Source organism: Camelus ferus, chromosome 6 (genome assembly GCF_009834535.1).
Source record: "Camelus ferus isolate YT-003-E chromosome 6, BCGSAC_Cfer_1.0, whole genome shotgun sequence".
NCBI classification, from domain to species: Eukaryota; Metazoa; Chordata; class Mammalia; order Artiodactyla; family Camelidae; genus Camelus; species Camelus ferus.
In genome coordinates, this window is record NC_045701.1 from 92915142 (window position 1) to 92985160 (window position 70019).

At 57.1% G+C, this 70019-nt stretch overlaps 4 long non-coding RNA genes across 5 annotated transcripts; 2 read left to right on the forward strand and 2 right to left on the reverse strand.

The window, feature by feature from the left end:
* Positions 1-21621: 21621 nt before the first annotated feature.
* On the reverse strand, positions 21622-24688 carry LOC116664425. The gene is made up of 4 exons (XR_004320975.1): positions 24324-24688; positions 24056-24213; positions 23062-23246; positions 21622-22653 (listed from the first exon to the last, which is right to left on the reverse strand). It is a non-coding gene; the product is annotated as an uncharacterized LOC116664425 (long non-coding RNA).
* Positions 24689-25218: 530 nt separating this feature from the next.
* On the forward strand, positions 25219-26922 carry LOC116664423. 2 transcript variants are annotated; one of them, XR_004320972.1, is made up of 3 exons: positions 25219-25328; positions 25902-26007; positions 26516-26922. It is a non-coding gene; the product is annotated as an uncharacterized LOC116664423 (long non-coding RNA). The 2 variants fall into 2 exon arrangements; XR_004320973.1 differs by having other exon boundaries at positions 25253-25328; positions 25681-26007.
* Positions 26923-39657: 12735 nt separating this feature from the next.
* Positions 39658-45897, forward strand: LOC116664424. Its single transcript, XR_004320974.1, has 3 exons — positions 39658-39669; positions 40661-40664; positions 45777-45897. It is a non-coding gene; the product is annotated as an uncharacterized LOC116664424 (long non-coding RNA).
* Positions 45898-59716: 13819 nt separating this feature from the next.
* On the reverse strand, positions 59717-61342 carry LOC116664498. The gene is made up of 3 exons (XR_004321032.1): positions 61271-61342; positions 60550-60730; positions 59717-59760 (listed from the first exon to the last, which is right to left on the reverse strand). It is a non-coding gene; the product is annotated as an uncharacterized LOC116664498 (long non-coding RNA).
* Positions 61343-70019: the final 8677 nt, after the last annotated feature.

Consider the following 70019-nt stretch of genomic DNA (forward strand, 5'->3'; position numbering starts at 1 on the left):
TTTTTAATTTTGAAAGAACTTAAGGAAAACCTACATTAATGGGAAGATACAATGAGGCCATAGACTGGAAGGCTCGATGTCATGAAGAGGCCAATTCTCCCCAGATTTAACTGCACATTTAGTGCCATCCCAATCAAACTTTTTGTAGAAATTGTCAAGTTAATCTTATAGTTTATTTGAAAGTGAGAAGGACCAAGAATAGGAAAAGAAATTCTGAAAGAGAAGAACGAAGTTGGCGGAACACACTATCCGATTTCAAAACTTTCTGTAAAGCTGCAGGAATTAAGACTGGAATGTGTTCGGTGTGTTTTGGTGTAAGTAGAGGCAAAGCATCCAATGGGACAAAACAGGAAGTGCTAGTCGGCCAGCATTCACACGGCCAGTTGATTTTTAAATAACGCGCTCCAGCAATTCAGTATCATCAGTAAATGATGTAGAGCCAACTGGGTCAGTCTATGGGGAAAATGAGCCTCCGCCCCTTGGCTGCGTCACGCATATGTATTATATATGCAGACCTAGGAGCTGGACATGCAGAGCTTCTAGGAGAGCACAGGGCAATGGTTCCATGACCTTGGAGGGGCAAAGCTTCTTTAAACAGAAAACGTAAAAACAACACACCTAAAAGAAAAGAGTAAAATTTGGCTTTGGGAAAAAAAATTCTAGTCTTGTAAAGATGTAATTAAGAAACTCAAAAAGGCTTTCTCGCAGTGGGAGAAAATATTTGCAGTTCTTATATCTGCCAAAGAACTTGTATCCAGACTATTTTGAAGAAGTCTGGCAAATCACTGATAAAAAGACAAAGGACAAAAAATCCTTTAACAGACACTTCAGCAAACACAAAGCGCTAACGGCCAGGAACAGCAGGAAAGGTGCCCAACGCCACCGGTCATCAGGAGGTCCAAACACAGCCCACCGAGACGTGAGATACCCATCAGGTCCACTAGGATAACTGAAGATAAAAAGACTGACACTGCCAAGTGCTGCTGAGGATAAGGGGCAGCCAGAGCTCTCCACGCTGCTGGAGGGAGGGAGGGGAAAGAGGAACTCACTTTGGACAACAGTTTGCGGTTTCATATAAAGTTACACTCGGACTGACCCTCTGACTCAGCTGGTCCCCTCCCAGATATTTCTCCATCCCCAAGAGAACTGAAAACACATGTCCACAAGCAGATTTGCATAAGAATGTTGACAGCAGCCAGACCCTGGAAACAGCCCAGATGTCCATCCGCAGGAGGCAGGATGCAGCGGTGATGAAGGCACACAATGGCGCTGCACTGGGCGCAGAGGTGGGTCGACTAGTGGGTGACATGTGCAACAGCATGGATGCGTCTCAGAATCCTCGCGTCTCAGAACCCTCACGTCCATCGAGCAGAGCCAGAAACGGGAGCACGTTGTATCCTTCCATTTACGACAAGTTCAAGACCAGGCAGCACTAATCCGCAGAGATAGAAATCAGGGCAGGGGCTGCCTAAGGGCTGGGGACTTACTGCAGAGGCTGAGAGGATGCCTGGGTGATGGAAGTGTTTTATATCCTGATTGGGGCGATGACTACCTGGGTGTATATGCTTATCGAAACCCATCAAAGCTTGCCCTTAAGATCTGGGCGTTGCCCGGGATGTAAATTCTCTCCTCTCCCATCTCCTCCTCCTTCTCCGGTCTCTTCTTCCCTTCCTCCCTCCTCCCCCCTCCCCTTCTTCTCCTTGTTCTCTCTCCCAAACACACATCCTGAAAACAAATATTGAAGTCCAGTTAGCAGGCTTTTCCCTGTCAGATCCGTCTCTGAAATTCTTTCCTGCCTGTTCTAGGCTTGTGGAAAAGGATCAGTATACTGGAGACCTTGTGAGCCGAGTGTCTCACCTTGGAGTGCGAGCTCCTTGTGGAAAGTTACCCTATAAAGACGGAGCTCTGCAGGGCAGCCCTGGAAAGCAGGCATCAGCTACGAGCTCCCCAGGGCATGCAGACTCATGTGGGAAACTTGTTAATTGGCCCCGGCTGCAGAGAAGGGCAGTGACTTCTCAGCAGGGCTGAGCACACTCAGGGCCTGGAGCTTCGCTTCTAAGTACTGTTTGCACTAAAAGAAACCGAGAGTCCTTGTATGTCCATTTCGAGGGAAAATGAAGATGAGGCAGAAATAAGGAAGTGCTCTAAGAATGAGGGGGACGTGCCAGAAAGGACGTGGAGGTGGCTTCACAGGGCCTCTCACGGGCCAGATGGGGGACAATTCGTCACCCAAATAAAGAGTCGTGGTCACAGATCAGAACTGAACCCACTAAGAATTTAAGAATCCAGCTAGTACAAATAAAAAATGAATAGATGAATGCCTTACAATGGAAAGCTAACGAATAAACACAGAAATGGTGACAGAAAGGCATGCAAACAAACAGATTAAAAACCAGAAGAAAACGCATCAAGCTGAGGTCTTTCTGACTGACAGGTTTGAATTTGAATTTTCCTCTTGATTCTCAGCCAGAGTTTCCACATTTCTTCAGTAACATGCACTGCTTTTCTAATCAGACAAAATAAACAGTAGTCAAATCCAATTAAAAAGTAACTATGAATTGATCGGATCCAGAGGGCCCCTTGCTTTCTCTAACTTGGACAGACGTGTGGCTTTTCACAGCAGGTGGCTCAGCCGCCAGGTGGTCCGCAGGGACGGCTCCCGTCTCCAGCAGAGGCCGTGCTGAAAAGAGAGGCCCGTGGGCCCAGTTTTGGAGGATCTGGGCCCACATCTCACTTTCGCTCACCACTCGGCCTGTCGCCACCCTGACCCTCAGACTCATCGTCTGTGAAGTGGAGATGAGCCTCATACCCACCTCCCTGTATCCATGGAGATGAGCAGAGACGTGACCATAGAAGAGTGTCTCTGCCATGTACCTGGGGTTCCCGCATCCTTCCCACCCAGGTGTGGGGTGGAGCATGTTGGCTAAACTGCTTCTTGGAGCCCCCGCAGAGCCTTTCAAACACTGCTTCCAGGCCACTTTCAGAGATGATCATTCAGGAGGCTGATGGGGGCCCAGGAGGAGTTAAGGTGCATCTGGGTAGGGGAGCTCGAAGGCACCTCTTCTGACCTGCCCAGGAAGGCCAGAGCCCATCGCATCCCCCCGGACCCTGAAAGCACTCTCCCTGCCCGCCGCCCCTGGTCCCCCAGCTCCTGGTCCCCACCTGCCCTGCAGATCTCTCAGCTGTGTTTAGGTCTGAGCTGCCCACTTCCTTCCCTGGGCCCGGCTCCCACCCCTCCTTCCACTGGCTGCAGAGCTCAGAATTGGGACCCAGCATCCTGGCATCTCCTCCACCCAGGAAGCCCTTGCTCCTATCTGGGCAGGTGGGGATTGTGACAAACTGGGTGTGGCCCAACCACACAGTCACCAGACCCAGCCTGCAGGCTCCCAGCCACAGTGCCATGCCACCCACTGGCCTGCAGGGACCTCTGGCCTTGCAGAGGACAGGCCATTACGTCCAGATAGAAGGCTTTGTGATGAGGAGTTGCAGTCGGGGGACACACAGGGGAGGCTCTCGGTGGCTTCCTCGTGTAACATCCATCTGGACTCAACCAGGAGTGTCTGCTGTACTGGGGCATCAGGGTAATCAGGAAAAGCACAGGAAATGAGTTGATCCTCTGTTTTTAACATCCTAAAGGTTTTTTTTTTTTAACCATTGTTTTTAATTGAAGTCTAGTCAGTTTACAATGTGGTGTAAATTTCCAGTGTACAGCATCGTGTTTCAGTCATACAAATACATACATTCCTTTCCATATTCTTTTCTTTATAGGTCACTACAAGATATTAAATACAGTTCCCTGTGCTGTGCAGTAGAAACTTGTTGTTTATCTGTTTTATATCTAGTAGTCAGTACCTGCAAATCTCGAACTCCCAATTTATCCCTTCCCACCCCCTTCTCACCCCCCTGGTAACCATAAGTTTGTTTTCTATGTCTGTGAGTCTGTTTCCGTTTTGTAAATAAGTCCACTTGTGTCTCTCTTTTTTTAAGATTCCACATATGAGTGATCTCATATGGTATTTTTCCTTCTCTTTCTGGCTTACTTCACTTAGAATGACCATCTCCAGGTCCATCCATGGTGCAGCAAACGGCATTATTTTATTCTTTTTTATGGCTGAGTACTATTCCACTGTATAAATATACCACAGCTTCTTTATCCAGTCATCTATTGATGGACATTTAGGTTGTTTCCCTAAAGGGGTTTTTGAGTTACAGTGAGACAAGTGTCATGAAAGCCAGGCTGAGTCTACCCATGCCTGGCCCAGTTGCTTCAGATCATAGGCAGAGGCACTGGGTGTGGTGTGTGGGTTGTGCACTGCACAACTCTGGGAGGCGCTGCCTGGAGGTTCTACGGAGCAGCCTGTAGGCTGCTTGTGACAGCCTGGTCTTGGTGCTGGGCCCGAGCCACAGCACCAGGAGGCTGGCATGAGGAGGGTGGCCCTGAAGTCAGGAAAGTGTGTGCCAGAGCGAGGAAGTACTGACATTTTCCGCGGTGAGGACAGTCACTGCCAGGAGGGCTGCTCCCCTCCTCCCCGGGCCTTGGCTGAATGTGGTGAGGCCACTCAAGGGAGACCCCAAGAGGGAGAATCAGAGACCCCAGTGTCAGCCTGAGGGGAAGTGGCTGGACAGCAAGGGCTCGGGTGGAGTTTGGGGTGAAGGGTTCCCTGAAACTAGCACACTAACTCCCACCTTGGGGCTGCCGACAGGCGCTGGGTGGAGCGTGTGGGATAAACTGCTTCTTGGGGAGTAAACTCTGCGATGAAGAGGCAGGTAGCCATTATTAGGAGGAATGCTGTGATGTAATGGCCACAGGGTTGGAGACTTAGGGGAGGAGAGGCCCAGAAACCCAGATACAGCAGGGGTGGGGTCAGGGTGTTGGGGGAAAGCTCCCACCTCAGCCTGCCTTGCTGGCCCCAGGGTCCCGGTCTGCACCCCCAGGCTCACGGATGCCCGATGAGTTCACGTACCGGTACCCACCAGCTGACCTGATGGCCGGGAGCAGCCGTCCCATAGCAAAGGCCTCCTGGGGACCTGGTACCCCTGGGGTGAGGGGCTGGGGCGTGACAGCAGGAAGCTGTTTACCAGGGTGTCTGCAAGGCTGCCCCCAAGCTCCCTGGGGTAGGGAGAGGCTGGAAGGGGTGTTGACAATGCCGGGGTCCTCAGGTTGTAAAGAGGGTGTGGGTGGGCTGGCCATGATCAGCGGGGAGAGGAGGACCCTGGTGGGTCTGAGCCTCCCTCCCCCTGACTCTGTTCCCTCGTCTGTAAATTGCCCAGAGACGCCCTGTCTCCCCACAGGTTCACTTGAGCAGGACGCGTGCCTGCTGATGGGGAGGCTGCCTGCCGCCCCATCCCTCTCCTCTGGGTCACACCGGCCTGGCACCGTCCAGTCAGCTGGCCGGAAAATCACTCAGACGCGTTCCTGCCAGGTCCCCAGCGCCTGCTGCCCCCGCCCGCCTCCCGCCCACTCGGGGCACCTGGTCTCTTGCCTGGCCGCCCTGTCTCCGTGGCCCCAGACTGAAAGGCTGACCAGCACAGGGAGCCCCAGACGTGGCCGCCCGGGCACTCTGCTTTTGCATGGGCTGCCCTTTCGCGGGGGCCTTGAAGTGGAACAACTCTCCGAGAGAGAATCATGCTCGGGGAGGAGTGGAGGAATCTCCAGCTCCTCGGGGCAGTGATGTGATAGTGCCGTCAAGAGGCTCCTCAGAAGCCGCTGTGATCAATTGACTGCTACTGGCGGGCCAGCACGGGGTCGGGGCGGTGGCGGTCGGGGCAGGAGGCTCCCCTCTCACTTTGGCCGAAGTCCCTGCGGAGGCTGGTGCGGAGGGAGCAGGCGGCGTGGCGCCTCCAGGAGGCCTGGAGAGAGACCTCGTCCTCCGAGACTGAGCTCAAGGACCGTGCCCGCAACTCCACAAAATTTTATTGAGCGAACTGGCGGAGTTTGGCTGGAGCCAGTGGCAGCCTGGGGGGTGCCGCGACCGTCTCCTAGCTTGGAAGATCTGTTGGAAGGCGCGTGAGCAGGACAAACTCCAACTTGTGCAGTGGGGGGCCAGGCTGTGCGGGTGGAGCTGGCGGGGCCCAGCACCTCCCTCCTGTGACACTGGGCGTGCACCTGGCTCAGAGGCGGGAGACCCAGCTGCCAAGCGGTCACCTGACTGCTTTACACGCAGCTCACTAGTGAAGTTGGGTCCACTCCACCCCCCAAACACAGGGTTCGGGGTGCCCGTGGGTTGGCAGGCCCTGCCCCCAGCACCGAGGGGCAGGAGGATCTGTCTGCTGTCCGGCCTGCATTCCCCACAGACGTAAACGGGGCGCCAAGCTGACCCAGTGGCTTCCCATCAGCACCTGCCCCGCTCTGTCAGGCAGCCCCAGGACCCCAAGTCCAGGGCCCGTGAGCTCCCCAGGGGAGCCTGGCCCAGTGCTTGTCCCAGCACCACCGTTAGGAGGCAGGAGGGCATCTCTGGACAGACCAGTTGTGCTGCAGGGCTGTCCTGCCTCCCATCCCGGTCCCGGGACATGGAAGCTCCACGTTGTCCTCCCTCCCCGCTGACTGTTCCGGCCCCGATCCCTGAGGGAACGCCACTGTCCTGGACCCTGGGCCACTCAGCCGGGGAGTCAGCGCCGTGGCCACCTCGCCACATGATGCCCCTCCCCTTCCCCCTCCCCCTCCCCTCCCCCCCAGCTCCTGGGCTTCAGGCAAGGACAGGGCCTCCACCTGTCAGGATGGCTGCTCTGCCTGTCCCTGTCCCTCCCCTGGATGACCCACTCAGGCCCCTGCCCCTCATCCATGGGGTCCCCGCCCACCTTCCTCCGGTGGCTCATAGACCCCAGCCCCAGGCCCTCTCTAGCCGAGTCCCAGCAGCTTCACTGCTCAGGCCACCTCTCTGACCCCTGCTTGCTGGCCCATCACTCCCTCTCCCAGGCCAGGCCTGCGCTGTCACCCTGATGCCAGGGGACAGGCTCTGACTGCCCGTCTCAGGCTCCGCACAGAAGAGGGCTTGGGGCACAGAGCCTGGATCTACCCATTCCTTGACGAGACAGCCTGGTCACTGGGGATCCTCGGGGGAGGCTGGGGGCTCAGGAAGACCCTCGCGGGGGTCGGGGCAGAGGAAGGGGGAGCCTTGGGAGAGACCTGAGGGAGCAGAGGTGCAGGGCCTGGGGACAGGGAGCTGGTGGGCAACCTGAGAGGTCTTCAGAGAGGACCAGAGCATCTGAGCACCGTCAGAGCTGGGGCACCCGGGGCCACAGGCAGCAGGGTGGTGTCCGCAGCAGCGTGGGGGCCCTGAAGGCTCTTGGCAGGGATGCCAAGAAGGCCTCGTAGGCCAGCCCAGAGGGTCAGGCCAGATGAGGCTGCCGGGCACGGGGAGCAGGCAGCTAGTGGCCCCAGTGGCTCCCACGTGCCACAGCCCCCGCCCCTTCCAAGAATGTTTGCAGCAGGAGCTCTGCTGAGGACGCAGCCAGAAAGTGCTCTTTAAAGATTTAAGAGCTCACAGATGGCAGATGAAAGCTCATGGCTCTGGGGGTGGCCGACTCTGCCATAGCTGGCAGGGGAGGGAGGGGATGGGGCAGCCATGGCCACACCAGGTGGCCTCCTTTTCCGCCTTGCTGGAGCACTGCCCTGGGGCAGAAGGGCAGGCAGGGGCTGCGCTCTGCCTGCGCTCCGCAGCTCCGCTGTGGGTGGACAGCAGCTCAGCCCCCGCCTGCCTGTCCCCAGCCCGGGTGTCCTGCCCTCCTCGCTGAGCACGTCCTCAGGGCTCTAGCATCCTTCCTGAGCCTCCCCAGAGGCTACCCTCCCCCACTCCTTGTGATGCACTCAGACCGGTGCCCCTGGCTGCAGGCTGGATACCCCGACCACGGGCAAAGCCTCCCCAAGAGCCCAACCCAGCACCTCCCCTCCCGCTGGCATGGCCAGATGTGGCTTCACACTTCTCAGACAAGACTCTGCCCCGGGGAACATCCCACGAAGGGCCACACAAGCCCCTTCCAGGAGCCACATTCCCGAATCGTGGACACATTCACAACCATAGTCTCCTGCTGCAGGGGGAGCCCCGAGGCTGCAGGTCCGCCCTGCCCAGGACAGCAACCCTGCAGCCTTGACACAGGGTCCAGTCTGTGTCTCAGGGGACAGTGCAGGTGGTCTCTGTGGCCTGCTGGGGCAGTTGGCATCCACATGTGCATGTGTGGGGCTGACGGCCCCTCTGTGCCCAAGGGCTGTGGTCAGGGGCCAGTCTTGCGGTGGGCAAGTGGGTGACCAGAACTAGGGATGATGGGACGTAAAGCCACCTGGATGTCCCCCCACCCCGGCTTGGGACGCCCCTCCCAGCCCAGATACCGAATCTTCTCATTCCTGGGGAGGTCCAAGAAAGGTTTACTCCTCAGCCCACCCTCAGTGTTGGGGGAGCAGCGCTGCGGGCTCAGGCCAGGCACAGAGCTGGGGTCTCGGGGCAGACAGAGGGGCACCCCAGACGGCCATGAGAGGGCCCCAGCTCTGACAGTCTCCTGCTGCATGACTCTCCAGCCTCGACTTCCTGTCTGTGACCCTGGGAACTTACAGGTTGTACCTACCACAGGGCCGTTTGTGAAGATTAGCGAAACCAGGGTACCAGATGGGATGGAGGTGGGGGCCACGGTGCCAGCCTCTGCCTCGGCCGGGGAGGGGGCCGGGAGGGCACCAGAGCACTCATCCTGCCCCAGCCTGCCCACTTGCTCGGGAGCACAAACAGCGCCTTCCAGGCGCCCCCAGGGGCTGTGCTCCCACCTGTGCAGGAGGGGCGGGGTGGGGACTCCAGAGATCTTCAGATAACAGCAGGAGAACAGGAGTCACTTTTTACAAGCATCTCTGGGGAAAATTCCAGAGACACCAGAGTCCCTCCCAGGCATCAGCTTCTGTGAACGACCCAGGAGATGCGGAATGAAGGTGCTGCCTGGCCCTGCCTGCCCCAGAGTGGGTGGAACTAGCCCCTCCTGCTGCCTGGCCTGGGACTGACCTTCCTGGGGGCTCATCTCTGGGTTGGAGGGGGCAGCCGGCTCAGCCCGGGCAGGCGGGGGCACCGGGTACCTCCGGTCAGGTGATCTTCCATCCAGGCAGGAGCTCAGGCCAGAGCTGGTCCCAGGGGACGCTCGCCTCCCAGTGGGCACGCTGGGTGGGGCTGGCCGGCTAGCACAGTTGCAGAGCCGGCCTCACAGCCCTGACAGCCTTGACTGGCTCAGAGATGGGCAGGGGTCCCTTCTGAGACGCTCCAGTGTCACCTGTGGACCCCTCCTCGGGGAGGGCCCCAGCCTGAGGGGATCAGAGCTAGGCAGGCATTGAGGAGGCGTTTGGGCCACACTGCACCAGGGCTTGAGCCAAGAAAAGTGGGTCCCCATCCAACTGAGAGCAACCATCGGGCCGGCCCCACTGTATCTGGCTAGGTTGGCCCAGCCCTGATGCCACACAGGCCCTGCTGTGTGGGGACACTTTGGGAGGGGCAGGGAGCAGGGCCTGCTTGGGGCCCCACAGTGGCCAGGAGGCCAGAAAGACCTGGAGCAGGGACAGAACCAAAGCACCTTGGAATCACGGGGTCACGGAGGGTCAGCCCACGGACATCCATGGGGGAGCTCCCTGCCAGCCTGTTACCAACTCAGGGAGACAGGGCCTGGAGAGGGTAGGGGTTTACCAAGAACACGGAGATGAAACAGCTGCTCAGACAGCCCTGTCCTCTGCCCCTCTTGTCCCTGAGCTGGGGTGGGGGCGCTGCAGGGGGGTCTCTCTGAGGCTGGCACGCCCTGCCTGCTGCCTGTCTCTCTGCCAAGGTCATCCTCACCCTGTCCCGGGCCACAGGCTGCGGCCCAGAGCTGGACAGGCACACCTGGGCACCTGGGCCCCGCAGCAGCTCCGGGCACCTCTCCCCGCCGTGTGTACCGCAGCTGCTGTCGGCAGGGTGGCTCTGCTCAGGCAGGCCCCGCCCGGCCCCGCCCAGCACCGCCCAGCCCCTCCCGCCTGCCCGCAGTGACGCGGCTTCCAGGCAAGTAGTGCTCAGCGTCCGGTTTCTAGCAAAAAGCCCGGCTCTGATGACCCAGATTTGGGCCCAAACAAAAGACAGTCTCAAATTAGGACACCAAGCATCGCCCCCCATCTGCTTGTGGAGGGACTAACGAAGAAACAGCTCTCAGAAGATGACTTTGCTCTGCTGCAAGGTGTCCCAGCCCCCGCCCCTGCCCGTTTCGCTCTGGCCTCAGTTTTCGCCCACGGCGATTCATGGGTTTGGGCTTCTCCTTCGTGAGGCTCTGAGCCCCCGTGAGGGCCGTGACTGCTGAGGGCCCTCCCTCCAGGGCTGGCGGCCATCCTGGGCCTGGCAGATGGTGGCTGGTTCAGCCGTGAGGCTTTACTGGGGAAACGGCGCGCTCCCTGGACGGGCACAGTGAGCCCACCGCTGCCGCTGCCACCGTGCTGCGACCCCGCAGGGTAACAGTGGCAGCAATGTCACCCGCGCACACTGAGCGCCTGCCGTGCGCCCAGTGCCGTGTGCCTGGGGCTGCCTGAGCAGGACCTCGGAATCCTGCACCCTGGACAGGCCCACTGCGCGCCCTTGTGCGGCCTGTGAGGGCACAGTGAGCTCCAGAAAGGGGAATGTGACTGCAAAATACACCCTTGTGGCTTCTGGAGGGGCCCTGGCTGGAGCCAGAGTGGTCCTGGGCCCCAGCTGACGGCCAAGACCTCCACCCACCTCAAGGAGCCCCGCCCGCTCCATGGAGATCCTGGGGGGCGTCAAGGGGGCCCCGATGCCCGTCTGTGGTCTCTACAGCCCTTCCCTCCTCCAGACAGTCCCATGAATCTCAGGCTGTGTGCCCTCCTTCTGCTCCAGGAGGCGGTGGCTCCCTGGGGTCAGAGGAGACGCAGCCGCGGTGCTGCAGGGCGTAGGGTCTTCGAAGGGGGCCGGGGCTGTGGACTCAGGAAGCCAGGCTGATGAGGGAAGCATGGGGGCAGGTGGAGAATGTTGGTTTTGGGGTGGCTGTGCCAGGTGAGCGGGGATGTCAGAGCTGGAGCCCCCTGTCCTGAGCTGGGTGAGACTGCACGGCTGTGAGAGTGTATGTGTTGCTGTGGGTGTGCATGGGTATGAGTGTGTGTGCACACATGCCACAGTTGTTGGAGGACTGGCGGGCTGGACGTGCACTGTCCCAGGCCTTCTCCCTTCCCTGTATCGTGTTTCATCTGGGACCTAGGAGAGCGCCCTGCCGTCGCAGAAGCACAGAAAGCAGCAATAGTGGGACTTCAGGTGGGGGCAGGAGGTGCGCGGCTCGGTCACAGGGGTGCCCTGGGCACGTAGGGTCCCATCCAGCTGGAGCAAACTCCCTGAGAACGGGGGCACTCTCAGCTCTCAGCTCTCAGTGTGATGCCCTCTGCAGAGAGAGCTGGGTAGATTGCCCGGAGGCGGGGGAGAGGCAGGGAGGCAAGAGCAGAAGGCAGGCAGTGCTCCTGGCTCAGCCCAGACGCCTCCCTCCGAATCCAAGTGCCTGGTCGCTCCGTGACTTGATTTCTGCAATGAAGTTCCTAGGCCCTTGGGGCATGTGGTGGGAGTTACCAGGGGCTGACCTGGGCACATCCTCTTCAGCCAGAGTTTCCCAGGCCTGCACAAGATGGGGGTGCCCCGCTGAGGGCGGACCCTCCAGAAGAGCCTGGGAAGCCGGCAGAAGTTTCGAGTCCTCTGGGGCAAGGCCAGGGCGTCACCGCTGGCCACAGGGAGGGATGGGGGCTCTTGGAAGTCGGCTGCGCCCCTCCTCCCTGTGTGAGGGGGTAAACCCAGGCCTGGAGACAGATGGGGGGGGGGCTGGACTGGGGGAGGGGGGGCGAAGGTGCCATGTTCGTGCCCTGGGAGCAGCTCGAGGAGGCCCTGCGTGGTGGTGCCGGTGGTGGTCAGGGACAGGAGGTGGGGTCTGGGCAGGAAGCGGCTGTAGGTCTGGGATCGAGCTGGAAAAGGGGAGGAGCAGAGGTTGCCTCCCTTGGGATTCTGGGGGGAGGCAGGCAGTCGGGGGAGGGGTGGCCCCTGCCGCCCTCGCAGACCCTGCCTTTCCTGATGAGCACAGACCCCTGGGAACAGACCCCCCAGAGGGCTGACCCAGCGTCGGGCTGAATGCATGTTCACGATGGCGCCCCTCCCAAGTGGGGTCAGCCTGTCCCAGTGATGAGGCCATAGCGAAGGAGAGCTGCGATTCAAATATCAAACTGCCTAGTGGCCCTGCCCTCCCAGAGCCAGGGCTGCCCCAGGGCCGCCAGCAAGTCTCCACCACCTTTTCCTGCTCCGGCTGGCCTCGCGGGCGGGCCAGCCTCGGCAAGGCAGTGGGCACCCAGCCGCACGACAGACTCCAGGAGGCCCGACGCAGTGTGCGGGGGGCATGGTGCCTCTCGGCCCGCAGGCAGCTCCCTGGGGCCGCCAGGGCCCCTGCGCAACCCTGAAGAAGCCTGGGCCGTCGGGGTGCAGGGCTGGTGAGGCCAGCTTGGAGACCCTGGGGACGGACGCGGGGGCAGGGTCCCATCCCAGCTGGGGGAATGAGATGCGTTTTCTGCAACATGTGCTCTGGGGGACGCTGGCAGAGTAAGCCTGGAGGTGAGTGGCGGACACCCAGACCACGCATCACGTCCACTCCCCTCCTGAGGCCTGGCCGGCTGCTGGGAGGACGGAGGAGTGGTCGGGGAGAGGGTGTGGGCTCTCCTCAAGCCCTGTCTCCATGGAAGCTCAGCCCTGCAGCCTGAGGCCCGTCTGCCTGTCCCCACGTGCTCCGTCCCCAGATAGTCAAGCCTCCTGGACCCACTGCTTCACTCAGCGGCTCTTCCAGGTGGAGGAAAGTCTGTCCCACTGTAGCCGCCACCCCACTGGGGCAGAAGAGGTCCAGCCGTTGGGAGTGCTGTTCTAAGCACTGGGGACGTGGGAACCCCTTTGTCCCCCCCCCCACTGCTGTGCCAGCGTTTCTCCCTCTGTGTATCGGGGTGCTGAGGCTGGGAGAGCTGGGTCCTTTAGCTGGGGAGGCGGGTCCTGGCCTTTGATCCCCTGGGGCTGACCCAGGGGCACGTCACCAGAGACAGCAGCTTTTCCTGCCACCGTCTGTGCCCCACTCACTGCCCGTGTCCCCTCAACTCTGTCCTGCTGGATGTGGGCCCTGCCCCTCGCTGCCCCTTAACCTCCCCGCTGCCACCTGTGCAGCCACCGCAGTCCTGACTGCTTCTGTCCCGCCTGCCCCATGAAGGTGAGTGGCCAGGAAGTCTTGCTGAGGGGAGCCGGGCATCCCCCAGCCGCAGTGACCACCTGTCACCGCTGGACCTCGGGAAGGGGGCGGGGCCAGGGGAGGGAGGGCAGGGGAGTGTGTCTCCCACCTGGCCCACTGGGTCACATAACGAGCCAAATGGACCTGGACCCCCATTAGAAGCTGATGAGCAGTCCCCAGGGCTGCTCTGGGAGAGGTGGGGCCCTGGGGAGGGGTTGGTGGGGCCACTGTCACAGCACCCTGTCCTCGCACCCTGCAGCGCCCTGTGAGCCACTCAGGGTGGCGGTGGTCAGTGCTCCCTTGGTGCCCCTCCTCTGTCCAGCCACCACCATGCACACTCTACCCGATGGCACATGACAAGTCTTCGGTCCTGCTGCCCAGCGCCTGGACTCAGCTCAGGCCCCGCACCACCTGGCTGGCCCCTGCCCCACCTGCCCACCTGGCCACAGCACCAGCCCTGGAGATGTGGCCCCTAAAAGGAGGCCCGAGGGATGAAGCTGGGGGCCCTCACAGGCCTGCCAGATCATGACACCAAGTCTGCGCTTCTCTGACCCAAACAGATCTCACTACTTAGAAAAAGGCAGCCCTCGACACTTCACTCAACGCTCTGCCCTGTGCAGATGGGGTGCTTCCCCGCGGGCCCTCCAAGGGCCCTGAGCTGGTAGACAGGGGCCTGGTGGGCCGGGGGCTCCCAGCCAGTGGCCAGGCTGTGGACCCCGGAGAAGCAGGTGGTTAGGCAGACGGGATGGGGTGTGTCCCGGCTCAGGCTCCAGCTGTGCAAGCCCCTTTCACAGAGGGACGGACAGGGGGCATTTGTCTCTTACTGCCTTTGTGAGGATGCAGTCAGTGGGGAGTGGAATGAGCAGACGGCGCAATGAATTACTCATGGCGGGGATGGTGGGGCTGCTAGGAGCTGGCAGGTGCCGGGGGTGGGGGCCGGGCGGCTGCAGGAGCTGTGGAGGACACGGGCCCCTGGGGACGCGACAGTGTGCAGTGTGCTGCCTGCCACCCTGCTTCTCCGAACACCTCGCCCACCTGGGCTCTGTCTCCCCCCAAGGAACCCCATCCCAGGCCTGCCCAGGACGTGCCTCAGGAGGGAGGAAGGGAGGCCCTCCAGACCGTAGGCCTGAGATGAAAGGAGAGGGCCCTGCCCTGGCCTGGGCCACGGGAGCCACCATGTGTCACGTGTGGTCTCCTCTCGTGTGCCATCTCCCCGACTGTCCCCTTCCTGCCCCCCTTACCCCTGCAGTCTGCAGGAGGCTCAGCCGTGCCTTTCCCTGGAAGCCTTTCAGGACGGCCCGGCAGGTGGCCCCTAGGCTCCCTGTCTCAGCCCTCACTTGTGGGCCTCCTCCATCAGACTGGGCACTCCTGCGGGCACCTCTGCCCATGGTGGAGCCTGGGCTGGGGTGGATTGAGAGCCCTCCTCCGTGGGCCCCTGAGATGCTCGCCAGGCCCCACCTGCGGGTGTGTGCCTGGCTCTGCTTAGCTCTACAGCTCATGCTGCCGTGAGTGCCCGGGGCCCTGTAATCCAAGTTTTTAAGCACAGAACACAGAGCGCATTATGAACAACCTGTTTCACATGAAAAAGCGAAGCCATTTGCAGACGCCGGCGGGGACTGGCCGGGCGGGTTGCTGCCTTCAGCATCCTCTCTGCAGATGGAGCCTTTCTGCTCCGGACAAAGAGGAATGTCCTCCAGATGGAGGTTCCTTCCCGCTCCTTTCAGGCAGCAATCTCTGCAGCTGACGGCTCCTTCCGTGAGAGTAGAGATTCTGTAAGAAGCAAAGTGGCCCCTGTGGCCGCTCGCTGTTCAGTGGACGGCGGGATCCAGGCTGGGCTCCTCTGCCTCCTCCATGCGCTCCTCTTGCCCCGAGTCCATCGGCGCGGAAGCCCAGGAGTGACCCCCACCTGGCCTGACCCGCCCCGCGGTGCAGTACCTAGGCTTCTACCTATGAGGCCAGGAATGCCCAGCCCGCGGCCCCCTGCACAGCGGCCCTCCCCCTCACCCGGCGGGAGGGGAGCCCGGCACCGCCAGGGCCCACCGGAGAGCCCGGTGGGCGGCCAGCGCTCCTGGGGTCCCCCACCCAGTACCCCAGACACGTGGGATGAGAACGTCGGGCCAGGCTGTGGGATGTTCTGGGAGCAGAGATGAACACAGACCTCCCAGCTGTGAGTGAAAGACTCCGCCGAGCAGGCAGGGCGCTGAGCTGCCGGCTCCATTCCAGAGGCAGCCGTCTCCAGTGGCTGCGGAGTGAATGAGTGAGGCAGAGACGGGAGGGTGAGGGGTGAGCGCCTGGCCCGACAGGCTTCCTCCCGCCCCCTGGGGAGGACATGATGTGGGCGGGTGGGTCTGGGAAAGAACCGGCGGAGGTCCCGGCAGCTGGGGCGCAGAGCCCTCTGCGTGGGCAAGTGAGTCTGAGTAACTGATGTTCAGGAATGACAGTCTGCAGGGTGAGGGGGCACCGGCACTTCCTCAGGGAGCCCCTCCCGCTGAGGTCTGCACACACGGCTGCGGCAGCCGGATGACCACGGATCACAGTCGCTGGCCGGAGGCTGTTCCTTATTCATTTGCCTCCACAGGCCCCCACCCTGCCACCCAGCACTGCTGTCCAGCAGGGACGGTAGGGGGTGTGCCCGGGGGGTCGATCTGCCCACCCCAGAATCAGGGCCCACTCTCCAGAGGGACCCCGCAGAGCTGCGGCTGGGGATGCTGAGGCCTGCCCCTGCCCCGTCGCAGGGCACAGTACACCTGAACACAGACGGGAGCCCGGGTGCTCTGAGCCCCGTTCTGGGACAGCCCCCCGTCCAACCCCTAAGGGGCCTCAGGGGTCACACCCAGCCCCAGCCTCCATGCAGGACCTCCTCTCCCCTGGTCCCTGAGAATCACCCGCCTTCTCCCCCCTCAAGTCCACGGGGGCCTGGATGCTCCTGGTCCACAGCTGCCCTCAGAGGCCCTGAACTCCCCTGCTCAAAGGAAACCCCCAACTCATGGGTTCCTCCGCCCTGTGATCCTCTCAGGCCACCTCCTAGCTCCCCACCCCTGTGCCGGCCTCCCCACCCCTCCCCCTGCCCCATCTGCTCTGTCCTTCCTGACTTGCTCCGAACCCTCCACTCTCCCAGGTCTCTGGTCTCCCCACAGGCCGTCCCCTGGAAGCCCTGACCCACCTCTGAGCCCCAGCTGAAACACCCCTAGGCGGAGAGGCCCCAGCTGCCCTGACCGCGGAGCCCCCTCCCGCGCCCCAGCCCCGGCTTCCCTCTGCTGCCACGGCCCCACTGGGCGTGCGGCTGAGTCACTGCGTGCTTCATCTGACCCCAGCACCCCTGTGAGCTCGCGGTGCCTTGCGTGCGGGGCTTGATTCAGAGTGAGTTCTCTGTTTGCTGACGGACGTGTAAGTACGCCCATCTCCAGAACCGGGGCGCCCAGGGCTTGCGGCTGGGGGCTCAAGACCACTTATTTCTGGGGGGAGGGGATAGCTCAAGTGGTAGAGCGCATGCTTAGCAAGCACGAGGTCCTGGGTTCAATTCCCAGCACTTCCTCTAAAAATAAACAAACCTAACTAGCTGCCCTCCCCCCAGAAAGGAAGAAAATAGATCACTTATTTCTGGGGTCTGGGGAAGAGCCAGGGTCGGGGGAGTTGGGGGGCGGGGGTCAGGCATTTCCCGGGGGGATGGTAAAGGAGGGCCCACGTGGTGAGGAGCCCGGCCACCTGGACTTCCGTGGTCTACTTCCCTGGTGGCCTGTGAGCCACCAGCACATTCACTGTGCTCTCCAGCACGGGGCGTCCACACCGGAAGAACCATCAGATCACTTGGACCACATGCCCCCTGGAGTCAAGAGAGCAGTCTCTCACTGGCTCACTCCTCACTCGCTCACGCTGCAGGTGTGCACCGGGCACCGGTCGAGTGCGGCAAGGCTGGGTGATGACGTGAGCAGGGAGGAAGCCCCCTGCTCTGGAAAGCTGACAGCCGGGGAGGGAGGAGGGAGAATCCACCTGGCCTCCTTGGGAAGGAAGGCGCCCGACCCCAGCTCCCCTCCCTCCCCTGCGAGCCGGGCCTGGAGCACCTGCCTCCCCCCATCCCCAAGAAAGTCTGCACAAGCCTTGGGTTGTCAGGAAAGGAGGGGGAGGCTTTTGCATGTAAGTCAGATTTGTTCAGTACTTCCTCGACCATGTCCTGCCTGGGCACCTCGGACGCCTCCTTGAATCCCCCAGGAAGCGGGCAGGGGCTCGGGGCAGCCCAGGGCCATGGGACACTGTGTGCAGCGCCTCCTCCAGGTGTGGCCCTGAAGGTCTTCCTGGGCTGCGCTCTGCCTCTCTCCTCCCTGGGCCACCCGCTCATCCTTCTGCTGGACCCAGAGGTGAAGCCGTGTCAGGCTCACCCCAGGCCCGTGAGGCTGGATCTGAGCGGCAGACGCAGACTCCACGGCGGCTTCCCAGCCAGGCCCTGGCATGACTTCATCTGGAAAGGAGCTCGGCTCTGAGGCTGGCAGGAGCTTCCGGCTCCACTTTTAAATGTCATCATCTCGCCTTGCTAATCACGCTGAGACCGATGGAGGCGTCCTCAGGCCTAGCGCCAGCACCGAGGGCTCTGGGCCCAGGGGAGGGGCACAGAGTGCAGCAGGCACTGTGAACCGGTGGGGAAACCGTCCCGGCCCTTTGAAACTGGGGTTGGGATGAAATAGAGCCACACGTGGCCTGCAGGGTGCCTGGCAGTGGCAACTAGTCGAGAAGCAGCATCTTTCCCTGTTGTGCAAAGACGGAGGGAGAGAGGGTGAGCGAACGAATGAGTGAGGAGTGCATGAATAAATGCATGAGTGAGTGAACACATGGATGGTCCCGCAGGGTCTCAGGTCCTGTGGGGTCTGACATCACTCCCTCAGAAGCCCTTGACCTCCACGAAGCCTGTGTCCACCCGAGACTGACTCGTTCAGGCTGACCTCGGCTGCTGGCTCAGGGTGCAGCCTCCACCCCCCAGCCCCGAGCTTCTGGGGTGGGAGCAAAGCTTTGGAGGAAACCTTGACCTGGGGCTTGGGCGGGGGGTGGGGGTTCTGCCCTCCTTTGTGGGTGACCTTGGCCAATCCTTGGTCCTGGATTTCACTCTTCCCAGACTGGAAACCAAGGAGTCGGACCCAACAACGCCTCCCCGCCCTGCAGGTCTCCAAGGCGCTGTGGCTGCCGGCTCTCTGGGGCCCTCGTTACAGCCCTGCAGGTGACATGTGAGGGATAGCTGTCAACCAGGGCACAGTCAGAGGGCAAAGCACGCGGTCCAGAACAGCGGAGGGTGGCCTCTGGGAGCAGGACCTGGAGGGGCTCTGGCTGGAAAAGAGGGTCGCTTCCTCTGTTCTCCCTAACACCCACCTGCCATCCATCTGGCCTACCCTTTAACCCCTTCACCTTCTGGGTGCTGAGCTCCTGGAATAAAGGAGGTGAGGGGGACGCAGACCCCCCACCCCCCGGAGGGTCAGCCAGAGACATGGAAGCTTCCTTCTTGGTTATCAATCCTTTGTTTTAGTTGTCCTAGGAAACTCTAAGGAAGCAGCCCCAGCCTCCGTTTCCTGATTTATTAATTTTGGACTGAAAAATGTCACCCGCATGCTGCAGGCTCAGAGTGAGGGAGCGCTCTTGTGTCGCTCACCCAGCGACACGCCCCGTTCACGTCGCCGAGGTTTGTGGCATTTGGTTCCATTCTGTGCTTATAATGAAATCTTCCACGCTGAGTCTCTTTGCTGGTTTTTTAAAATTGAAAACCCATATAGAGCATTTCGATACCACGGAAATACCACGCCGCGCAGATTTCTGTTCCAGCTCTGACAGAGTAACGGGCGGAACTAACCCTCCCATTTGAAGCAACTAGAAAAGGTAAAATACACAGCAGTATTTCTTAGGCACTGAGAACACACATTGCAAGAGAGGGATTTCTGTCTAATAGACAGGAAAGAAATGAAGCGATCTCAGGGGGCCCCAGCCTAGTGCCCGGAGGTGGTACCCAGACCTCGGCACAGATCCCAGGGCTCCCTGGGTGGAGGACACAGTTGAGGATTCGGGGAGGACAAGGTGTGTAGGATTTGCAGAGCAGGGGTCTGAAGGGAGAATGCCTGGAAAGGCGAGGGCTTCAGAGCCCGCACAGGCTCCCCCAGGGCTGCCAGCAGGGTCCTGATCAGGGTGCGCAGCTGAGGGTGTACAGGGAACCGACAAGGATGCAGAAGAGCTGCACAGTGCTTCAGCCACCTGACTGATGGAGGCCCACAGCCCCCCGCCCAGCAGGAGCAGAACACACAGCATTTCAAGTGCACCCACAGCACTGACCCCATTCGGCTGTATTTGGGGTCATAAAGCGCGTCTCAGTAAATGTAAAAGAATTCAAATTTTCCAACTCATGTTCCCCATCCAGATGGAATTCACTTGCAAATCAGTCACTGAAAGAGATCTGGAGACTCCCCAATATTTGACTGAGCAGCTCACACTCCTAAACAACTCATGGTTCAAAGAAGAAATCAAAACGGAAATTTTTTTGAACTGAATGAAAGTGAAAACCTGACACATCAGAGCCTGGGGGCTGCTGCCAAGGGAGCACTTAGAGGGAGTTTCAGCGCGAGACCCTGTGTAATAACTAAAGGGAACAGCTTCAAGTCAACGACGGCCCTTCCAACCTGAAAAACTAGAAAAAGAAGAAAAAAGCTGTCCTAAGCCAACATAAGAACGAAAACGATAAAAAGCAGAAATCAATGAAACTGTAAAGAAAACCAGTAAGAGTAGAAGCTGATTATTTTGAAAGATCAAAAACGATCAACTTCTATCCCAAACGAGCAAGAAAGGAGAGGGGAGGCTAAGACGACCAATATCGGGGACGAAAGAGTGGGCGTCGCCTAACATGCCAGGCATTACGGAAACCTGCGTGCTGTGAGAAACATCTAGCAAATCGAATTGATGGCACAGACGGAGTGGAGCACTCCTCCAAAGATTCACTTACGAAGGATTAATAATCTAAGTAGTCCAGCATGATAAAGAAATTGAGGTTTTAATTAAAGCCTTTACAACAGGGAAAAGGACAAGCCCAAATGGCTTCCGAGGAGAAGTTGACCAGCACCGAGGAGGGGGCAGCGCTGATTCTCCACGCCCGGCTCTGGGAGGACGAGGAGCCCCCGTCACTCGAGGAAGCCGGCCTTGCTGGGACCCGTGATCGTGGCGCCACAGGGAGTGATGCCGGCAGCGGTGTCCTCACCGGCAAGGGTGCGTGGCCACACACAGTGGGCACGTACGCGCCCCTCCAATATGGGCTGTGACAGGACACCGTCAGTGTGGGCTTCCACACCCAGACGAACAGCGTCCAAAAGACAGTGTGCAACGAAGACTTCAGAACCAGAAATCCACGAGAGGTGGTCCCGCTGAAGACAGAATGCGCGACTAAGGGGTGCACTTCATCTACAAGAAAACTGAACCCGGAAGATGGGACGGGATACGTGAGTCCAGCCTAAGGAAAGGGGAAACCCAGGGAGCACGCACGGAATGATGCCTCTGGTGACGGCAATGGAGGTGCAAACACCGGTGAACCGAAACCAGAGGAGACAAGCGCTAATGCTTGATCCGAGGGGACGAAGCCTCTCGGCAGCCTGAGGACACGAGAGGGCTCCCCTGTCCTGACAGAGGTGACCGGGCCCCACAGAGGACGTTACGCCTGGTGGTAAAGTCAGCACCCAGGCCTTGGAAGTCAGCCCAGCCTCGCCGCGCAGAGCGCCGACAGCGCGCTGTGGTGAGACAGAGGAGCGCGGCGCCGGCGCGGGGAGGAAGCCCTGGAACTCTCGCTGTCTGCAGCCCGCTGCTAGAGAGGAGACTCAAGGTGATCCACAGCAACGATGCAAGTGAATCAGGGAGCTCAACGAGTTGCCAAATATAAAGCAACATAAAAATCAGTTGCACAGATTAAGTAATACGATAAGATGCTGTTAAGAGTCAAAAAACACACAGAACTGTATGCAATATCTTTTGTAATAACCTTTAATGAAAAAGAATATGAAAATGAATATACGTATGTGTATATACGTGCATGACTGGGACTTTGTGCTGTGCACCAGAAATGGACACATTGTAACTGTACTGCAATAAAATAATAAAATAGAAGAGTCAAAAACAGCAGGTCTCTGGGGATACGTGTGCTGAGTAACGCACAGCACCTCTCTAACAGGAGCTTCGTTGGTTGACCTTGGCTGAAGACACGACGGACCTAAATAAATCAGGGGTCCAAGGTCGTCATGAACGGGAGGACTCAAAAGTGATGAAGAGTCCCTGCACATCGTTCTAAAGATCAAATAAATGTGTTTCCTGTCTCTATCCAGGCTGAGTGTTTCAAGTTGATTCACAAAATTAATATACAAGATGGGGGAGGGTGCAGCTCAGGGGTAGAGCACGTGCTTAGCAGGCACGAGGTCCTGGGTTCGATCCCCAGCACCTCTGTTAAATGAAAAATAATAATAAATAAATAGATAAATTGTCCTGATTACCCCTCCTGCTGGAGAGGCTCCCTCCCCGGGTACCAGCACGGCAGAAAACAGGCGCTGCACACCGGGCGGGTGAAACACTGCAGGTGAACGCGCAGAACCGCCAAGGACAACAGGCGGTTTCGTGTCAAGAGTGCAACACACGAGGGCAAGTTTGGGGCATCAGATGCATCAAAGTTTAAAATTCTGTTCAGCGAAAGAGACCATCAATAAAGCAAGAAATACAAGTCTGGTCTGAGAGGATATATTTGCAACCCACATCACCAATAAAGCATCACTACCCAGACACATAAGTAATTCCTGAAAATCAATAAGAAGCAAGCGACCCGCAGAAAACGGAGCCCGTGGCAGGAAACCATAAATGCGGAGAAAACAATGTGCGCTGAGCACGCGAACGGATGCTCAACTCCACCGCTGACACCAAGGAACACAAATTAAAACAACGAGATGCCATTCCTCAGCCTTCAGAGTGTAAAAAATTAACAAGCCTGACACCGCTGAGTGCTGCCATGAATCTGGGAAAGGAAGCCGCAGCCGTCGCTGGCGGGAGCCTGAACTGGTGCAGACGCTCCGGACGGCGGTTTGTCGGTACTTAATGATGACGATGATGGTTGACGCCCAGCACTGACTACACGCCAGGCTCTTACAGCCCTGCGCACGTTCGAGCCCCTGGAAGGCTGGGCTGCTCCCCCTGCCAGCCCCACACTCCCCTGTGAGTGGAGACCTCCGCAGGCCAGAGGCTCGGGCGCCCGCGAGGCCCGGCAGGGGCGGCCGCTCGTCAGGGCGGGAGGGGGCGATCGGGGATTTCCCTGGAGGGGGGAGACCCACGGGGCTTCGTCCCCGCCACGGGATGTTCTGCCGCGGCGAGAAAGACGCCAGCCTTCCCTTGCTGGGTGTACGTCAGCTGCCGTGGATACACTTCAAAAACCTGATGTGGAGTGAAAAAAAAAAGTTGCAAGAGTTTTCACACTGTTTTACCATTTACGTAAACTTTAAAATGCCTCAGCTCTTGTTTGCGGGTGTGTGCATGTGATGGAAAACGCGAACAGAGATGGGAGTGACACACCAACCCTCGCCAAGCAGCCCTGTCCTGCTCCACCTCACGCCTCCGGGAGAGCTGTCTGTCTCAGTCTGTCTGTCAGTCCGTCTGTCTGTCGGCAGGAGCCGAGGCTCTCCAGGAGGGGAATGCGCTCGGGGCCGCAGGAGCCAGGTCTGACGGAGGAGCTGGGACCTGCAGGAAGGTGCTTTCACTGCTCCTGGGACACTCGACATTGGAAATCTACTCATGTGACCCGTTATAATTCACGAAAGCGGAATAAACATGGGCTCAACTTACTGCAATCGAAGAAGCCCTGGTTAAGATCCGCCCCCGCTCAGGCGAGAACTCTTCGCGCGGTGGGAGTGGAGGGGATCGCGTGCTCAGTGAGGCATCAGAGGCTCCCAGGGAAGTCTGGGACGCGATGAGGCTGTCAGCCTCACACTTCTGTTCCACTTCCAGGCCCCACCGAGGCAGCACGATTTCTGAGAGCGATGAGGACGAGAAAGACAGAGGCAAACATTGTCGCTTGCCAACAGTATAGTAGAGTATAGCAAATCCATGGGGAAAAAACAATGAAAAACTAGTAAGACAGTTTCATAAGACAGCCAGAGGCAAGACCCACATCTAAAAGTCCATAGCTTTTCTATATACACCAGGAGTAACTTTAGAAGAAGCCATCCGAAAAGACACAAATGAATTTATTTACAAAACAGAAACAGTCTTATGGTTCCCAGCGGGGACGGGGGGTGGGAAGGGATAAATTGGGAGGTTGAGGTTTGCAGATACTGACTACTATATATAAAACAGGTAAACAACAAGTCCTACTGTACAGCACAGGGCGCTACATTCAGTACCTTGCAGAAATATATACTGAAAAAGAATATGGAAAGGAATGTATGTATGCTGTGCACCACATTGTAAACTGACTAGACCTCAATAAAAAAAAAATCCGTCCCCATTTGCAATCACCAGAAAAAGTGTAAAATTCTTGGGGAAAAAGAACTCACAGAAACACAGACAAACCTATGGGAGGAAAAGGTAAACTTTGTCAGCAGCCACAAAAGAAAGTCTGGGTAAATGGGGAGAGAGATCCTGTCCCGAAATGAGAAAACAGAGGCTGTCAAAACGCCGGTGGTGCCCGGAGCGATCTGCTCACGAATCCCGGTCACGCTGCAGTCGCACCTCCCACGGAACGCGACACGCTGACGGAAATCCACCTGGACGAGAAGGCACGTGGGCGTAGCAAGCACAATTTCCGAAAACCAGAAGGAGCAAGGAGAACGGGACTCACAGATCAGGCACACGTCAATCCGGGAACAGACCCGCGCCTACAGACACGAGGAGCTAACGGCTGCTGCGCTCTGGGGAGGGCAGGGGGCCGCCGGCGCGCCTGGAACAGGTTGCCCGGGGGGCAAAGGTAGGTTTCTAAGCCGTAAACACAGGTAATGCCTGCAGATTAAAAAGAGATACAAAGACACGAACACACAAGATAAACAATGTTTGGTTTTACCTGTCACCAGGGACAAGCCAGCTCAAGCAACGATGAGAAACTTTTTCACCTGCAACACTGGACGAAGGGCAGATCGATACTTCCTCATGGTGCAAAGGGGTAGGCTAAGCCGGCCCCTCCCGTGCCGCTGGTGCGGGATACTTCTGCAGCCTTTTCAGGAGACAGTTTGGGAATATCTGCCCGGAACTTCCACGTGTGCCCCTCGACACAGCCTGCCCGCCGAGAGCGCTGCTCCAAGGGTGGTGCACATAGGACGGTGACGAGCCTTGGGCACAGATGTGCGTGGTGACAGAACAAAACAATTAGAAAGGGAAGGAAAGGGGAGAGGGGGGTGGAGCGCATGCTTAGCATGCACGAGGTCCTGGGTTCAATCCCCAGCACCTCCATCAAATAAATAATAATAATAAACAACTAAATAAACCTAATTACCTCCCCCACCAAAGGGGAAAAAAAAGGAAGAGAAGGAAAGAGAAGCAGCTTAGTTCTTTGTCAGCAGAGGAGAGGCTGTGACCCGGACATGTGGTGCACAGGACCGCGAATGCTGCAGCCATCAGAAAATAAACAAAAAAAATAAGGTGGAGCTGTGTGTGCCAACTTGAAAGCTCCCAAGACACTGTGCTACTTATGAAAAGGGAGGCGCAGACGACCCGTGGACATGCAGGAGGCCACCCCGTCCTGGGTGTGCCCCCGTGCGCGTCCACGGGGAGGCGTGGTCTGGGCACCTCCCCACTGAGGCCCCGGGCAGGAGAGGGGCCGAGGGAAGGGAGCCAGCTTTGTACTCCAGATCTGGCCACGCGCACGAAGGGTTCCCAGACATCCGCTCCTGTGTGACTCATGTAATTCAAACAAATGACCGTGACCAGAACAAAGCATTAGGCGAGGCCGCTGTGGCGCAGGTCTGCAGCACAGAAGGCAGGACGCACGGGGAGGAGGGTGGGGCTGAGGTGTCAGGAGGCAGACAGACTGGACTCCGGGGTGGGGAGGCGTCCCGGGAAGAGGAGAGGTGAGGGCCCCGGATGACCCCAGGGCTTGAGCGGAGGGAGACAGCCGCCAGGTGAACCGGGGCGTCGCGGGGAGCGCAGGGTGAAAACCCGGGGGTGGATGGAGAAGATCGGGGAGACCTGGACCAGGAGGAGGGACGGGACCACAGGGAGGAGCCCTGAGACTCAGCTGGAACCTTGAAGTCCTATCTGTGGAGGGCGGGAGAAGGGGGGCTTTGGGGAGGGGCTGGGGGCTGGAAGGGGTCATGTTGGCGGGAAGGGGCGGGCTGGGCACAGCAGACTGGGCTGGGTTCTGCGCCTCCCTTTGTCTTCTTAAGGATGGGCGTCAGGAGAGCACATCTGAGCCCTGGCGCAGCGGGCGGGGAGGCCAGGGCGTAGGAGCAGGGCCTGTCCTCTGTCCCACAGGCCTCGGAGGCAGGAAGTCGAGTGGGGCTTGGACGCGTGACACCAGCCCCTCCATCCAGACGGCAGGGGGAGGCGAGCAGCCAGGACAGGAACGGAGGACACTGGGCATCAGCCCATTAAACAGCTGGGGTGGCTCACCAGCAGGGCGTGGGGCCCACGGGCTCAGGTTGACGTGAACCTGGAGGTCCCCCATCCTGGCTGAAAATGTTCGTGCCCCCCAGAGAGACGTCGGTCCACACCTGGCAGGCAAGGCGTGGGGCTCGCCTGGGCGCCTCCTGGGCTGCGGCACTGAGATCAGGGCCTGGGACCCCATCTAGACAGTGACAGGTGAGTCCCTCCAGGGAGAAGCCCCCAGGGTGGAGGTGCAGGGGCCACCCTCTCTTCCTGGGCGTGGGCCCCCAGAGCCCCGTGCTGAGAGGGCAGCTTCACAAGATGAGGGACCCAGCAGCCTGGCCCCCAGAGAGCCCGGGTGGACAGACCCCCGCCCACCCACGTGTGGGGTTGGAACCCAGCTGTGGTTGTTTTCAGCCAATGGGGTCTGGGCTGCCTGGCACATGGGCACCAGCTGCCCACCCTGCCAGACAGGACTGCAGGAGGCCCTGAGGGAGGGGAGGGTGGGGGCAGCTGGGCGGGCCTCCCTGTGGACCTGAGTGTGAGGGGAGCTGCCGAGGGCGGTTGAGGAAGGGACCTGAGGTCCCACAAGCCCCCACCTTCTCAGCCCAGTGACGTTTCACGACTGGAATAAGAATCCCAGAGCAAGATGGGAAAATTCACATGTGGCCTTTTTGGAAGGAACGTAGCTTTCAGGTTAAGAATAAACACGCTCTTTGTCCAGCCCCAAGGCCCCAGCTCACGTTCCACGAGGAAGAGTGACCACCCATGTGGCATCAGTCGGGACCAACTCCACGGAAAGGGGACGGGGACCTTACCTAATCAGAGGCCTGTCGTTAAGTACGCGGTGGTTCCATCTTGGAGATGCACAGCGTCGCCCAGCCCCCATCCCTCACCGGGAAGAGTAATTAGAACGCAAGGTCATCTCCATATAATGCGTTATGACTTTAATATCAGTAAACTCCCCTTAAATATTAGATGCAGAGAGGAAATATTAGTGAAATTATCGCAGACTAATATGATCAGTTTCCTCTAGGATAAAAGGTGATAAATGTACTTTAATAAACTCAAGAGAATTATATGTGTCATATTCGTGGTTCCTGTCAACTTTATTTAGAGTGAAATGCCATTGTGATAATTAGTTGGGTTTTACTGTGTTCATTAAAAGCTTTTCTAATGACCGCTTGGAGGAACAAGTAAAATTAATTTCTTTCTTGAACGTCGGAGAAATTCATCAAACAAACAAAAAGTGAACTCCAGGGCCTGTGCGAGACCTGGTGGGGGCCGGTGGGTCTGCGTGCCCTGCCTTGGGGACGGTGCTCGCCCGTCTGTCCCTGGCATTTAGAGTGTCCCAGAACGCGGGATGCAGGCCCCAGGGGGAGGTGCTGATTGTCCCTCTCAGGTGCCATTGAGTCAAGATTTAAAGGCCGCCTCCTCCAGGCAGCATTCCTTGACTCTTCCGATCTCAGGCCCTCTCCTGCCTGGCCTGCACTCCCAGACCACAGCTCCTTCATCTCTGGAGGCCAAAGCCAGGCTCTTCCTTTCCTGTGGCCTCTAGGGGTCCAGCATGGGGACAGCACTCAGGAGGGCTCAGGGGCCAGAACCTGGGAGTCTGCCCAGCTCAGTGTCCCAGCTACCACCTTCCATCCAGCTGGGAGCATGCGTGGCCTCCAGGCTGCAGGTGTGACCAGAAGAGCTGCCTGGGGAGCCTCGTGGTGGGACCTCGGGCCGTGCCGGGGAGTGCGGCTCAGGTGGATGAGAAGGAAGGTGGGGCGGCTTGGGACGTTGGGTCACCTGGCTGAGGCTGCTCAGCAGAGAGAGAAGAGATAAGACCAGATGCCATCCAGCTGGTGCAAAATGCCATGATCCTTTCCTCCCCCTGTGCCAGCTGGAGCAGGCACCCCGAACTGGGGCCTGGGCACCCACAGGTGTCAGGAGGGCCTGAGAACCTCGTCGGGGAGCACCCCCACCGCACGCACACACACGCACACACATGCACACGCGGGCACACTCACACACCCTCCCACCTGCCAGGTTGGGATTTCATGGTCCTGGTCCTCCTGGATGTCTCTGTGGTCCCCTCAGGGTGATGGGAGGATGTGCGGGGACCAGGCCTCAGCTAACTCTGGCCCAGTCTCTGCCTCTCTGGAGCCTCTCAGGTGAGCAGAGACAGAAAGGGGCTTCTTTCTCTGATAACCACCCAAATCTGGTAGCCACCGCCAGCTCGCACTGCCCTGGGTGCCAGCCTGACCCAGGGCCCTGACTTTGAGCCACTCAGGATTGGGCACTGCACCCCCGCAGAATTCAGGGGACATTTAAGCCTGTGCCTCAGCTTCCCGCAGGACCCCCTCCCAGCCCCGCCTGCAGCTCCCCGCTGCCCCCACCCTTGGGTGGGCTGTCAGGCCAGGGCTCACCTGGCCCGCCGTGCGGCGGTGCTCCCACCCTTGCTTGGCTGACCATTTTCCTGGGCATTTCCGGGGGGCCCGCCCTCTCTCCCACTCCCTGACACGTGAGGCCTCCCAGCTACAATGGCCTGAAGGTTTGTGTCCCCCCAGAATTCATATTTTGAAGCCTAACCCCCAAGGTGGTGATATTGGAGGCGGGGCCTTGGGTGATTAGGTCATGAGGGTGGAGCCCCCATGACTGGGATCATTGCCCTGATCCAGTGGCACCACGGAGCTCATGCTCCCCTCCCGTCCCGTGAGGATGCAGGGAGGGACGGCCGTGCAGGGCCAGGAAGCTGGTCCTCTCCACACACTGATCTGCCGGTGCCTGGATCGCTGACATCCAGCCTCCTGAGCACGGAGGAGCCTGGATGCTTGGAAGGCGCGCTCTTATCTGAACGGGGCGTCGCTGTGACGGCGGGGTGTCTGCTGAGGGATGGCCCTGCCGGCCAGCACGCGGTGGGGACGGGGGTGGTCGCCCTGAGCAGGTGGAGGTGCTCGTCACAGCAGCGGCAGGGCGGGACCCGCTGCGTCCCCCAGAGCCCGCCGTGGGAGCGTGTCTGATTAGGGGAACGCTGAGCTGGAGGGCAGGGAGGTATTTTTGCATTAGAGGTGTCTGCCGCCAGTGACGCCCGCAGGCGGGTAATTTAGCTGGTAATCACGCCGGCGCGCTGTTTACTCATCATTAGAAGCAGCACCTCGTCGCTGGGTGGAACGAGGGAGAGACACACTTAATTAAGCCGGGTGAGCAGCGTGTGCGCGACCAGAACCGGGCCCGGGGACCAGGGAGGGCGGCGGCAAGCCTCCACGCAAGCGAGTCAATCAGGGCACCTTAATTGGAAAAGCAGTAATAAAAAGTAATGGAGTTTAATACATAATTTAGATCGTTACCCGCTAAGCTAAGGCCTCCTGCCTAGGTGTGGAGAGAAAACTGTTTATCTGGGAGACGGGCAGGATCGCATCTGTTTCCTAACGGAACGCTCCCCAGTCGACCTCAGTACGCGCCGTCTGTTCAGCCAGGCTCTGCGCTGCTGCACAGGCTGCAAGTCCGCACGTTAATTTTTGACGCGACACGCCTGGCGCTTCTCCCCTCCCTGGGAGTGGCTGCTTGTCCCGTGGGGCTCCTTGTCGCCGTCACCGAGGTCCACGTGAGGGGCATTCAGTCGGCTGCCTCTGGTGTCGTCGCAGGAGGCCGCTGGCCCCCAGCTCCTTCCTCATTTTTATTTGATAAAAGAAGAGATGTTGAAGAGAGGGCCTTTTCCTCCCGAAAACGGTCCGGTCGCCACAAGTTCTTCCGTTAAATACCAGGAAGGAACTTCCTGACCACCCCTTCCTGGGGCTGAGCTGTCAGCGACTCATGCCGTCCTTAGATTTTCTCAGCCGTCCTGGGAAGTCGGGGTGTGCCCACTCACCCCATGCCCACAAGAGCAGGCAGAGAGGCCCGGGGTCAGGGCTGGCCGTGGGCGGGGCTGCTGACCTCGCAGCCCTCGGAGCCGGGAGGGGAGGAGTTGGATCCCAGCTCCCGGGTGAGGGAACTCGGGCCGACTGGGTAATGGCAAGCCTGGGCCTCAGTCTCCAAATCTGCCAAGTGGGGATGGGCGTGCCAGGTGTTGTTGGGTCGGGGGCGTGTGTGAGCAGGGCTGACAGTTGCTCCTGGCCCCCTCCCCAGTCAAGCTTCCCTGCCCCACCCCCAGCTATACAGGGGGCACAGGAGGAACTTGGCTAAGATGCGGGAGACCCACCCCCACTGCCACGCACAGTGCTGGGGCCCTAGGTGGGGTCCCTTTCTCCCTGACCTCTGTGTCCGTCCACAAAGCAGGGTGACGATAATGCCTTCCCAGGGGCTGGGGCTGCTGTCAGCAACCCCATGCCATCACCATAAGTCTTGCTGATGGGCTGTGGGGCTCTCCTTGGGCTCATGGAGGGGCAGCTGTCCCAGGGACCCCAGGCCCTCATCCTGGGAGGCTGGACTTGGTCACCGACCCCTCATAGCTCCTTTGACTGCTGGAGGACAGGAGGACAGGCGCACACAGCCTGTCCCTGTCCCTCGGGTCCCGTCGGGTCTCCAGTGCCTCCAGCCTGACCCTCAGCGTTTCCATAGCAACACCTGGCAAAGGTGAGGCACCACTGCACCCTCACTTCCCGCTTTCCTGAGGAGCAGTGTCACCAAGACCAGAGGGTCCCCACTCTGAGAGACAGCCCCTGAAGGAGCAAGGGACTTGGGAGCCACCCGGGGTCCCTGGGAGATGGGAGCCATGGGGCCCAGGGACCTTCCACCAGCTGCGCAACCAGCTGTGAGATGCAGGCTTCGTGCAGTCGTACAGATAACCCGGGGGCAGTGCAGCTATCTCACCTCGGTGGTACCTCTCCTCTCCCTTCCTGTCTCCCCTGCTGTGGGGCAGCGTCCAGGGACTGGGGAAAGGTCTCAGCCCCTGGCGGTGTGACGGGGTGAGGCACCCCCAGCCCTAACAGGCAGGACAGTAGGGAGAAGGCGCCCTTCCACCCTCTCAGAGACCGAATGCTGCAGAAGCTTCTGGAATAGTCACCTCCCGCCCCACGGTGCCTTGTGCCCCGGGAACCCCAGGCGTGCGTACATGCCTTCCGCAAACTCTCCCTGACACCCAGTCTCCCGACACAACCAGGCGTGGCCCTGCACGCATGGACGAGCCAGGGTCCAGCCTGGAGGAGCACCCCAACCCCCAGGCTGGAGCAGGGGAGACCAGTAGGATGGGCCCTTGGTCAGAGGGCCCAGTGGGGAACCTCCAGCGCGTCCCCAGCCGGCTGGCCTGAAGGTCTTGGAGGCAAGGTCCCTCGTCATGTCTTGTCCATCTCTGGGCCCCACTAGGTGCCAAGCACAGGCTCAGGCCCATGGAGACACAGGGTGGGCAGGCCCCCAGCTGTGGGGCAGCGGGGCCCCTGGGCCCTTCCCGGCAGGACAGGGAGCCGTTGAAAGCTCGTTACCTTTCATTCACTTCCGCATAAGCGGCCAGGTGGGCTGGTGGCCCCATGCGGAATCACACGAGGTCACAGCCCATGCCGCGGGGCCGTGGCCACCACTCCGGAACAAAAGGAAGGGCTTGTTTACAAACTGCCCGTTGAAATTTAAGTTGCCAACATTGGCATCAGGCCTCGCCTGCCAGGCCACCCGGATTGGAGGGTAATTTATGAAGATTGCTTTACCTGTGGCCGCGCTGGTCTGTGTCTGCGAGTAATTCACACCAGGCTCATTTCGGATGCAGTCAAAGACCCCCGTATTTCACTATGACAATGTAATCACAGAGCCACATTAAAAAGTCATTATTGTTTAGAATCCAGCTTGGTTTGAAAAACACTTACTATAAGATTCAACAGCCTTTGTAAATTACTGGAAGGTTTACTCAAGAATGCTGGGAGCCGTGATTTAGACGGGGAACTTACCACTTTATTGATTCTGTGGGATTTTGTCGGTTCCTGCATTTATGGGGAATGATTAGTGAGTAATCAGAGTAATAAACCCCTCCCTGTGGGTTCATAAATAATGATGAATTGAATTTGCGTCTCAAATTTCCCAGGCAAACCGCTCCTGCTCCAAGGAGTCTTGAGACTCAACTTTGGGGTCGTTTCACTGGGCATATGGAAATCAGTCATCTCGAAGGCAGAGGAGGGTTTTTTCCTTGACTTATCTTGCTTCCCGGGGCCACCCTGGGAGGGACAGGACACAGCGTCCTGGGAGAGGGGCCGCTTAGGCAGGACTCCACCTCCGGGCGGGCACCCAGCACTGGGGACACCCGGCACAGAGCTCCGGCCAACCCTGCCCTTTGCAGACGGGATCTACGTCTGTCTACATCTGGACAAGTTGTGGTCCCTTGCGCACCGTTGGAGAGGCTGGGCTCAGGGTCTCCGTCTGGGTTTGTCCTGAGAGCTGGGAGCACCAGCAGGCACGCCTGAAACCAGATGCTCACAGCGGGCTCATAGCAGCTGGGGACCCCGGAGCTGGGCCACCACGACACACTCCCCTCCACCCTGGGAGCCTGAAGCAGGGCCCCCTCACATGTTCACCATCAGCCAGCTCGGGCTGAGAACCCAGCCGTCCTGACCCCAGCCCAGGACCTGCCCTCGGCAGCTGTGTTCGCCTGGAACTAGTGGGTTATTTCTAGAAACTTTTTAGAGCAGTCTCTCCTTAGAAGCTCACAGCACACACAGCGCATCAGAAACCTTGGGAAGACGGCAGTAAAGAAAGTGTTTCAATGTGTTCGATCATGTTTCCTTCCACTGCAGACACACTTTTGACCCCCAGGACACCTGCCCGAGCTCACGGTGCTGCACAGACATGCTTGGGGAGCCGCCAGGACTTGGCACGAACATTGGCTCACCGTGCATCATGCTCGGTCAGTGTCTTGCTCGTGGGCACAGGGCATGTGGCCTCCATGTCCGCCCTGCTGCTCCTGGGGCACCTCTGGGTGAGCCCCACTACCCACCTCGCCTTGCAGGGTCCCAGAGCTCATCTTCCCCATGGAGCCCAGCTCAGGACAGGAGCACAGCCGCCACTCTCCAGATGAAATAGAAACTGAACTTGGAACTGAACTGGGTTAAACTGGCGTTGGCTTAGACTGAACTGAAAACGGAACTTGGAACTGAACCGGGTTAAACTGGCGTTGGCTTAGACTGAACTGAAAACGGACCGGAAAGGAGCAGAAGTAACGGACGAACTGAGCTGAACTGAGCTGCACTGTGATCTAAAAACCAGGAAGCAGGTAGAGACAGGCAGGCAGGGCCGTGCCCACCCTGGCCGGAGGAGAGGACACCGATGGAGGAGACGTAAACCCGGCCTGCCCCTTGCCCTAGGAATCCTCGGGTCAGCACTGCTAATAGGAACTGAAAATTAAAGAAGACGTGCACTGATGGACTTTCTTTAACGTGCACTGAGCCGTTCACAGAGGACATCTCTGGAAAAGCCACGCCCTAGACTTTGGAGGTCGCAGCAAGTCCGTGGCGAGCCCCTGGGGTCCTTCTATAATCGGCACCTGTCTAGGACTCGGAGCAGGGTGTACACTTTGCATTTGAAGAGCGGTCCACTGGAAGCCGGTGTCTTCCTGCTGGGCATTTACAGACAGACCCTCAGCCACCCCATCAGGCCATCAACATGCTCCCTTCCCACCCGCAGGGCTCCCGGGGCCCATGGAGCTCACCGTTCAGAAGGGACACACATGACAAAGAGGTATCGCTGTCCTGAGACAGGGTCACACTGGTCTGCCCGGAGGATGCCAAGAAAGCTTTGGGCCTTGTGGGGCCTGATATAAAAACCAGTCTGGGTGGATGAGTGGACACCCGCCCACAGCAAAAGGCAGCCAGGCTGGTGAGCAGGAAGAGGAGCAGAGACAGACCACGGAGGTCGGGCAGAGGGGCAGCGCGTCCGGGGGGCCGGGCCCAGGGCTGTGCCTGGAGCGGGGGGGGGGGGGGGGCTGCGGGGGCAGCTGGGGCACCTGGTGGGCGGCAAGGCCACCTGAACTCGGAAAGCCCGTGGGCAGGTGATCAGGACAGAGCGTCAAAGGGAGTGAAGTCGGACCATGAACCCCAGCTCAGCAGGACAGGGAGACACCCAGAGCCCAACCTCAACGACCACCAAACCTCCGCTTCCCAATTTGTAAAGTCCGACTTTCGGTTGGCTTCCTGTGGTGAAACATGGAGGAGCAAACACATTTGTGCTTCCTTCGCTCTCACTGCGCCCCAACTTGCCCTCAGCTCTGTCATGTGGGTGTTCTGCCACGCACATCCTGGCCACGCGGTCTGCGACAAAACCCCACTGCCGTTCTGCCCTTTCCACGTGGAAGCGGCGTCAGGCCCGGCGGGAGGGCTGCCTGCCCGGGCCTGGGTCCTGGGCCTCACGCGCTCAGCGCGTCATCCTCTTGGACACCTGTCTGAAAACTTGAGAGAGTTGCCTGGAGCCTCTGTGCCTGAGCGACACCAGGCTGGGTGAGACCCCGCCCGCCCGCCACAGCCTGGAGGTGGCGGCAGCGGCCGGAGCGGCGTCGGCCCGGGGCCTTTACCGAGAAACGCCGTTTTGTGTTTTAATTGAAGTGCAGTCCGTTTACAACGCTGTGTCAGTTTCCGTTATCACTCACGTGTGGGATCTTTAAAAAAGACACAAATGAACTTGTTTACAAAACAGAAACAGACTCGCGGAGGAAACAAACTTGCGGTTGCCGGGGAAGGGTGGGGAGGGATAAGCTGGGGGCCTGAGATCTGCAGACACGCACCACTGCGTACGGAGTCGGTAAGCAGCAGCTCTCTACCGCAGAGCACGGGGACCTGCATTCGGGGTCTTGGGGAATTGCCTCTCCATCCCGCTAAGCGCTCGGGCCCACGGAGAAGTCACGGGAAGCACGCGGCGGACTCCCTCAGCCTCCTCTGAGACGCACCTCCGGTCCCCGCTTTGCCGTGCTTGCGTTCTTTTTCTCTGCTGACAGCGGGTTGAGTAAGGGCGCCCAGCGATGCCCGGAGCCTGTGCCCAGGCGGACTTCGCAGGTGCGGCTGCGTGAGGACTTGAGGTGGACACCGTCTGCGTCATCCGGTGGGCGCAGTGGGAGGGCATCAGCCCTGCCCTGTGGTCAGAGAGAGGCCGGATGGGAGGGGCAGGGCAGGCAGCGTGAACACTCGACTGGCGCGGCTGGCTTTGTGAGGTGGCCACTGGCCAAGGGATGTAGGAAACTTCTGGAAGCCAAGGACAGCCCCTATCTGACAGCCAGCAAGGACGCAGAGACCCTGGCCCTACAAACGCCAGGAACCGAACACCGCCAACCCCTGCACAGCCTGGAGGAGGCTCAGGCTGTCCCGACCTCGGTCCGGCTCTGCCCGTTCCGGACCCTGGATTCCGCTCTGCCCGGAGCACCTCTGCTGTCCTGACGCAGCTCAGACATCTCCGCGCCTGAGTGTGTTTCTGCTCCATTTCTGATTTTCCTCTCTTCCCCACCCCGTTCCTTCTGGACGGGCAGCCATGTGACGGATGGATACCCCTGTCTGCTTCCACGTGGCCACCGTCTCCCCAGGTTCACTGAGCTCTTTGCCCCCTGCCTTCTCTGGGTCCCCTGCGCCCTGCCCTCGTGCCTTGAGTCCCACACACCCACGTGGAGGTCCCCAGGCACCAGGGCTCACCTGTCCCAGATGGACTTTCAGCCCCTGGAACCCCATCCTCCACCTTGCTCAGCCGGAAGTCCATGGTCCACCCGGGTTCTCCACGGCCCCGTGCAATCCAGTGTAAACAGGGACTGTCTGCTCTAACTCCAGCGAGATCTCTGGGCCCACATCTCGGCCGGGGAAGACACACAGCCCGTGAGTCGTGGCCCGGCTGCCAAGTGTCCCCCGCCCTCAGTCTACAGTCCCTCTTGTTCTCCAGAGCCACGCGCTGTGCTCCTGCATCCCCTCCGCCACCCTGGGACATGGGCTCTGCTGGTGCCCGGGTCCCAGACGGGGCAGCGGCCTCCCAAAGGCTCCGTGGGACACCTCACAGAGCACCCTGCGTCCAGCCGTCTCCACAGCAGTCTCTGGAACACCCCTCCCTAGTCCTGTTGTTTCCTTGTTTATTGTCCCCGGCGCTCCTGGCGGGGAGGGAGCTCCCTGACCCCCAGGGCCCGCTCTCAGCGGGTGCGGGTGCGCAGTTACAACTTGCTGGCGAGTACGCGTCCTTGAGGCTGGGTTCAGCAGCTGCTCGCCTGCGAATCTGAAATGGCTTCTTTTTCTCTCCGGGTTCCGCCCTGAGCTCTGCCAGCTTGCTTTCCTCCGGTTACCCTTCTACTACGTTAGTGTCTCTGTTTCCCCCCGTTTCGTCCTAGTCCCCACCCCCGACCCCAGGATCTGTGTGCTTTGTCCCAGTGTTTATTAGGGGATGGTTCAAACTCTCGGCACAAATTACCCTGGATAATCTGTGCCCCCCGCCCAGACCTGACCAGCGTGAGTTCTCTGCCGTTTTTCCTCCAGGAAACGGGTTTCGTTTGCTTGTTAGTTCTTACTGAAGCACAGTCAGTGACAATGTGTCAGCTTCTGGCATACAGCGCGGTGTCCCCGTCATGCATACACGTACATAGATTTGTTTTCATATTTTTTCTCCAGGTAGCACTTTAAGAAGTGGAAACTTGAAAGAGGGGAGCTCCAAGCACCCCCCACCCATGCCACGCCCCTCTCTCCTCCTCCACGGCCTCAGCCACCGTGTCTTGATGTCATCACTACAACACAGCGTGCTGTTTTGGTAAAGACGTGCGTGTTTTCCAGCGTCACAGGAGTGGCATCAGACCTAGGGGACACTGGGAGACAAAGGCCCTTACTCCTTGTCCGTGTGATAATCGTAAAACGGCCCCTTCCGTTTGCTGTTCCTGGTTCCCGGGGGGGGGGGCGGTGCCTCTTCGCACGGTCACTGGCCACTCACTTTCCTCTTCTGTTAATTTCCTGGTCCTGTCCTTGGCCTATTTAAAAATTTTTTTTAATTTTCTGTCAGCTTACAATGTTGTGTCGATTTCTGGTGCACGGCGTAATAGTCCAGTCATACGTGAACGTATGTATGTTCGTTTCCTTTTTTTAAAATTTTTGTGGGGAGGCAGTCAGGCTTACTCGCTTATTTACTTTTAGAGGAGGGACTGGGGATCGAACCCAGGACCCGCGAGCACTCAGCAAGCGTGGCCTCTGGCACCGCGCCCTCCCGCCGCCCTCCCGCTCCCGCCGCGCTTTCTCACTGCGGGCCACGGCAAGGCGCTGAACACCGTTCCCTGCGCTGCACAGTAGAAACTTGGGGTCGCCGATTTTTAGTTGGTTCTTTTCTGTGCGTCTTCCGGATCTGTGCGAGCCCTGTATGTTTGCCGGATGATAATCACTGATTGCTGCGTTTCTAGGAAACACGCCCTCTGGGTCGGCAGCTTTTTTATGTTTAACTTTGTTTGTGGTGCTCAGTGTGGTACAGAAGCTGCTTATTACAAGGCAGTCAGATTGATCCAACGTCTGTTTTACTGGTTTGTGTTTCAAGTTGTGCTTAAGAAACATTTGTCTGACATCACGAAGCCATTCCATCATGGCTTCTTCTAAGCGCCCTAGAGCTCCGTGCCCCGTAGGAGGGACTTGGCCCACCTGGACTTTATTCCCTGCGCAGTACTAGGTCGTGATCTGGATCATCTCACTTTTCTCTTGGTGGCAGCTGCCTGCCAGCCGCCACCTGGCTACCTCGGGGGCGTCCCACCTTCCTGTGAGCACAGGTCTGGTCCATGCCACCGGCCCACCTGCTTGTGCACAGTCGATCAGAGCTCCAGACGGAATCTTCCTATTTGGTGGAACAAGCCCCCTTCTGCTCGTTCTTTCGACCTACTTGACTTACCCGAAGTCCTTCAGTCACCCACTCGGAGCAGAAATCCACCAGGTGCTATGAGGGATGCTGTTAGGATGTTAAATAATGGCGTTTAATTTATAGACTATTTTACAAGAGAACTGAACATTTCAGACTGCATTTTCCCACTCACGCTGCGTCTCTCCCGTGGTTAAATCCTCACCCGTCTCCTCATAACATCGTCCTCCCGCAGGAGGTGCTGCCCGTCTTTACTGATCGCAGAGGGACTCAGAGCTCATTGCTGTTCTGAGCAGTTTTCTCTCTTGCACCTTCCAGTTAGTGCTGGCTATTGGGCAGCAATGCTGTGGATTTTCATATCTTCTTGTATCAAACCTTATTCTTTTAAAAAATTATTTGTATTTGTTTATTTTGGAGGGACGGTAATTAGGTTTATGTATTTGTTTTTAACGGAGGCACTGGGGATTGAACCCAGGACCCCGTGCACGCCAAGCACGTGCTCTACCCTCCCACCAAAACCTACTAGTTCTAATTGTAAAGTCTCTCGGAAGCTTGCCTTATGTCGGAGGTCGCATTGTCTGCAGAAACGATGCCTTGCGTCTCCCATCCAGTCCTCACCCCCTCGTTTCCGCCTGTTCTTCCCTAACGCGGCCAAGCCACTGGCGCCGTGCGGAGGGCCAGCGGTGAGAGAAATCAGCTCCCCGGGTACTGACCTCGGTGGGTCCCACCTGAAGATCCACTCGGAAGCCTGAGGTCTGCTGTGTTTGCCTCGTCGCCCTCCATCAGCTAAGGGGGCGCTCGTATGTCTAATTACCTAAGAGCTTCCACCACCAGGGTGTGGAGCTAAGTCCAGCCCTGCTTCCCCTGAGGGGACAGTGAGCTCGCCCACCTGCTGGTGAGGTGAGGTGACTGGCACAAGCAGGCTTCCTGACGGTGTTTCCCGCTACGTTCCTGGGACAAAACCCGCTTGGTCCTCGTGACTCTCCCTCTCCTCCCCCCGGTGTGTGAGCATTCCGGGTGACCGAGCATCCGCCGTCTGCTGACCACTGGCAGCCCCCTGCCCCTGAGGAACCCCGTGCCTCCGGGGCCCCCGCCCCGCCCCCGCCCGGGCGGCTCACTGGACAAACTCTCGCAGGAGAATGCAGTCATTATCCGAGTATTTATTGCCACAGACTCTTCGTGCTGAGATTAAAAGTAAGTAACTGACCCAGGGAGGAGGTAGGCTTATTTCTGTCCAGAGCAAAAGGCTGGTGGAAATACATCTGTTCACCAGGTAAGCAGCCCTGTTCCTGCCGGGCTCAGGGCCAGGGACCCCAGGCCTCCCGGGTTCTCCCACGGCCCTCCTTGCCCGGCCCCGGGGCCTCGGGGCCTGTGCTCTCTGAGCAGCCGTCATCCACTCCTTGTCTAGGAGGAGGCATCCACAGCGTCTTCAGTGCACGCCGCCTCCCGGACCCCTGCTGCCCCCAAAGTGGGCTCGGGTTTCCCAGACAACAGTACACAATGGGCGTAGCCTAGCAACAGGGTGGGGTGACGAGCAGGCTCCTGGGACCTCCCACATTGTACCGCCTCCTTTTGTCCAGGGCCCCAGCAGGGCAGAGGTCCAGGGTAGAGGATGTGAGTGGAATTCACACATCAGTCTGGGGAGCCTGGGTGTGCGAGTGGAGAGGTGATCAGATGCATCCGTGGGCCCGCAGCTCATAAAAGAGATCAGGGCACAGTGAGCATGCGGGCAGCAGCCGAGGCCACACAGGGATGTCTGACCCACTCACGTTCAGATCCTGGGCCAAGGGTGAGCTGATGAAGAAGGAAGGGGGGAAGGAGGCGGGAAATGAATCAGTCATTTTTAAAGCCGACCAGACTGTGGTGAACTGCTTATTCCCCGAGCCTTTAGCTGCCTCTTCCTGACTCCACAGGCGCGCCGTCAAGGAGCTGGGACCACGTTCCGGGAGGCGGCTTCAGGTGTCCCTCGGTCTCTCCTTCAGCCCCTCTCGTTACTCTGCCCCGATGGTCCCTGACGGCCACTGCTGTGGGAGACAACAGCTATCCTTTCACGTCACTTCGGTGCAGAATTTGTGACTCGCGAAACATTGACTGACTGATGTTCAGGACGCACTGTCCTTGATGGGACTGGAGGTGAGCCTTCCTGTGGGAGGCTCCAGAGACAAGTGGCTTGGGCCTTGACCCTCCTGCGGACAGCATGATCTCCTTATCTCAGTCAAGGGTAAAATCTTGGGGGTCTGGGAGAGGTCAGATGTGACTTTCCAGGTTAAAGGGTGGGAGGGAGATTCTGGAAGTATAGCTCTGTCCCCTCCACTCTCAAGTCTATCTCCCGCCTCCTCTGAAATGGATGTTGGCTGGGACAATAGGAAGAGGTTAGAAGGTGGAAGGAAGGCGCCTGGGAGGCGCACGGGGCTGGCATCGTGCCTGTGTCTACAGCTCCAGCCCACAGCAGAGTCCACCTGGCCTCCCACCACCTGCAGAACAGCTGTTTGTAGGTAATGCAATAGTCACTTCTGGGCCCCAGGGAGCCAAGAAAGAGATTACCCCAAAAAAGGGGGTGGGGAGCAACCACATGAGATAAAAATCAGTCAGAAGCACAAGAACACAGGGACCTGCTGGAGGAGACGGGGGGCGAGTCGACAAAATGATGACAATAACGAGCATGTACAGAGCCCAAGGCAGTGCACACTTTGTTACTGCAGTTAAGGAAAACGCCAGCAGCTGGATTCAAGGACAGCATGGTCACCTTTTAGACCCACATCAGCGGCTTGGAAGGTGAAGGATAAAGAAATATGAGCAAAGAGTAAACGTACACGGAGGCTCCTCCTGCATGCCCCCTGCCGCAGCCCTGCAGCCAGCCACTTCTCCGAGGATCTCAGGGTCCTTTTACTGGAGAAGGTATTGGAAACCAAGACCTAGGCAGCAGGCGCGCTTACTGTGGCTGGGACGCCACTGGGAATTCTGGAGTTAGAAAGTATAAGAAGGAAAACGGAAAATCAGAGAGGCTTAACAGTGCACTTGAGCTGACGGAAGGGCGAGCCAGTGAGCGCGATGGTGAACCAGCAGAGAGCATGCGGTCCAAAGGACAGAAAAAAAGAGAAAGACAATGATGAAGAAAGCGAAGTTCAGTGGAATAGGGAACACCGGTAAGAACACCAGCGTATATATAATGGGCGTAGCAGGAGGAAAGGACAGAAAAGGTGCCTGAAGAAGCAATGGCTGGAAACCTCCCAAACCTGCTGAAAAGTATGACCTTCACATCCAAGAAACGCAGTGTTCCAAGTGGGATAAACACAGATATACACCCAAATACGTCTTAACTAAAACACTGAAGACAAAGAGAAACAAAATCTTGAGAGTGGCAAGAGAAAAGCAACTCATTATGTACAAAGAAACCCCAGTAAATTGAGCAGCTGACTTAGAAACAATGGGGACAGCTGACAATGGGATGAAATAGTCCACATGCTGAAAGAAAAGCCTGCCAACCACAAGCCTTATATCCAGTCAAACTATCTTTAAAGTATGGAGGTGAAATGAAGGTGTTCCCAAATAAAAACTGAGGTAACTAGTTGCTACAAATACGACTCATAAGAAATAGCAAAAGCTGCTTCAGACTGAAAGCAAGCAGCACAAGATAGTCATTCACATCCAAACAAATATGTAATTAAGTAGTTGATTACAAAAGACTGTAAACTTGCAAATATCTTCTTTTATCTCTTGACTTACTTGAAAAGAAATTTCATAAAATAATATGTATGTAGCTGTATTTGGGGGCCTATAGCATAGACATGTGATACATTTAATGCTAACAACAAAAAGTGGTGGAGAAAAGCTGCACTGGAGTGAAAGAATGGCAGGAGATGCTAATTCAAATCCACAGAAAGAAATGAAGAGAATGAAAAAAAGAAAGGTTAACGTTCAAACTCTGTATGTACTTGCTTGCTTTTTTTCTTGCAGCTTCTTTAAAAGACATAATAGAAAAAATGATCACGTCAGTAGATACTGGAAAAGGTTTTCACAAAATTCAACATTCACTTATGATAAAAACCCTCAACAAAGTGGGCATAGAGGGAACACACCTCAACATAATAAAAGCCATACATGACAGGCACACAGCTAACATACTCAAAGGTGAAAAGCTGAAAGCATTTGCTCTAAGAGCAGGACCAAGACAAGGAAGCCCACTCTCATTGTGTTGGAAGTCCTAGCCACAGCAACCAGACAAGACATAAAAGAAATAAAAGGAATCCAGACTGGAAAGGAAGTGAAACTGTCACTGCCTGCAGATGACACGACACTACACATAAAAAATCCTAAGGATGCCACCAGAAGCCCACTGCTCATCAGTGAACTTGTTAAAGTCACAGGATACGAAATTATTATACGGAAATCTGTTGCATTTCTATCTGCTAATAACCAGCTATCAGAAAGTGAAATTAAGGAAACATCCTATTTACAATTGCATTAAAAATAAAACATCTAGGAACAAATCTAACTAAGGAGGTAAAAGGCCTGTACCTTGAAAACTAAAAGACTCTGATGAAAGAAACTGAAGATGACACAAACAGAGGGAAATATAAACCATGTTCTTGGATTGGAAGAATCAATATTATTAAAATGACTGTACTACCCGAGGTGATCTACAGATTCCATGCAATCCTATCAAAATACCAGTGGCATTTTTGACAGAACTAGAACAAATAACATTAAAATGTTTATGGCGACACAAAAGACACTGAGTAGCCAAAGCAATCTAAAGAAAGAACAAAGCTGGAGGTACATATGCCTTGATTTCAAACCATACTACAAAGCTACAGGCATCAAAACAGTATGGTGCCAGAACAAAAACAGACACATAGTTCAATGGAACAGAAGAGAGAGTCCAGAAATAAGCCCACACCTATATGGGTTATTAATCTACAACAAAGGAGGAAAGAATATACAGTGGGGACAAGACGGCCCCTTCAAAAAATGGTGTTGGGAAAACTGGACAGCTGCGTGCAAAAGAATCAAACCAGACAACTCCCTCACACCATGCACCAAAAGAAAATCAAACTGGATTGAAGACTTAAACATAAGACCCGAAACCATTCCACTTCCAGAAGACAGCAGGAAGCGTGCTCTTCAGCGCTGCTCTCAGCAGTGGTTTCTGGATATGTGTCCTCTGGCTAAGGAAACAGAAGCAAAAGTAAGCAAACGGGGCTACATCAAACTGAAAAGCCTTTGCACGGCAAAGGAAGCTACTAACAAAATTAAATGGCCATCTACTGAATGGGAGAGGACATATGCAAATGCTGTATTCAGCAAGGAGTTACTGTCCAAAATCCAAAAGGAGCTCACACAACTCAACGTCAAAAACAAACGACCCAGTTAAAAAATGGACAGAGGATCTGAATAGACACTTTTCCATAGCAGACGTACAGATGGCCCACATGCACATCAGAAGATGCTCAGCACCAAACCATGATGACACATCCCCTCACACCTGGCAGAACGGCTATTGTCGAAAAGCCCACAAATGGTAAGTGCTGGTGAGGGTGTGGAGAAAGTAAAACACTTGTGCGCTGCTGGTGGGAATGCAGGTTGGCACGGCCACTATGGGAAACAGCGTGGAGGTTCCTAAAAAAAAATTAAAAATAGAATTACCATATGATCCAGCAATTCCACTCCTGGGTATTTATCCAAAGAAAATAAAAGCAGTGATTAGAAAATATGTATGCGCCCCTGTGTTCATGACGGTGTCATTTGCAGCAGCCAAGACATGCAAACACCCCAGGTGCCCGTCAGCAGATGGCTGGATCGAGGTGTGGTGCGCGTCAATCATGAAAAAGCACGGAATCTTGCCACTTTCAAGAGCATAGTTGGATTTAGAGGGTATCATACTAAGTGAAATGTCAGACGGAAAAATACAAATACTGTACGATTTCACATATATGTGGAAAAACAAATGAACAAACAACAAAACAGAAGCAGAGTTATACAGAGAACAAACAGGTGGTTGCCAGGGGAGGGGGGTAGGGAATAAACAGGTGATTGAGGTTAAAGTACACAGACTTCTAGTTGCAAAATAAATGAGTCACAGAACTGAAATACACAGTGAGGGGAATACGGTCAGTAACTATGTGGTGTCTCTGTGTGGGGACATATCGTAACTAAACTTATCACGGTGATTATTTTGAAATGTACAAAATCATTGTGTTGTGTACCAAGAACTAACAATATTACAGGTCAATTATACGTCAAAAGAAAATAAACTCATAGGAAAAAAGATCAGATTTGTGGTTATCGGGGGCAGGGGTGGAGGTGGGGAAATTGAATGAAGGTGATGAAGAGGTACAAACTTACGGTTATAAGGCGAGTCACTGGGGACATAATGGACAACATGAGAAATACAATGAGCACTGCTGTGTGTTGTATGTGAAAACAGGTGAGAGTAAATCCTAAGAGTTCTTGTCACAAGAAAAATATTCTTCCTGTTTTGTTATTTTTGTATATATATGAGATGATGGTGTTCAGTAATTTATTGTGACAAACGTTTCATGATGTACGTGAGCCAAGTCACTGTGCTGGACACTTGAGACGTATACAGTGCTCTGTGTCAATTGTATCTCAATCAAATTGGAAGAAAAAGACATGATTATATAAAGTAATAATTTTAAAATGTCCCATTGGGTTTAGAACTTATGTGGTGCAAGATACATAATAATAATACAAAAAGAGGAGGGAATGAAGCAATTTAAGAGTGAAGTTTCTATATTTTGCTGGAACTAAGTGTAAATCTGAGCTGATAAATTAAGATAAATAGCCCAGATATGTAATTTAAATTGTCAAAGGAATTAATGATTCCTCACGTTGCATTAGAAACCTTGACTTAATACAAAATAAAGCAATAAAGAACAGAGGAACAAAAATAACGAGACATAGGAAACAGAAAGCAAAGTGGCAGACGTAAATCTAACCAGGGCAGTAGCAACTTCAAATGTGCATAAATTAGACAACCCAGTCAAAGGGCAGAGATGGTCAGATTATCTAAAAAATAAGCCAAGATCCAACTATGTGTTGTCTGCAAGAGACACATTCTACACTGAAAGACGCAAAGGCGTGGCTTTGAATACCGGTTTCAAAGAAAGGATAGAAAAGGTAACGTGTAAACAGCCATAGAAACGCTGGTGTGGCTGCACTAGGATGAAACAAAATAGATTTCAAAACAAGCAAAAAATGTTGCCCGAGATAAAGAGGGCACTTCACAGCGATAGAAGGGTCAGCCCACCGGGAAGACACACAGTCTTACACACACACGCAGCTCGTAACAGGCTCCGGAAACAGGGGACGTAAAGCTGATGGAAGTGAAGGGAGAAACGGACAACTCAGCAGCAGCTGGAGACTCCGGCAGCCTCCTTCCCACGCGGCTGGAGCACCGGGCAGGATGTCAGCACGGAGAGAGAAGACTTGGCCCGCACCGCACACTTACGAGAACTAGCAGGCACCCCAGGGCCTCCGCCAGGTACCAGCAGAATACAGATTCCTCTCGGGGGCCCGGGACCCGCTCTTCAGGACAGGCCATATGCTAGACTATAAAACAAGCCAAGTGAGTTTAAAAGGATTTAAGTGACATTCAAATAGAAATCAGTCATAAAAGGAAATCTGAATATCCACAAATATGTGGAAATTAAGTAATACATTCTTAAATAACTGATGGGTCAAAGAAGGAATCGCAAGGGAAATTAGAAAATACATTCAGATGAACAAAAATGAAACATAATACACCAAAACTTACGAGATGCAAGTAAAGTAATTAAAGGTGCACAGAAAGAAACTTACAGCTGTGAACACCTATATTAAAAACATGATCTCAAGTCAGTAACCTACCCTCCGCCTCAAGAAATCAGAAAAAGAGGAGTAAAGCAAATCCTAGGCAGGCACCAGGGAGGAAAGAATAAAGATTAGAGCAGAAACAGGTGAAACAGACAGCACGGAGCAGCAGAGAATGCAAATGAAACCGAGAGCTCTGTTCTTCTGGACACGCTGGTTCTTCAGAAATATAAAAATGACAAACCTTTCTTTTTTTCACTCATAATTGGAAATTTTATTTTACATACAAGGAACTAGCGTTGTTTCTGCATGAGGTAGATGTGCTGGACGGTCCACTCAAGGACGTTCACTTCATCCAACTTGATGCAGCTGATGTCCTTCGCATCCTGGCGGAAACACCGGTGGCAACACCGGCGGCACATGTTGAGGCCGTGTTTCCGGATCAGACCGTGCCGGTTTGAGCAGACGCTGGCAAGAGCGAGAACCCTGGCCGAATTTTCTAGGGTGGCTCCAGTACAGGTGCTGGTGACCCATCTTGCTTTCTCGGATGCAACGAGGCAAAAGGAAAAGTGACAAATCTTTAGATGTACTGACCCCCAAAAAGGAGAGAAGATTCAAACTGACAAAATCAGTCACTAAAAGGGGGCTTCATTACTGCTCTTACAGAATTAGAAAAGAGTATTAGGGAAATTAGATAACTTGGATGAGATGAACAAAATTCTAGCAGATGATAAATTTTCAAAACTAACTTAAGATGAAGTAGAAATCTTCACAGACTTGTAAGAAGAGATTGAATTAGAAATCAAAACCTTCTCACAGAGAAAGGCCAGGGCCGGGAGGCTCCCTGGTGAATTTCACCAAACGTTCAGAGAACACGAACCTCCACAGACGCTTCCCGGAAGTGAGGGGGGAGACCTTTTCCCAGCTCAGCCCACGAGGCCAGAATTAACCCGACCCAAGAGACTGATGAAGCCCTCACAAGACGATATGGTACAGACCGACATCCTGTGAATTCTCCTGTAAACAGAGATGGGAAAATCCTCAACAAAATAGCAGTAACCTGAACCCAGCAACAAGCAGGAAGGACTGCGCGGCGTTGCCAAGCGGGCTCACCGCAGGCATGGAGGGAGGACTCACCACACAAAATGCGATCGGTGTCTCGCACCACATGAAGAGCTCAGAGGACAAAGCCTGCACGGACGTCTCCACAGACACAGGAAAGTAGTTAGCAAGCTCAGCACTCTTGTGATTAAAAAAATTCAGTGAACGAGGGATAAAAGAGAATTTCCTCAACCTCATAAAAAACACGGACAGTAAACTCACAGCTAACTTCCTGCTTCACAGGTCAGAAGCCTTCCCCCTGAGATCAGGAAGAAGACCAGTACATCTGATCCTGGCTTTTTCACTCAGCAGGGCATGAAGGCTCTAACCAGGGCAAGTGGGCAAGAAGGTGGGGTCAAAAGCCCTTAATTAGAACAGCAGACTGTCTTCATCTGCAGAGGACAGTACTGTGTGCATAAGAAACACCCCCAGGAACCCACAAAAACAACTACAGCTCATAAAGGAGCTCACAGGTTTGCAGGACACAAGACTGATGTTCAGACTCAAGGTTATGTCTCTGCACCCTCAACGAGCAACAAGGTGTTGGCGCAGGGATGGAAGCCCGCAGCGCGGGACGGCTGGGAAGTCAGAAACGCCCCGGCATGGCCCGGACGCCAGCAGAGGACAAGAGCTTTGTTTCAGAGTAGAAAGAGGCCCCTTTAACAAGGGGCCAGAACAGCCAGCATCCTCCTGGAAGGCCGAAAAGCTGGAGCCACCCTTACATCTTAGTTGAAAGTAAATTCCACGTGGATTATAGACTTAAATGTAAAACGAAATAAAATGGGGCAGGATGGTCCGGAGCCTGTGTGCCATGCAGGAGTGAGGGGGCCTTACCAAGCGGCCTGCAGACCCCGAAGCTCTCAGAGTGAGTTATAAACAGCCTGTGCTGCACAACGTCTGCAGACAGATGCCCAAAACAAAGGCAGTGGAAAGGACAAGTTGGGAGGAATAAAAAGCTATTTACAATGAACGTGACAATCCGAAGCGACTGTCTACAAGACACAAAGAGCGCTTATGAACTGGTAGGAGAAAAACAAACAATCCAGTGGAGAAAACAGGCCGAGAGTATGGATTCACTAAAGAGTAAATTCGAATGGCGAACAGCAGACAAAAGGTGCTCAAAACCACTAACAGTAGGCGAATGCGGGTGGTCGGCAGGTGCCTGGAGAGATGCTCGGCCTCGCTACTGTCAGTGGACACGCACACCCAGACCCCAGTGAGAAGTCACCTCGCACCTGTCCCGAACGGCCACCATCAAGAGGAGCACAAAACGCAAGCGCTGGGGAGGGTGCGGCGAAGAGACCCTCACACTCTGTGGGTGGGAGTGTGAACTGTAGGGAACAGCATGCAGGCTTCTCTAAAAACTAGACCCAGAACCACCGTATGACCCGGCAATTCCACTGCTGGGTCTACATCAAAAAAGCCCCAAAACACTAATCTGAAAAGATACATGGACTCAGTGTTCAAGGCAGCAGTGTTTACAATGGCCAAGACGTGGGCACCACCCAGGTGCCCGCCAGCAGGTGACTGGGTAAAGGCATGTGTGTGTACGCAGTGGCGTTCTGCTCAGTCTTAAAAAAGAATGAAATTTCACCATTGCAGCAACGTGGACGGACTTGAAGGGCAGAGAAAGACAAATACTGTATGACATCACTAATATGTGTGGAATCAAAAAGTGCAACAGGTAAAGACAACGAAAAGAAAGCAAACTTACGTGTGTGAAGAACCGCCTAGTGGTCCCCAGTGGGGAGTGGGAAGGGGAGGGGCGAGACAGGTGGGGAAAGAGGTGCAAACTTTGGGGAAGAAAACAGCTACCAGGACACACTGCACAGCTCAGCGAATGGAGCCAATATTTTATAATAAATGTAAATGAAAGTAACCTTTCAAATTTGTAAAAAAAATTCAAATTAAAGTAACAGTGAGCTATCACTTAAAACCCATCCAATGAGCAGAATTAAAAGGAAGGAACTAACAGGATACGAAGAGAAACACATGGTCCCCACTGCTGGTGGGAGACGGACGTTCGACGGCTTTTGTGGAAAGCCCTCCGGTACTGTGAGGGCCGGGAAGCGCCGTCTTTGCTCCTCAGCCCTAAATCCCAGTCCATACTGGTCTGCGTTGGTGGCTGTCACAAAGTCCAGGGAGGCTGGACGTCTCAGACGCAGGTGCCGTTGGGGCTGGTTCTCCTGAGGTCTCGCTCCTGGGCTGGCAGACGGCCGTCTTCTCCCCGGTCCTCACGTGGCTGTCCCTCTGTGTGTGTCTGCGTCCCGATCTCCCGACCTCTCCGTAGGAGGACACCAGCTGTGCGGGCGAGGCCCCCGTTAATGTCTGTGCTGTAACTTGGTCAGCCCTGTGGAGCCCTGCCTCTGAGCACAGGCCCATTCCGAGCCGCACTGGGGGCCGTGACTCCCACGTATGCATTTGCGGAGACACGGTTCAGCCCGGGACACGGCTCCTGGGGTTGCCTCCACAGGACTGAGAAGGCTGGTGATGGAGACGGAGAACAAGGATGTTTCTGCTTGTGATGCTGTTCACAGAGGCAGGGAAAGAAGCCGAAAACTGAGAACAGGGGAACCCACAGAGGAGCCGTTACACAGATGAGCGAGGCGGGCGTGGAACAGCAGACCTCCTTCAGCAAAGAGACTGACGGCTCCGCCAGGCGGCCCGAGAAATTTCTTTCCTGCCTTCCTCTTGTTCTCTCCCCTCAGCCTTATTGAGATACAACTGACGTAAAACAGCATGTAAGTTTAAAGTGGACCTGGGATGACTTGATACGCATACGTAATGGGGAATGTTTACACAGTAAGGGTGGTTAACACACCTTCATCTCACAGAATTACCATTGTGTTTTTATTGTTGTGGAGAGAATTAGATACCTATTTTCATCGTGTTTGTATAAAATATAGTATTATTTTAGTACATTAGCGCCCGGAGCTTACCCCCCTATAACTGGAAGTTCACACCCGTTGGCCAGCACCTCCCCACGTTGCCCGCGGCCCCTCCCCGACTCCCAGTCCCTAAGGGCCGCCGTCTGTTCTCGGTTTCTGTGAGTTCCGTGCTTTCAGATTCCACCTCGAAGTGAGACCACACAGTATTTGTCTTTCTCTGCCTGCCTGACTGATCTCACTCAGTGTGATGCCCTCAAGATCCATCCATGTTGCTGCAAATGGCATTGTTTCATTCTCTTTGAGAGCGGAGTAGTGTTCCGTGGTATAAATACACCACATCTTTTGTGTCCAGTCCTCTGTCGATGGACTTTTGGGTCGCTTCCGTGTCCTGGCTGTTGTGAACAGCGCTGCTGTGAACGCTGGGGTGCAGGCGCCTCTTCAAGACTCTGGTTTCATTTCCTTCAAGTGCACACCCAGAGGTGGGACTGCCGCATGGGATGGATAGTTGTATTTCCAATCTTTTGAGGAACTTCCATGCTGTTTTCCACGGTGGCTGCACCAATTTCCATCTCCACCAGCAGTGCACAGGGGCTCCCTTCTCTCCACGTTCTCCCCGCACTTGCTATCTCTTAGTGTTGTGACAGTAGCCATTCTAACGGGTGTGAGCGATGTGATCTCATATGGTTTTGATCTGCGTTTGCTTGATGATTAATGATGCTGAGGATCTTTTCATGGACCCACCAGGCCATCTGCATGTCTTCTTGGGGAAAATGTCTGTTCAAGTCCTCTGCCCAACTTTTATTAATTCATTTTTTTATTGAGGGACAGTCAGTTATAGTGTGTCAATTTCTGGTGTTCAGCACAATGTCCCAGTCACACATATACATACATACATTCATTTTCATATTCTTTTTCATTAAAGCTGTTGAATATAGTTCCCTGTGCTGTACAGAAGAAATTTGTTTTTTATGTTTTTATTAGTGGCTAACATTTGCAAATCTCAAACTCCCAAATTTATCCCATTTCCACCCCCTTTCCCCCAGTAGCCGTAAGATTATTTGCTATGTCTGTGAGTCTGTTTCTGTTTTTAGGTGAACTCATTGGTGTCCTCTTTTTTTTTTTTGCCCACTTTTAATTGGGCTGATTCGTTGAGCTGTATCAACTCTTCCCATCTGGGGTGTTCACCTCTTATCAGGCGCACGGTTTGCAGACGCTTCCTCCCACTTGACAGACTGCCTTTCGTCTGGTCGATTCTCTCTCTTGCTGTGCAGAGACTTCGTTTTGCCATGGCTTCACTTGTTTAATTCCGGTGTCAGATCCAGAGGACATTGGAGAGGCAGGACAGGAGGTCTGGGTGACCCCCCCGTACTGGCCCGAGTTCATTGTCAGGCTCACCTGGGGCCTCTGGAGGCTCACCTGGGGAGGGGCTCGCACCCCTAGTGGAGATCCTGGTTCTCCCCCAGCCCAGTCTGGGCTGGCTGCGCTGGGGCTGGGAAGGGTGGCAGTGAGCGGCTCTCCCTCTCCATGCCTGGCAGGCTGGGGCAGGAAGAAGGAGCTGGGGGTGGCCAATTTCCCCCTCAATACCTCTCCCAGCCAAGCTCCACCCCCTAACCTGGGCAGCTCCTGGTTCTGGAGCAGCCTGACCCCTGCTGCCCTTCTTGGGGCTGAGATGGGGAGACGCCATCAGTTGAAGAATTCATGAGCTCCCAGGCCCCCACTGCCAGCTCTCCTGTCCCAGTTGACAGGGTGCATCAGTTACCTGTGCTGTGTAACAAATCACCCCAAGCCCAGCAGCTTAAACAACACAAATGTATTCAGTGTGTGATCTCATGGTTTCCACGGGTGAGGAACCCAGCCCTGGGTCAGCTGGTCGTCTGCTCAGGAGCTCAGAAAGCTGCAGTTGAGGTGTCTGCCGTGTCTCCTGGGACTTCCGGCTGCTCTGTAGGGCTCACTCGGTGAGGCTGGAGGACCACGGTCTTCGTCCTCTTTCTGGCTCTTCTCTTGGCTGCCAGAGGCTGCTGCTGTTCCTGCCACGCAGCTCCTGGGGGCAGCTCACCCCAGGGCTCCTTGTTTCTTTCCTTCCTTCTAGGCTGCACGAGGGCACCTCTGATTCCTCATCCTAGTGTGAAGGCCCTTCTGAGGAGGACAGGCCGCCTCCCTGTGGACTTGGTACCCCACTCACAGGACTGTGATCTTGTTCTCTGGGCCCCTCCAGGATGTGCACACCAGGGCCCAAGGTCCCCCGAGAATACTGCCGAACCACCGTGGTGGGAGAAGTGAGGATGAAGGGAGGAAAGAGTGACAACGAGGCCCCAAAGGAGGAAAAGGAAAGCCAGGTGCTGCTGGCCCCTCTGCCCCTTCAGGCCTGGGAATCGTCTGCAGCCCCACTGCCCTGGCCAAGGGGCGAGGTGGGGCTGCCAGGGGGCCTTCCTGAGGCATCGTCCTCAGGGTGACAATCAGACCCCACCCTGTCTTGCTCTTGGGAGCCTGGGTCTGCAGGTGGGCCTGGGGCCCATGCCTCCTGCCCTTGGCCCCAGCCGCCACAAGAGGTGGGTGTTGGCATGGCTTCCGTGGGCAAGGCCTCTGGCCAGCAGCTCAACCCCTGCTCACTCGGGCGGGCACGATGCAGGCTTTACATTAGCACTGCCACGCACATGACTGACGTCCCCCACACTGCCCCCCACCCCACCACAGCCCTGCCTTCTAGGACACGTCCACTGCCCAGTGACAGTTCTTGCAGCCAGAGATCACCCAGACTGGCTGGTCCTCACCCATCACATCTTCATGGCCCACAGGAGGGGTGCTCCATGCGTGCTCCCAGTACCCTTGGGCCGGCCAAGCCTGGCTCACCGGGGGGTCCCACCACTGAGGCCCAGGTCGGCCAGTTCCAAGGCTCTGCTTCTCAGGCCAGACTGATGGCTGTCCGCTCTGCCAGCTCCCAGGTGCTGAGACCCTAATTAGCTTCTTCCAGCATGAAAGGGGCGGTGGGGGGAGGGTGTGTGAATGAGTCAGACCTAGGACCGCTTCCTCTGCCTCCGTTGGGGAGGGAAGGCGGGCACATGTTCAGACGGACGTCTTGTTCGTCTGGGGTGGGGAGAGGTTCTCACAACTCTGGTCTCACTTCCTCCCTCCCACCCTGAAGGGCTTTTGCCCTGGGTCAGAGGTCAGCGCTGGAGTCACAGCATAGGCTCCGGTTCTGGGCTCCCCAGGCACCAGCTGTGTGACTTCAGGCAGGTTACTCAACCTCTCTGTGCCCTGACTTTCTCACGTATAACGCCTGCCCAGCAGGGTTGTGCTCGTGCAGAGTAAGGGGCATAAGTGGCGTCCAAGCTACGAGTCAGGGTCCCTGGGCGGGGCTGCTGGAGCCCAGAGGCTTGGCCTCCCTGACTGTGTGACCCCAAGTAGGTGTCTCCACCCCCGTCCCGAGGGCCCCAGCTGGCCAGTGGCCATGGTTCCCTGGTGGGAGCGCAAGGATGAGCTTCCCCAGAGCAGCTCACTCCAGAAGAGGGGCTACCAAGAGCAGCCCTCGCCACCGCCGGGCTCTCTGGGCCCCGGGACCCCGCCTCCCGGGGCTACTGCTTACTCCTCTGCTGGAGCCCTCGGAACAGAAGGGCCACCTGCCCGGCTGGACCTGGGGCCCCAGGAGCAGAGCCAGGGTCTGCTCTCCCCCGTGGCCCCGAGGACGACGCCTGGGGGGCTCTGGGAGGAGCCGGAGCCTGGGCTTCCCCCGCCCTCACCCCCAGCATTAGGGCCTGCGCTGCCTGCTGCAAACAGACCGCAGGAGCGTGGCCGGCCCCCGGGAAGCGGTGGGTAAGTTCCCGTCGTTAGTGAAGCCAGCAGACTGGGAGCAGGGGACCAGGGAGGGCCCGGGGCGTGCAGAGAGGGCCCCTCTCGACCACAAGCGCGTCTGGAAGCAATTTCAGCGTTAATTAGCCCACCAGTTCCCCCCCGCCCCTCCCCTCCCACCCCCTCCCACCCCCCACCCACCCCGCACTGAGCTGTGTTTGCGTTTGATTTGTGTTCCCTACCTCTGCCAGCGCCTGGGATGGGAGGGGCTCTCAGAAGAGCAAGGAGATGAGGGGCCGGGATGGAAACTCCCGCCTGGCGGGGCGGCCATCCCGACGGACCAGGCCCTGCCTTGTCTGCAGAGAAAACAAATGTCACAAGCCCGGGGAGAAAGGAGCCCTGGACTCTGGCCGCGGCGTCCCAGGACGTGGGGGACGCGGAGGGGCAGCCCCTCCCTCTCACACAGTCTCTCCAACTCACGGGAGCAACAGTCAACAGTGCAAAGAGAAATCACCAGCCAAACATGGGCGAGGCGCGCAGAGAAGAGACTCTCCCAGGAAGCCCATGTGATGGCCCGTAAGCCTGTGGCAAACTGCCCGCCAGCTTTAGTCCCGGGACAAGCAAGTCAAAACCACAAGGAGACGCCACCCCACACCCACGAGGACGGCCATTGTCCAAGAAAACCCCAAAACCCAAGCCAGAAAATGACCAGTTGGGGGCGGATGTGGAGATAGGTTTGTGGTTGCCCGGAACCGGGCGGCAGGTGACAGAAGCGGTTGCTGGCAGGTACGGGTTTCCTTGGGGGCTGCTGGAAATGTTCTAAAATGTTTCCTTGGGGGTTTGATGGCACAACTCTGCAAAGATACTAAAAGCTATTGAATTCTGCAGTTTTTTTAAAAAAAAACCTAGGCATCATGAAATTGTGGAATCCCCGTTTCACACATGCGGAAACTGAGGCTGAGAGAAGTTAAGTGGAAGCTGTCCTGCCCTCTGCCTGATGCCTTGGAAAGGTCACCGGGGCTCAGCCCCCACACCCAGGGCCCTGCATGGGGGCCCGGATGCACAGGGCGCACAGGGTGCGGGCCTGGGGCATCCCAGGCCCTCAGCCAGAGCCCTGCTCCCTGGGCAAGCAGGTGGTGCCGGGAGACACAGGTAGGGACAGGCTGGGGACCCTGGACCAGCCCAGGGCCGTTGCTGCCCCCGCCTGTGGATTTTCTACCCCCTCTTTGTTACAGTGCCCCCTCCTCCTCGAGGCAGCACCCTTTTCAGACACCAGAGTCCTGCTGATGGAAAGAAACCCCTCCAATGTGGACCTAGAATCACCGTGGACATTTTCTGCTTAGGGGCTTGAGTCTTCCAACTTCAGGCAAATGGAGAAAGGAATTGCCAGGATTTCAGAAGTGTCCCTTGGAGTCGGGGTCTCACTTCGCCCCGGCATAATCTCAGCCCAGCAGGGCAGGAGCTCAGGGGTTCCCGCCTCGCTGCGGCTGGCAGGATGAGATGCTGATGGCTCCCAGTCGGGTAACTGAGTTTCCTCCGAGTGGGACAAGCCAGCGATATAATTTCCAGGATGATCAAAGCTTGCCAGGGCTCGACCAAAGCTGCTGAATCATGGGATTGGAAGGCGTGAGCCCTGCACAGGGAGAAGACTGCTCCCTGAGAGGCCCCAGGGCGGCCTGTCTGTGCGCCGGGTTAGACAGAGCGATCCTATTCCTGGTCCCCCGGAGACAGACATGGACAGCTCATTCGGAGACATACCCTGCCATTGGCCAGAATGTTGTTCCCAGCGTGTGGCTTTCCTCCTAGACTCACTGGCAGGTGCAACAGGCCGGGGAGGTTGCCCCAGAGCTTCTGCCTTGTTTGGCCTCCAGACTGCGGGTGTGGAGCAGACCAGGGCCCCTGGGTCTGCCCCAGGGGGCAGGGCATCAGGCCCCCCACCTCCACGTCTAAGGCCACAGCGGCCTCAGGCACCCCCATGGACATCGGCAGGTGGAGCTGCAGCCTGTAGGAGCAGGGTTCCCAGCAGGTGCTGCCAGAGGCCCGCGCATCCTGTAGACCCCAGGCCCAGCAGGCCTGCCCCATGGCCCCCTCCCGTCGCCCTCTCCCTCCCCTGTCATCACCCAGGTAAGTCCTGGCTGCCCCGTCGTGAGGAGGCTGGGGATAAGGGACCTGGGCTCTCTTTCGAGGCGATCACTGAATTTCAGAGTGCACTTGGCAAGGTACCCACTCCCTGATCTGAGATTTTGCTTCTGTAAAGGTGGCAGGTAGACCCCAGGTCCCCAGGATTCTACAGGTATTCCCCAAATCCCAGGGTGCAGAACCAAAGGCCCAGAGAAGACCTCCTGGCTGGGTTCAGAGGCCTGTGGACCTGTCAGCCCTGTGGGCAGTGGTCCAGCAGAGTGGGGGCTGCTCCGGCCGGTGACCTGAGAGGCTGGGCCGCCTCAGGGCCCAGGACGTGTTCTGCGTCCCCCTGACCTTCCAGATGCTATTCCCCCAGCGGCATGAGGACACCCCGTGGCCCTCGGCATGTTCGTCTACGGATCGCACGGCAGACACGCGCCCCCACACCAGGTCTGGGGATGCGGTGGGCCTCCGACTCCTGCCGCCACCAGCACCGGGAGCCAGGTTGCAGCCGCTTATGTATCGGACGTAGTTAATGATCCCCCGGTTCCCTAATTAGATATTAAAAATCTCACTGTGCCGTCATAAAATAACATGGAACGAAGAATAAAGTATCATAGTTATAAAGTCATCAAAATGTAATAAAGTGATGTTATTACAAAGGCTTAAAATTTAACGGCGGTTTTTTAGCGTGTCACATGTTATATAATTAAAGTTACAAAATAAGATAGAGTAATTAAAGAGGAGACTTGAGGCTTGGCGGGGGTCCCGACTCTACCCTGAGAGGGCTGGGGACACGCAGTCCAGCCTGTGGGGGGCTGCACTGGAGGTGGGGGCTCAGAGGCCAAGATTTGGGGCGTCTGGGATGTGGCGGGTGAGTACCCCCCGGGGGCAGGAGCTCTGAGACCCGCACACAGGCTGGCTGAGAGCCTTTACGGACTCTCTTCCCTCATCTCTCTCCCCGCCCATCCTCAGAAAACCCCTCATCTGACCCAGGGGCCCCAGGGGTGCTCAGTGGACACTGGGGACTGAACTGGTGTCCTAGCACCTGCCTGTGCCAGGCCTTGCGGGATGCAGGGCCCACAGGTGACCACAGGTGGCCAGATCTGGTCCCAGGGTGCAGGGCAACCCTGAGCAGGGTGTGCAGGCATGTGGTCGCCCTCGGAAGTCCTTACCCAGCCCAGGGTGGCAGCAGGGCAGAGGAAGGTGACCCGGCGGGTGGAGGGGGGACACACGCAAGGGCTCAGAGGAGCAAGTTCAAGGAACTAGGCATCGTTCCACAACGGCAGAGGCATAGATTCCGGAATTAAATGACAGCCAGCTCACTCTGCACTGAGAAGGGCTGCCCCGTGCGGAGAGGACTGAGCGCCGGCCACAGTGCAGCAGGCCCTGGTCTCAGACCGAGCCCTGCCTCGGGCCAGGGCGTCTCCAGACCCGTCTCCCACACCTTTTTACTGGTAGCCTGAGCTCCCTCTCGGAAGCTTCGCCGGTGAATGACCACAGCCTCACCCATGCTCCAGCGGTCTAGAACCTGGCTCTAGAAGCATGTCCCCTCTCAGACCCCTCCTCCAGCCTAAAGAGGTCACATGCTCCCCAGACTTCCGCAGGGGCAGCTCTGGCCGGAACCCCAGGAGACGTCAGGGACGGAGCTCCCTGCAGCGTAAGTCAGACCTGGGCAGCGGCAGGGAGAAACCCCCCCACTGGGGCTCCAGACCCTGAATTAACCACATCTTGTATCTCCTGCGTTCAGTTGCTCTAACTTCTGGGGCCTGGCTGCAGAGATCACCCCTCCCGGGGCCACTGAATTCTACGGAGTCAACTCACCCTTACAGACAAACCAGCCAGTCCGGAACCCACACCCCCACCCCCCTCTGCTCTCACACTCTGAGGGAAATCTTGCCCATGGTCACCCTCTCCGCCGCTCCTGCCCCACCCTGGAGCCTCCCCGGTGGCCCTGGCTGGCGGTGCTTGGACCCTCCTCTCGGGATCGGTGACAGTCACCTCCTGATCTGTTGGCCTCACCATCCCCTAAGAAGAGTGGAACCTGCGTCTTAACACAGGCCTCGCCCTCGCGTTGCTCTGATTGTCATGAAGTTCCACGCAGGAAGCCTGCACCTCCGGGCTCAGCCTCTGGGCCTGCCCCAGGCCGCTCGCGCCCCTGCTCAGGTGGCTTCACACGTGAAGACTGGACACCCCACCCGCTGCTCCCCAGGGACCAGGCTCCCAGGCGCCTCTCCAACTCACTGCCTTCTGTGGATACACCCTCCGTCCTCATCCTTCGGCGGGTGGGACATCAGACGGGCCCGGGGCTGGGGGGGAGGCCAGCCTGCAGACAGGGGTCCTGCGCACGCTGTGGTGGCGGGTGAGCCCAGGCGCTCCAGGAGGAAGGGGCCTGCCGCCTCACTGTAGATCATCCTTAAAAAAGAAACCAGAGACACCCAGGGTGCCTCTCTGGGGCCCCGTAAATCTGGAGAGGAGGGAGGCGCACTCAGAGAACACAGGCGTTTGAATTTTAAATGGCCAATTTGGTCAATGAATCAACTTCGCTGGGCTGGGCGAGCGTGCAGATGAAAGCAGTTTTGAGACCTATTTAGAGCCTTGAGAGCCTCTTTGTTCATGCTTTTTTCATACTGTCGCCCTCTAATATTTCATCTATATTCATTTTTATGGCTTTCCAAATTATAGATGTCAGCTAAAACCTGCGAAGAGAGAAGGTGAGTGGAGGCAGGGGAGGGCACCGTGTTGAGAAGAAAGGCGAAGTTTCCCTTCCAAAGCCAGGCTGTTGGGGCGTGACTCCCCCGCTGCCCAACGGCCCCACCTCCGGCCCCGCTCCTGCCTCCGGTCACGATGGGCCCCATGCTGGCCGTGGGCACGGAGTGAGGCAGACGTCCCTGCCAGTGGGGGCTCGCGCTCCTGTGGGCAGAGACAGCCCTCAGAGCCAGCAGGACAGAGCCCGGTGCTCAGGGCCCAGGGTGAGGGTCAGGCCTCGGAGGAGCTCCCAGGGCGGGGAGGGGCCACCCTCTCCGCACCCCGCCCCCCCACAAAGTGTCGCCCAGGCAACCACCCCCATCCTGGGGGGGACCTGTTCTACAGATTAGGAGTCGCCCGGACCCAACTGGCCTAAAGTAAATACGTGCGCCATCTTTGAGGAACGGGTTCGCTCTACAATTTACGCTGTGAAGAGATCACAAGGGAAATGCTGGAAGCCAGGCGCGGCCGTCCTTCTTCTGAAGGGCCAGACAGCGCACATCTCAGGTCTCCGGCACAGCTGCTCAGCTCCGACCTGGTGGCGCGAGAGCGGCTGCGGGCAACACCCGGCACCCAAGCCTGCTGCGCCCCACCGAGCTGTGTCTGCAAAAGCAGGCGGGTGCGTGGGCTGTGGCCGGCAGGTTGGCATGCCCGCGCCCGCCGCCAGCGCTGGCAGGAGCCCGCTGGGCTTTCTGCGGGTCCAGTCCCATCCCGTGAAATGGCCACTGTCTTTTCCACCACTGTCGTGACTTCCGTTTGGAGTACTTGTGTCTCATTTCTCTCCTCGTTCCTTCCATGTCTCCCTTTAAATCTCCGAGCCTACGGAGCGTGTTTACGGCGGGTGTTTCACCCTCCTCGGCTGCCTCTGCCGGCACCTCCGCCCTTTCTGGGTCTGCCTCTAGGGACTGGCTTCCCTCCTGTTTGCGGGTCACAGCTTCCTGGGTCTTCGCTTGTCCCGTGGGTTTTGACTGGATGCTGGGTGTCATGTGGATGCTGTTCATTGTCAGGTGTGGAATGCCATCACATTCCTGGAAAGAGGGTGCACTTCGGTCTGGCAACAGTGACATCACCTGAAGATGAGTTTGGTCCTTTGGAGGTTGGTTTTGATGCTTCTGGGGCTAGAAGGGTCACCCATCCTCTAGGATTTGTGCACTGAGTGACCCGCCACCAAGGCAGGACTCTCACGGGGTCCCTGCTGAGTGCCCGTGTTTTCAGTGAGTTCTGTCCACTCCAAGTGGGGGAGAGGCTCCAGGCCTGTATGAGCCCCAGACCTCATTCACCCTGCAGCCCCTGGTCTCTGTTATTTCTCCAAAATTGCTCTTGGAGTCTCAGCTCCACACATGGGACATTAGGCAGTCGGGCAAAGACTCCTTGTGGGAATCCCTACGGAGAGCTCTGGAGCTTTTCCTGCTTACTCCCTCTTCTCTGGTCTTCTCTCCTGCAAACGCTAGCCATCTCTGCCTCCCCAGACTCTGATCCCTGTCTCCTCACCTCATCAAGACCACCAGGTCGTGCGGGCGCCCCCTGCCTCTGCACGTGGATGGCGTTTTCAGGCAGGAAGCAGGACACTGGAAGGCTCACTTCACCGTCTCCTTTTTCGTCGGGGTCTCAGTCCCACATCACCCACTGTCGAATGTCTGAAAACAGGTGCTTCTGATTTTCTGTCCAGTTTTTCTGGTTGTTTAAGACAGGAGAGCAAGTCCAGACGCTCCAGCAGAGACTCCGCCCATTGGTTTTTAACTGAAAACGTGCTCATTTCTACTGGTTGCTGATGAAAAGAAAGAAGAAAGAAAGAAAGAAAGAAAGGGAGCCTGTCGGGGAAGCAAATGAGCTGCGTCTGCAGGAATTTTTCCAACTTCTTTATGAAAATGCGGCCATGGCCCCCGGCACACAAGACCCCGTTGCTGCTGACCCTGGAGAGGAGACACTGCGGGGCAGCCGGACCCCCCCACCGCGGCCCCCAGCTCCCCACCCCGACTCAGGGTTCGAGGGCAGGTGGTAAGGGAGGGGCTGCATGTGCTCCGAGTCTTTCAGATGAGGCTTTGGGGCCCTGCCAGAGACCACCCGGCCTCACGTGGGGAAGGCGAGCCTGCCTGAGAGAGGGGGTCCTGAGGACTGCAGCCCACCCACCTGACCTTAAGTCTTGGGGCAGCCTGCAGACGCTCACCCACCCTCAGTTCCACCCACAGAGTCAGGGCCCCTCTTTGACCCTGAGGGTGTGACGAGGCTGGAGGTGACTTCTGAGGAGAAACTGGGCTGGCCAGCCCCCCCCGACAAGCTGTCTGCCCCCCATGGCATACCCCGTGCCCCTTCCTCTGCCCGCTCCCCTGGTCAGCGTCTCCTGTCAAAGGCGCTTTGCCCACGGTAAGTTCTCATCTTTACCCCACAACCCAGTGGCAGCGTTTGGCAGGGCCTGTGTCCCCTCCCCACACCTCCATCCTGGTGACCTGTCCCAGGCTCACAGTGTTAAGTGCCATCTGGACACTGACAAGCCCGAATGCCCGTCTCAGCCCGGAGCCCTCCCCCAGATTCCGGTCTCGTCTGGAGTCTGTCACACCTCTGCCTTCGGAGGCGAGTCCTTCTCCCAGAAGCTCCCAGCGGGGCAGCCGTCCCAAATCCTGACCCACTTCCTCCTGCGCCCGTCCCCAGCCCTGGGCTCAGAATGCCCACCGCCGCACGGTAGCCCCTGTGGTCAGCCGGTCAGGATCACCCTGGCTCATTCAGTATCTCGTAGTCACCTTTAATGAAAAAGAATATGAGCACGAGTATATGTACGTGTGTGTGTGACTGAAACATGCTGCCCACCAGAAACAGACACACTGCACCTGACACATCGTAACTGACTATACTTCCACTTAAAAAACACACGGCTGCGTTGGGCCACATTGTCACTGGTGGGACCCTGCTTCACCCTAAAGCCAGCGGCGGGGCCCCCGCTGTCTGCTTGCTGTCTCCCCTCAGATGCAACACGTCCGAGATAGACTCCTAGCCGCCCTCCCACCGCGCCCCCATCAGTGAGAGCGCTCCCGTCCCTCCAGCTCGGGCCCCATCCCCCGACGGTGGCCGGGCTCCCTGTCTCTCACGCTCCACACCCCCTGGGAGGAGAGGGGAGGCTTTGCCCGGTGCTAGCAGAGTAAGGGACAGCAGAATCTGCAGTCCCATGGGGTCCCTGGATCAAGACGAGGAGGTTGCACCTGCCAGCTCGGGGATGAGCAGGCCCCTCCCCTGACCTCAGCCCCACACCTCCCAGGCCCTGCCTGCCCTCGGGCTGCACCCACCTGAGAACGAGGCAGGAGGTGCTTCTCTCACAGGCCCAGGCGGTCTTAGGGGCTAGAAGCAAAAAGATTCTGTAACCAGTGCACCCCGATAGCTGATAGCCAAGGAAATACCCCTGCCCACAGCTCCCCCAGCCCCCATGGCTCCCCCAGCCCGCCGGATCACAGCCCCCCCTCGCTGGCTCTCAGACCAGAAACCGCTGACGCCCCGCCGACCCCACCATCCATCTCTGCCCCGGCAGGGTCACTGGTCAGTGGGGAGGTGGGGGTCTCCCCAGAGGAGGGGTCTCCGGTCGAGTTGGGTCCCAGTGTCTCCGGTTGGGCCGACCCTCTGCAAGGAGACCCCAGCCACCACCCCTGGGTGTGGGGGTGGTCTCCCTCCCCGAGTGCACTCAGTGCCCCCACCCCTGCCCCAGTTCTCCTCGATGGCTTGCAATGTAGTAATCCGGCATTTCGGAGAGCAGAGGGTACAGGCAATTTTACGAATGCAATAAAACCGGCAAAGTGATCCTCTGATGGTTATTAATGAGGTCCGTTCTATCTCCCCAACGAAGCGGGCAGGCTGTAACCCCACGCACGAGGTCAAAATGAATGTCATGCAGTCCCCAGCCAGCCAGGGGAGCGTCACCGTGGAGCCCTCCTAATCTGCTCCAGCATCCGGCAGCAGTGATCGGAAGATACCTCACAGGAAATTGTCTTCCCCTCCCCGTAACCATAACGACAGACGAGAACTGGGCCTCGCTCCACGTTCTGAATGTCTTTGTCAACATGGAACCAAATCCCGAGAGCAAAGACGGAGAACAGGGCTGGGTGCCCGGGCCTTTCAGGGACGGCAGGTTTGGGGTCCTGGGGGTCCTGTGGGACCCCTCTCTTCCCCTTTCCTGCCCCAGTGAATGAAGGCTTGGCTGCTCCAGGGTCGGGGGTGGGAGGAGGGCAGTCCCTGTGGAAATGTGGGTGTCTGGGCACTGCCAATACCTTCTGTTCCCCAGATCCTTGGTACTTCCAGGCAAGTGTGAGACCGGTCTACGAACTTCCGCCAGAAAGCCCGTTGGGTCCTGACCGAGGTCACATGAGTCTGTGGGCCAGTTTGAGGTGACTGCTCTGAGCAGGAGCTGAGGGGCTGCCTCTGCTCAGAGCCTCCCGGGGCCAGGGTGGTGGCTCCTGGGCCTCCTTGTCTTCCAGATTACAGCCCAACGCTCTGTCCGCAGCGTTCCCCAACTCTGATACGACCTAGCCCAGATCCACCCCCAGGAGCATCGCTGAGAGAAACAGAAGAAAAACCAGCCGCTGGAGGCTGGAGGCTGAACGGGTGGGGGTGGGAGGGCAGGTGCATCTAAGACGGTCCATCTCCTCAAATTGTCCCAGACTCATGCGATCTTCATCAGAATCCCCACAGGCTTTTTCATAGCAATTCACAGATGGATTCTAAACTTACCTGGAGGTGCCAAGGAGCTGGAAAAAGAAAGCCTATCTTGGGAGAGGCAGAGCTGGGCTCTCAGTACCTGACTTCAGGACGTGCCAAGAACCCACCGCCATCAAGGCAGCGGGGCCCTGGGGAAGGGGCGGGTGGAGACGGTGGAGCCAGCTGCACTTCAGAGCCAGACCCTCACGTACGCGGTCCATTGATTTTCTGTTTTAACTGAAGTGCAGTCAGTCACAGTGTGTCAGTTTCTGGTGTACAGCACAGCGTCCCAGCCACCCATACACAAACACATGTTCATTTTCATAGTCTTTTTCATTAAAGATTATTACAAGGTATTGAATATAGTTCCCTATGATATACAGAAGAAATTTGGGTTTGTATCTATTTTTATATATAGTGGTTAACGTTTGCAAATCTCAAACTCCCAAATTTATCCCTTCCCACCCCTTTCCCCCAGGAACAATAAGATTGTTTAAACTATGTCTGCGTATCCGTTTCTTTTGTAAATGAGTTTATTAGTGTCACAAAGGATCTGAGGCCATCCAACAGACAAAGGAAAGTCTTCTCAACAACTGGGTAAAAGTAGGGGAAACCAACCCCAGCCCCTTCCTCACATCACACGCAACAAATAATTCAAGACGGATCACGGATCTAAAGTGTCCTGGGAGAGGATGCAAGAGAAAAAGAAAAGAAAAAATAACAACGGAATTTCATCAGAAGTGAAAACTTTAGGTCTTCGAGACATCATCATTTAGAAAACCAAAGCTAACAGATCGGTTGCTGCTGGATGTTAAGGTGGGGATGCAGATGGGAGGGAAACCGGTGTGGCTGCAGGAGGGCTCCTGGTGACTGGAAACGCCCAGTGTCGTGACTGTATCAATGCCGGTGTCTTGGTTGTAACTGCGTATGACAATTCTGCACGACGTTACCATGGGGGAACTGGATAACCAGGATCTCTCTGTATTATTTCTGACAGCTGCATGTGAAGCTATCATTGTCTCAAAATTGAAAGTTTAACTTATTTAAAGAAAGAAAACCAAAACCCAAAAGGATATCACATTGTTACCCTACACCTGAAACTAATATAAAGTCAGTTACACCTCAGTTTTTAAAGGAACTAAATTTCTAACCCACGTAACACAGCCACTCACAGGCAGCGCGAGGTGGCTGGCCAAGTGCTTCCCCCTGGACTTCCGCGTCCGCCCCTTCACCTTGGTCTCTTCCTTCCTGCTTCCTCTTTCCTGCAGTAACAAGGCCACCGTGGCTGAATCAAGCAGCCACTTCTAATCGCAAGAGAAGAAACGACCTCGACCCCGACAACCTTGAGCCACTGAACTGACGGCAGCAGCTGGCTGCTTCCTGAACTTCCTGTTGAGAAGGAAAAGCACAATTTGTTTAAACACCATTTTGCTGAATTTCTGTCACTTGCATCCAACCCAGTCTCCACCTGATGCGCCATCTTTCCAAGTCCAGCCCCAGCCCAGCTTCTCCACGTCCTCTGCTCAACGACCCCACTGCGCGCTGAGGCCCAGGTGGGCAGGACACAGGTTAACATTTCCAATATGTTGGTCTGGGTTGCCTGTCCCCTTCCTAAGAGTTTCATGCGTGTAAATTGTGTCTCCTCACCACCCAAATTCAAACAATAGAGGAGTTCCTTTGGTCTTCCAAAAAAAAAAAAAAAAAAAAGGAAGAGAAAAAAAGAGAAGAAAATTAAAAAGTAAGAAAACAAAAAGGCACAGACTGGGAGGAAAAAAATGTGTCTGTCTGTACACACATATACACACACACAATCTTGTGTCCAGAATATGTAAAGAATTATTTTTAAAAAGACCAATAGACGGCGGTCTAAAGGCACAGCTTCCGGTTAGGCGGATGAGCGCGGGGATGTGGCCAGCGGCATCGTGAGTCCAGCTAGCGCTGCCGTCCGGCAGGTCTGAAAGTTGCTAAGAGCGTAGGTCCTGAAAGTTCTCAGCGCCAAGGAGAAACATTTTTGGTAACTGTATGAGGAGACGGATGTTGACTAGTTACTGCGGCAATGGTCTCACAGCACATGTGAGTCAAGCCACTGCACTGTGCGCGGCAACCCAGCTCAGGGCCGCCCCTCAGGCATCTCCCCAAGAAACTGAAAGAAAAAAAAAGACAACCCAATGCAAAGCTGCAAAAGACGCTAGCAGATACTTCCCCCCAGAAAGATTAAACTCATGGAGCGTCGTCTCCTTCAGCATCCTCATCGGCCGAGACACGTCCATGGAAACCTCGAGGACGGAGCGCTTCTGCCCACGGGCTTAAGGGGGAGGGACGCTGGTGCGTGTGGGAAGCCAGGGCCTCGCGCCCAGCCGTGAGGCTGCGGCGGCGCGGCCGCTCGGGGGAGCCCGGAGGTTTCCTGCAGGGTTCAGCACACAGCCGGACCGCGGCCCAGCCCCCCACTCGGGGGTGCGGCCCCAGAGGGCACGGACACGCCGAGCCCCAGGTACACAGGACAGTCTGTGAGAGTAGAGCACTGGAAGCCACCCCGTGTGCGTCAGCAGGAAGAACACGCAGGTGCCTTTTGGAATATTCCTAAAATGGAATACAAAGCAATGACTCAAAAAAGAAAAAACTATGAGTGTAAATCTCAGAAATATTACATCAAACGAGAGAAGCAGAAGGAGGACGCACACCTGTGACCCCACTCCTCTGCGTTCCAGGACAGGCGGAATACACGACAGCAGAGCCCCGGCGGCCCGGGGGGCGGGCGGGCCCTGCAGCTCGACCGGGGTGCCGGTCGCACATGTGTGCCTACTTGCCAAAACGCGCCCTTAAGGTCTGTGCATTGAACTAAGCAAATTTTCTTTCATAAAAAACCAGACCACCCCCGAAAGGGACAGGCGGCGCCTGGAAGGGCTGCCCCTCGTATGCGCAGGGCCAGGCGCGGGTGTCGGCCTCCGAGCTGCCGGAGCCGTCTGGCCTCCGGCCTCCTCCCCGGCGCCCCCGGTGCCCGGCTTGCACAACTGTCTCTGCTCGGAGAGCTGGGGGTGGGGGGGGCTTAGCAGCGGGGCTGGAGTGCGAATTAGTGCGTCCGCTCAGTGGCGCGCGGCCGCAGCTCGGTCTCCCTCCGTGACCAGGGACAGAGGCACGCCTCCCCGAGGGCTGGTGCCGGGCTGGCCGGGCACAGGGGCCCTGGCCGGAGACTGGCCCCAGGAGGGCTTGGGGAAGGGCAGCGGCTGCAGCAAACGCCCCCTTCCCTTCCACCCCGTACCCCGTGCCCCGTGCAGCAGTGCCTGCGATGGGAAAGATATAAAATGCACGTGGGCATCCACATCCTGGTCTTGCCCTGACTTCTAGCCTTTCCCAAATGCACAGCCTCTCTGTGCCTCTAGCTGGTCCCTCCTGGTGTCCCTGCCCCTCCAGCCTCACCTCCCCTCCAGCCCTCCCGCTCCCCGCAGGGTCCATCTTGGGTATAGCTTCCCTCCTCCAACCAGCCCTCCGCCCATCTGAGTGCTCGCCAGCCACTTGGGGGCTTGGCCGGGTCTGTCCTGCAGGGAGCCTGGCTCCCGGCCGTCCAAGAGCTGCGGCCACAGTCTCTGTGATAGATGGGGGCCGGGCGGAGGGGCCAAGCCGTGAGCCCCGGCCGTCAGCTCCTGCCCACCCGGCCTCGGGCACTTCCGCTGGCAGCAGCGTGAAGCCCACCGATCTCCCACCAGCCAGGCCCGGAGGGGTGATGGCTGCAAAACCCTGTCCCTCCCAGCCTGGGGGAGTGAGGGAGCCAGCTCAGGCCAGATGAGGACATGCGGGCAATTTTCTCCCGAAACAAATGGAGAGAAATTGCTGTAAGAGGCGAACAGCCTCTGTTTCAGGCTAATTTCCACATAATAGAATCAAACGACTTCCTTTCCTTTCTGCCGGCTCCTCTGCATAATTTGACAAATTGCAAAAGAGATTTGATTCGGGGCTCCAACACAGGGGCCCATTGTCTCGGACAAATGGCAGGCATGGGAGGGTGGAGAGAAGACTGAGGGTCTCCACAAAGCGCTGGCTGCCTCCACCCTGGGGAGGGGGCACCTCAGGGGGGCCCGGAGGCGGGCGTCCCACAGGCAGGGCCCCAAGTGGCAGAGCTGCCGGCCGGAAGAATGCTCCTCGCCCACATTCCGCCACCGTCTCCCTCTGGCAAGCAGAGGCCCATCTGGGAAGGCTGCTGCAATATGTCCTGTGGGGCTTGCCAGGGGGCTCCTGGCTCTGAGCTGCCGCCTGGCACCGCCAGCCCCGCGCAGGGCCAGGACTTTGGCTGGCGCTTGTGGCGCTGACTGCACGGCGTGGTGAGAAGGAGCCGGCCCAGCCAGCGGAGGCAGCCAGTGATTCGGTGCCCACCTGGCGGGGCTGCCAGGCCCCGTCCCCCCCAGCTCCGCACACTCACCGTCCCAGTCCTGACGCCCCCAACCCGGGGCACCTCGCCACGTGGTATCAGAACTCCCCCTACACACACCGCCCGTGGGGGAACGGGGGCATCCCTAACCTGCCGCCCACAGCCTGGCGCGCAGCGGGCGGGGGAGTGAATGCATGTGTCCAGCTGGGGCTGGTGGACTCCAAAACCAGCAGCTGCCCTTCCCTCCTGACCCCGCACCACGTGCAAGTCACTAGGAGCCGCGCGAAACAGCAATGTGGACTCAAGGGACTTTCTTTATTGAACGTGATGCTTTTATTTTATTTTATTTTTAAATGGAGGGACCGGGGATTGAACCCAGGACCTCGTCCATGCTAAGCACACGCTCTGCCCCTGAGCTACACCCTCCCCTCTCGCGTGTTGCTTTTAAATCAGCCATGTTGGCTTCAACATTTATTTAAAAATCGTGCAAATAATACCGTAAACAGTCTTAATATTTTAACACAAGCATCTCCCAGCCCTGTGCCCTCCCCGCAGGTACTCCCGCTCTGGCTTTGGTGAGCACCTCCCGGACCTTTCCAGGCACTTCCACGCAAATGTGGGTGTGAAAACAGAGCCTCGTCAACTAGGGCGGTTACAGGATGAGCCCTGGTCGTCCTGTGCTCCTGTGACTGGCACTTGTGTTCAGTGGACACATCCATTCAAATGACTGAGGTTACTTCTATCAGGAAACGGTACTCCTAAAGCCCCGCCCCGAGGGGGAGAGCCCCCAGGTCAGGCACCCTGGGCGCGGGCCACAGACCCCTCAGACCCTCGTCAGCATGAGACAGTCAGCTCCGTGCAGACCCAGGAAGACAGCCCAGCGTCCTCCCCTGAGGGTTGTGGTGTGCTGGTCAGTCGCCGGCTGCCCCATCCAGGGCAGCAGAGACGGGCGACAGGAGGCCTGCAGGCAGGAGGTGCCCAGGGGAGCGGTGGGTCAGCTCTGGGCACAGGGGTCTTTCAGGGCCCTTGGGGAGCTGAGGATGTCAGGGGAAGAACGATCAAAAGACATTAGAGCGCAGGGGCTGGGTGGGTGTTGGGCTGGAGAGCAGCGCTGCAGGGGACTCTCGATGCCAGGGAGGAGGGACGTGTCTAGGGCAGGGAGGCAGCCTGAGCAAATGCCGGGACCTTGAGTGCCGGGCCACACACAGGGTGTCCCCCACGCTTTGTGAAGGGCCAGGCAGCATGGGCAGAGAGAACAGGGACCAGGGCCCAGCTGGGGTGGCTCCCGCCTCCTCCAGGCCCGCCGTGACCAGGGCTGAGCTGCGGGAGGGGCAGTCCGCGGTCACCCAGCGGTGGAGATATTCTGGAGGCTGGCATATGTGCGGGGACTCGAGCAGACTGAAACACCAGCCTGGGGGGGCGTGACTAAGCAGGTGAGTCTGTTACCAAAACATCTCCTGTGTTTCAAAGCCAAAAACGCGTGGCTCCTGCGATGACGCGGCCCGGGGGTGGCTAACCGGGAGCCGGTGCGATGGGCACGTGTTCAGACCCTCAGCCCGTCTGTGGCTGGCTCGGGCGCCCCGCCAGCCCGCCAGCCCGGCAGGAGGGGCGGCCGGAAGAAGACCCTACAAACCCCCGCTGTGGCTGAGAGCCTGCGCCCAGGAGCCAGGGCCCTGGGCCGCCACATGCGCTGAAGCACAGGGGTGCCTGGGCCAAGAGGAGCTGGACGGCTGGAGTGTTCTGGAAGGACAGAGTCTCTCAGGGTGGGAGGACTGGGCACTCGGCAGGACCCAAGAAGCCGGATGTTTCAGAGAAGGCGGTGACAGTGCAGGAGCCTGGCTGACGGGGCCCAGCTGACCCCCCCGGGCCACAACAAGCCCCTCACGGCAGCGAGGCCCCGACTGGGCTCTGGGTGGGCAGCATCTCTGATCGGGGGGTTTCAGATTAGTCCTGGGCCCTGTTCACACCGAGACAGTAGCTGTTGGCCCTTCAAGGGCAGGTCACCCAGAGACCCACTAAACCTGCTCCGGCCCAAAGGGCCTGCCTGACCACGTGCTCCAGGGACTCAGGGTTAAGGGGTGAAAATACCACGCTCCGGCAGACAGGGGGTTAATTCTATCGCAGAATTGCTGGTGACAGCCCCACACGTGATCTACTGATTTTTAGAAGTAAAAATATGTCATATTCTCTGGGGTGGGTATAGACCAATTACATGCACGGGCCAACTGGATGGAAACTGAGTAGCTGATACCAGATGCCGGTTCAGATCACAGCCAAGTCGGAGCCGCGCGGCCATGGCAAAGCGCTCCTACCTGACGACTCTGTGCGCTCGCGGACACCGCCCTCCAGGACTCTGCGTGGCCCGCGGGGCTGCCAGCTCCATGCCAGGTGGCCTGGTGGGGGACGCTGGGGGGACACCAAGGCCAGCCAGGCTGCCCCTGCCCTTGATGAGTTCCGGGCTGCAGAGACAGGAGAGTGAGGCTGCTGGGCTTTGTGTGTGGCGGGTACAGCATGGCTGGGGACACAGTGGGGGCCATCCCCTGGAAGTGGCACACAGATGGGGACTCAGGGAAAAGGGAAGGGGAACCCAGCCTGGGCAGTGAGCAGGTGTGGGGGAAACGGAGGCAGCACAGGGCACGGTAAGCTGCTGCAGGAACAGGAAGATGGCCAGTGGGGCACGGAGCCCAGGGACACAGCCATAGGGTGCCAGAGGGTCCCCGGGGGGCAGTTGGGGTCTGTGGCTCTTGCTAAGCCCCGGAAGGTTTAAAAGCAGGAGACGCTTCACCAGATGTTGTGTTTTAAGCAGCTCCCCTTGGCCCAAAAGGCCGTCCATGGACAGAGGAATCACAGCTCATGACCTATCCAGCAAGGGGATATTACGCAGCCACAAAAGAGGAAGGAAATTCTGAAGCACGCTGCACTGTGGACGAGACGGTGTGCCGAGAGAAACCAAAGGCCACATACGGCGTGACTCCATGTGTATGAGG